Genomic DNA, 72,089 nt, shown 5'->3' with positions numbered 1-72,089 from the left:
TGAAACATAAAGTAGCATATTAAACACTTTGAGTGAAACAATACCAAATTACATTGCATAGAAAGTGAATCAACATACTGGAAGCAACTGCAAGAACTTACCATAAATCAAAGATTCCCTGTGTTATGTTAATATTCAAGCAGAACCAAAATGATATTAGAGTTATCTTATATCACTATAAACTATACCAGAGTTATTTTCTACACATCCAACACCCCACCCCACATTGGCAGGAGATCTCTAGAGAGATAACGGAAACCTTGATGTTGATATTGAGACCTAAGCCAATCTAATAGACAAAAAGCCAGCAAAAGTTTCCTAAAGAAGTTACAAATCAACCTAGTTTCTCTGAATTTCTTCAATGAAGTAAGTGATCAAGGCCTTATACGCCTTAGCTAATAAAGTAACTAAAAAAGTAAGTCTATCCCACAAATCACCTCAATACGGCATCCCACCCTGAACACAGAATTGCCATGAAAGTATTCCAAAATCCATAAAACGGACCTATGGCAACTCCATAAGGACCAGAACAGTATGACGAAAAAGCAAGACTCACTGTCCACCAAAAAGAAGGACTCCTCCAGAAATTACGTGCCACCTCACCGGAAGGAAGACAAGTGAGGAAGTGTCACTATTGACATGACACAAGTCACACAAAATGCAGATATCTAGCGAATAGACATCTCTGGTCTATGCCTTTGGAGCAGAATTAGTATTAACTCTAACCAAAGCAAAAGTCCATGCAAAAACTTTCACCTCCAAGAATCCCCCACCTCTAATATTTGAGGAGATGGAACCATAATTAACAAGATGAGCTCATCTATCTCCCAATCATGGGCATGACTCTGTATGTAAAGATCACCAACTTTCATCACCAAAAGATAAGATTCGAGCACCATATAGAGAAGATTAAGTATCAGTAAACAAAGGAAGTCAGCAGATAACATTTGCTCCCACAACATCCTCCCAAATTTTGATGCGATAACCGTTCTATTCCTAAAGAAGACCATATAAATTTCTCGGGCAATCATATGTAAATGTAGCCCATACTTCGCTCTGAATGACATGAAGCCACAATGAGTTGAGTTCAAGAGGAAAGCATCACAAACACTTCCTCACCAGATTTTAACCAATCTCCCACCAGACCTCCTTCCACAATAGGTGAACATAACAAGTGCCACTGCACAAGATGGCGCCTTCTTCATATAACATGTATTGCAAAAAGAAATACCAACTCTCTAACCCTTCATCATTTCATTTGCATTGTTGTTTCGGATAAAAACAACCAAGATGAAACCACCGAAGATGCTCGTCATAGTCATGCATTAAATAGAATTCAAATTAGGTAATTCTAATAGAGCCTTTTACACTAGCAGAGATTCACCAGTTCGACACACCCTTCAGTGATAGGTTAAGATGATAGTGTTATAGTATTGCCTTTTACTTTCACTAATTAGCCCATGATGTCACCCGAATTGTATTTGTATGTCTATCCAAACCTACTCCATTTGACCCCACAACAGGTCAGCAGTATCTTCTTCGTTCACTGTTTGGCATGCAATGTCAGACAAAAATACATTGTACCTATCTTAGGCAAATATACTCCCCTAAACTCCACATCTCCTACGAAGGCACATTTGGTAACTTCAGCTGTCATAATTTACTTTGTAATTATACCAATATCCCCCCCCCCCTCATGAGTTACACAACAATCCAGGAAAATTCATGAAGGAACAAGAAGAAGCTCCTATATAACATCAAACTAACATCATCCCCACTGTATCTCAAGTCAATATGTAGTGAGATAAACATAATCCCGTCCAGCCCCCATCGACATTTACCCAGCCCTAAGTCATTTCTTTACTTGCACAGTTGTACATGTACCAAAATTACTTACAAATATTCTATGTAATTAACACAAAAGAGATGAATAACCTCTCTTTTCATAAGCTCAAGATACTCATAATGGCTGGATCAAGAGAACTAGAGATGAAGAAAGAGATTGTGAGAGAAAGAGAGTAGTCATCTGCTTCAAATCAGTAAAAAGTTATAAGTAAATATAACAGTATAAGCAATTATACGTGCTAAACGAAAAGTGAGCAGGAAGAAACAAAAAAAGATACGACGACTCTGACACAACACAAGTAGCACAATAGGTGAACTTATCATTACTAACCTTTCCTCTATTATCACGCAAGTCTTGCAAATCCATTTTCCCTTTTTCACTAACTTCTGGTTCATCGACAAGAATATTGAATAAGTTCGGACGTCCTCCTCCCGATAAACCACATGAGTGACATGATGGGATGCTATCATGATAGAGAACATCATACATCTCCCTGACACTTTTCTGCATAAGAAATGTTGAACAAGAAACCAAGGTCACCTTTTTAAAGTTAGTTGTATCGACAATCGACAAGTGATGAAGTTGAATATAATAAAAAACTCTAACCACTTTTAATTAAGAGAAAAGCTTCAATAACAGTAAGAGCAGCACTAGATGAGCCCAAAATGACACTTCAATATTGTCATGAAGCAAACATTTTCATATAGCATTATGGAACAGTCGGCTGGTCAGGACACCAAGGTCTGTAATTTTGTATACATTATACACTTTATGATGGGTAATCTGTCCATTTTCTTCTTCTTTTTTCCCTCTTTTGCTTTAGGGAAAAAACTGTTATATTGATTGACCACTTTCTAAAACATCAGTAGTCAAATACATCAAAAATGGAAGGATGGTGAGATACAGTACAACAAAAAGCTGACTACGTAATCATGATTTTTTTTGTTAGGTTCCTATATTTGTTGTCCAGCCCACAGACAGTAAGCTTCAACACCTTTCAACTAAGCTGCTAAACTAACATGCTATAATATCTGTGCTCAGCAATCACCAAAATCTAGAGAAGAAGGATAGCTTGCAATGTTATCCATGCACATAATAAGAATGATTCTGCAAATAAAACTGTTGTGATTGAACACCATTAAAAACATATTAATAATCTTGGGCCAACTTCACAGGAAATTAATTAAATCTCATACTGTCTAACTCTAACACCCTCCAAACTTGTATCCTATCATGTACAGATATCCATCTTGACAAATCCTTAACACAAATGCTATCGTGATCACATGTACACCTTCAACAAATGAAGAGACACAAGGACTATATAGAATTATTATGCAAAAAGGAGGAAGGATTGTATGGCGACCACATGCCACAAAATTAGAATTTCATGCAAAAAATATACCCTCTGATGCACATAAACCACGCAGCTGCATTTAAGCATTGAGATCCCACGAATGAAGCATGTAAAATAAGAAAGAAGAATTCTACCACCAAATAATACTGATAGTAAGTCAACATACTAAATCACAATTCCTGAGGGGGAATACATACCATCAGCTTCTCCATTTTCCCACAATGATACACCATTTGGTGTGAGAGATATGAAGATGGATAGTACTTCGTAAAATAATTCTTCAACGTAGTACTATATGACTCTTCTGCAGACCAAGGTATACCCCGAACAAGTACTGCAAATTGACTTAAATCTTGAGCAGATCCTTTAATATAGGCAAGCCTCCTCCTAATAATACTTTTATTCTCCTGAAGAAGATACCAAAATCACTGTTGAAAAAAATAAACCTTACAGAGTAGTACAACCACTAAGTTGCAAGCTCGAAAAAGAAATCATATTCATGAGAACTAGGTTACAAAATACATTGAACTAAACAATATAAATATGAAATTTTGAAGAATATAATCTAGTTTGCTTATAAGCATATGGCCTATTATTCTGAAATACGAGTAATTACTATACAGAAGGTGTTTATACTTACAAAGTACAGAAGAATGCAAGCTGAGCACGAAATAATGTATAACGCAAGACAATGAGCCCAAAGCCTGAAAAAGAAAGCCAGGAATAAACAACAATTATTCTAAATAGCATAATGTATATACAAATAACTGCTTCTCTAATGCCTTAATATTTGTCGAATACGTGGGAAACCAAATCCATATTTACCATCATCAAATCAAAAATTGAATGTGAAGGATGAATTCTCTTCTTTAAAAAGTGGGTAAGGGAAAAAAAAAAAGGACACTCTAAATAAAAAAAAAAATTTAAAAAAAAGATGACACTAAAATGTGGTATCTGATGATCTTGACAAAAACTTCTATAGTAAGGTAATCATGATATTGAAACAAACCTTGATAATATGATGCTTACCCCAGAAAGGGGGAAAAAGGAGGGACGCAACTACACTAGAAACGAAAATGCAATCATACCATCTAGAACCTTCTTTGACATTCTGAGTGGTAAATACTTCCAGTGACTCAGAAGGAATAAGCTTGTGCTCCATTTCTTGTCCATAATAATTCAAAGGCAGCACAATTGCAGTGCAGACAATTGCAGCAATAGAGAAAATTCTAATACTGCAAAATAAATTAATAAAACAGTATCAAGATTGTAAAATGAGACATATATATAGAAACAGATATTCGACATTTATCAGGGAAGTGAAAAACCGAAGGGATAGGCAGAGAACATGAACAGGGAGTGGAAACAGTAAATGATGGAAGGACAAATATATTTCAACAGCAGCTGACACTTACAAAATAAGAGACGGTCAAAAAACAAGAAAGGGCCTAACTCTAAGGCATTATACCCAGCTCAGAATTTCGACTGTGAGACAAATATTATTCCCTAGTGTAAAGTTATGTAATTTCAATTTCTTGAAAAGAATATATCCCTCCCGACTCCAGACAGATTGCCGTACTTCGCTACTTACTCAAGTTATACTGAACCATCTGCAGAAGAGAAGGTAAAGAATCTCAATGGCATCATAAAAGGAACAAAGCTGTTATGACTCGACACCGGATTCAAGACACAATATATGTTTTAAGTTTCTAATACCAATCCTGAAGAGGCGATTTCTAACCTTATGCTTTAAATTGATTAGTTAATAGATCCCTAGTCGTGGTTGATGATGAGCTTGTGATATTTCTCTTTTCTGGAAAGTAAATATATTGAGTCACAAGCACCAAAACAAGTTGGGAAAACACCTAAGATGAGTACAACACGATAAAGGATGTTATTAATACAACTCTATCTGGGATGAATCTGCCAAAATGAGACAGGCTTTACATTCACACTCCCTCAGTTTTTGTTACTGGACAACTGAAGTCGGACACAACTATCAAAAACTTAATTCATTATTACTTGATGTGAATGATCACTTAAAAGTCAACAATTACTACATATTGTGCTGCATACATAATCAATTTTGACAAGTAAAACTCAAGTGTCATTGATGTTACCAATTACAACATCATATCAGAAGCGCTACAGGGAGTAAAACATTGGATATTTGTAAACAACATATACTAAATATGAAAGGAGGGAAAACATCTTACAAATTCATGAGTTTCAAAAGCAGGATTACTCACCTGAATACTAGCATCCTCATCAAGACAACAGCATCTAATCCCCCAATAGCCAATATCACATCTTCAGATGTCTCCCAAGCCTTTAAAATCCAACTAGGAGAAGGTACAAATCTCTCAAACCAGTGAGGATCATCACGTGTTGTTCGCATCTGTGCCAATTTACGTCCAAAGTATACATTTCTATTGCTTGGTTGTTTCCTTAATACAGAATACAATGAAAAAAGCACACAGCAAACACCTATATTGATCCCTGCGGAGGTTAAAAGAGCTGATATCTCCATTTTAATCCACTAAAATAAGGAGAGTTTGACCATATTTTAGCAGCAAAATATAGGATAAGAAAAACACAAATTTTTTATATCATAGAGCGATTATGAAAGACCGGTTCTGTGCCAACAAATCAACTGATAGCAATTCGCAGACGCTGCAAAAAGGACAAAGTTCTGTATCAGGAAAAAAAAGCAAGAGAGCTGATTAGAAGACACATTCACAGGAATAGTAGGAACATTGAACTATGAGCACTATATACCAAAGCTAGGATTACAAAAGTTTCTTCAATATGAAAAGGAGGGTGCACGCGAGAAAGGGGGATAAGTGTAAAACAAAAACCCACATCTCATGTTTGGGAGATTACATAGCACCACCAATTTCATGTCAAGTTGGACATGATTTTGGACTATGATCACTACATGTACATACAAGCCAGGATTACGAGTTTACTTTACAAATACAGAAGACAAAACCTTTTTTACTGGAGTTGAGTAAGAAAAGCTCAAAAAAAATATCATAGATAAGTCATTGTGTCCGATTGAATCTAAAACCAAAAATACAGTTTGGACCTCCTGTTTTTACCCCCTACCATCCCTATTGTCTACAACTTCCCTATTCCAAATACCTCAGCCTCTCCTCACTTTTAACAAGAAATATATGGACACTGCAGAACCCCAAAATCTATAGCTAGTGAAGATTCACAGACTAGATGGTGGTAAAAGAAGCAAAAAGCTCATCAATTTTTCCCAAACATGAATGCAGCTTCGGAACTTATGTATGGCAAAACTTGTGAGCTTGTAAAGCCCTGTATTCCACATGAAAAGTTGTCATTTAAGAAACAAGTGCTTGTTAACATGTAATCCAAACAACAACACAAGGTCACCAACAAACTATCCAACTCCTAAGCCAACAAAACCCCTGTATAAGCAAGCTACAACAACATACTCCCTCTGTCCCAAATTAGTTCAAAATTTGAACACTTCCGTTTCTCATCCATCCCATAATAGTTTTAACATTTCTATTTCGCAATATTTCTCTCCTATCCTTTTGGCCCACTACTCTCTCTATCTTTCAATAAAAATACCTCACTTTCTCTCTAAAACATACTACTACTTAGTACTTAGCAGTGGAGAATGCTTGGTAAACGCACTTGGTAGATAACCCACTAGACACAAACACTTAAAAAATAAATTCTGATGCTGAATTGCAATCAACTTATTTATAAAACGTGTATTTGTAGCGGGTCATCTACACCGATGGGTTAACAAAGTTTTTTTCCCTCAACAATCTCTTATAACATCTAACTCATTAATAAAATAACAATTAATAACCGCACAACAACTTATCTCTTTAACTATGTGTCATGATGATTGTTTGAACTAATCAATGACGGAGAGAGTATCTATTTATACACTCACTTCATGAAAATTTAATGTTTAATCCTAGCAAAATTCTGGTTATAATTCTTTGTGGCAGAGAATATAAGCAACTTTGTCACTTATTTACAGTATGAAACAAACTACCAACTACCCCTCAAAAAAAAAACAAACTACCAACTAAAAGTGCAATTCCCTTTCCCAAAAAAAGAAAAAAAAGGGCTAAAAGTGCGATTTTTCACAAATGTAACTGATCTTTTGAATTTAAAGATTGCATTTAAACACAAAAATTCAAAAAAAAATGACAGATGATAATTCAAACACAACAAAAGAAATTAATATTAACATCAAATCAGTATCAATTCAATAATTACACGTTAACTTGAAATAGCTCGAATAAAATTATAAAAAAGACTGCAAAAATTCCAGAGAAAAATTGACATTAAACATACCTCTCAATTGAAAAGAAGAAAAAAAAGAGAGAGATTTGCAATCTTGTTCTTCCTCTTTTTCCCCTCAATCAAACGAAATTATATTTAAAGAAGAATAAAATTGCAACAAAATTCAACCGAATACTTCGCTTCAACTTCACATACACAGAAGAGAGAGAGTAATGAAACCCTAAAATTAAAGCGAATTAAATTTTGTTTTCTTATTTTTTTGGCAATGATTGAAGAATTTGAATTTAGGGAAAAGCAAAACGAAGCAAAAATGGAGCGATGAGTTTTTTTTTTTTTTTGATAATTATTTATTCAAACTTATTATTATAAAATGAATAAATTAAAAGAAAATAGGGGAGAAAGCAACGGCCCATCCACGTGGGACGGTGTGACTGGAAGATGGCTGTGGACTTGCTGACACAAGATACGCACATGACAACGTGGCAGTTTTGCAGAAATGAATGAATCCAGCGGAAGTATAAAAGGGTTGAATTATTGCGTCATGTGGATCGTTGCCGACTTAATACTACTCTGTCTGGTAGTGCATAAATTCATGGGAATATAATTTATTATGTGGGAGAGGAGATTTTGTCAAATTTTGTCACATTGTTTTCTTTGACGTGCATGTTTGAGGTCAGGAAGCAATTTACATTTACATTATGCTACATTTTGTGGTGGTGGTGGTGCTGTTTGTAGAGCATACGTAGTGGTGGAACGTCTCACCCTCGTCGAACTTTTTATCTTCTTGTTTTTTCATCTCCTTTTCATATTTTTTCGAACCACTACTTTCTAGAGTATTGATAGAACACTAACCGTTAGAGATCATTTGGCCTCTAGTAAGGACTAAGTTGCAAAATAAAAAATTCTTGGGGGTGAGGAAGAAAAGCAAAAAAAAAAAGCTAATGTCATGTCAGCTAACAGAAAAGGTGGAAGTTGTATGTATTTGTTGTTTAAAAAAATAAAAAGAAAAATGTCATGTCATATAAAAGTTGAATGTATTTATTGTAATTAAAAAATAGAAAGAGTACTTTAATCTATTTGAAGGAAAAAAATTGAACTTCAGTGATGATGAACAGAGGGTAGTTAGGGATAGAGTAAAAGGTTTTAATTGTGGTATTATAGAACTTGCACATAAACTGCAAGTAGAGGTTGTTCAGGGGAAACTTGCTGCACAAAGGAGGGAAGAAGGGTCAACTTTAGATGTTAGGCAGGAGGGGAACAATGTCTCTGAGTATGAGGACTCTGAGGAAGAAATACATACACCTCTAGCAAGTGATGAGGATGAATCTTTGGCAGAAAGAAGAGCTAAAAGAGGACTGTTAGTATGGAGGGATACTGATTTTGCTAAGTTCCAATGGCAAGTAGGACAGAGGTTTACTTCCAGGGTAGAATTTGAGCAAGTTGTAGCTAAGTTTGTTATTTTTCAAGGGAGAAATTTATGTATTGTTGTTGGTAATTTAAAAAGGCAGCAAAGAATTGGTGTCAAGTGTAGTCAGGGGTTCCCTTTTTGGTTGTATGCTTCCTGGGATTCCATGAGAGGGTCTTTTGTGGTCAAGAGAGTGATGAATGAGCACACATGCCTTAGGAACATGGAGAAGAACAAACAGCTCAAATCTACATGGTTGGCTGATCAACTGTTAGATGTATTCAAGGCCATACCTCATTGGCCTGCTAAGGAAATAGTAGAAACTGTTAGGAGAGCATATAGAGTGATAGTGAAGAAGGATTTTGCATATAAAGTTAAGAATTATGCATACGGGAAGCTGCATGGATCTATGAGAGATCATTATGGGAAGGTTGGGAGGTATCTTGAAGCAATAAAGAAGGCTTGTCCACACACTGATGTTGATTTAGTGACTTACAGAAACAATAACAAAGGCCCCCTTGTTTTTAAGAGATTGTATCTATGCTTTGATGGTGTTAGAAAGGGCTGAAAAGAAGGTTGTAGGAATATAATCTGTGTGGATGCTTGCTTCTTGAAAATATTTTGGGCGGGGGGGGGGGGGCAACTGATGTCAGCTGTGGGTAGAGATAGCAATGATCAGATGTACCCCATTGCATGGGTTGTGGTGGAAGGGGAAAACAATGATTCCTGGGAGTGATTTATGTTAAACCTGAAGAAGAGCTTGAACCTTGGTGATGGTGCTGGATATGTAATTGTGTCAGATGAACATCATATGCATTTCAATACTTTTTGTGTGTTGCACTTATTAGTAGTTATCACTTAGTAATTATGTAAATTTTACAGTCCATTTTAAGGGGGGTGGCAGAGGTACTTCCAAGTGGATGTTTGATTATATTTTATCTGTGTTGCTTGTCTGTCATAACAAGTAATAATTGGTAAATCATGTAAAGTGAAACTTGGATAGTGATAAACTTTAGACTGGTGCATGTTTAATAAAGTTGGACAATTAGGAGTTGGGGTACATTGTGAGCGTGCCACGGCTTTTTCTGGGAATCGAATTGATCACCATTCTTAATTTTATATAAAAGATTCCTCGATATTGTAGGTCATTTGGAATACAGAGTCGCACCCATATTTCGTCTTCCTAGGTGAAGGCTGGTTTTCAGTTAGACAACTCGGTCCAATGACTATTCCATTAAAGTAATAAAAAGGTTATTAAAGTTTAGTTCAGTAAAACTTATCTGCAGACTGTTATGTTGTTATTTATCCATGCTTACTATTTAGTGTATCATGTTAGGAATGCTTATTTATTACTATTATGTAGTAATCAGCTTTGAGGATATGCTTTGTTTGTATGTGTTGATCATGGTTTTGCCTTATTGATCTTGTGATGATCCATCTACTACTATTACTACTACTAAAAATCTTGTTAATTATCCTTTAAACATGACAATTGACCTTTACTAATTAACCTATTTACCCGAAATAGTTTATAAAAAAACATTGAATATCCCCCCTCCTTTTCTTCCCTCTCAATTTCTTTTCTCCCTCCACCCAACCCCCACCACCGGCCAATTTCTCCCTCCCAATGAATTGTTTTTTTTCAAAAATAACTATGGTTAATTAATTTAGGATGTAATCGTGGTATTTAAGGGATACTTTATAGGATTACCCTTAATAGGGGTAAATTCGTAAACAAAGGTAAACGATGAGATAACATCCGTTAAATAAAGGGTAAACAATGAGCGTTTTAGGAAAGTCGAGTGTATATGGTAAATTTCTGAAATAATAAAAGTATATCATGGATTGCCACATTTGTCAGGGGTATAAAAGTACTACTGTTGCTATTACTACAACTACTACCGTTGTTGCTGCTAATACTACTACTATTGATACATTATGATAGTAATTGTTATTAATATAATTATTAATATGATTACTTCTTATCATTATTAATGATACATAAAAATATCATTCTACTTGTTAGTATTCATATTACTTAACTCATGAAGTATAAGTTCAATTCAACTCAAACAAATTAAGTTCAGTTTAAAAAAAAATTAAGTTCAGTTTAAAAAAAATTAAGTTCAGTTCATTTCAATGTAAAAGAATATAGCCTAACTATATAAATGCACAAATAAGAAATAATCAATAACTTTTAGACAATTTTATGATTATATAATGAATAAATCTTATTATAGATAATATTTTGAATTACTTTCTCCATTCTATGAAAAATTATTGTTTGTCCTCTTCAGTCTGTTATATGAAAAACTATTGACTATGATTTTTTTGTATTATGACAAAAGATATACTATGTGATAAATGAATCTCATTTTAATGTATTGTTTGAACATTCTCCGATAACATTAAAATTAAAATATATATTGAATTATATATAGAAAAACCTAACTTAATTAAAATGCATTAAGGTTTTAAAATACACCTAGAACTTCTAACCAAATATTTCCTCCGTTTCCTAAATAGCTTAGGTTTAGGGTTTGTTAATTAAGGTTAGGGGTAATCAGGGCATAATGGTTAACGGAAGTCTAACACCGTTAGTCATAAGGACATGTTGATGTATTTTTTGAAACGCGAGGGGCATATGGTGAATTTGGAAACTTGCGAAGGTGTATGGTGCAAAAAAAAATTTGTCAGGGGTATATGGTGAAAAACCGTAAAAACAATCGCATTCAAGCGATTCCAAGTCATCACCAAACAACAATCGCATTCAAGCGATTTCAAGTTATTACCAAACAACAAGTACCAAAATATTCCTTAGATTTCCCTTTCCCTCCCATTAGTGAGTCTATTAATATGAAGGCATTGCATATCACTTGAAATAATGTATTGCAAAAACATCACAACTTAAGCAAAAATAATCACGTATAACATTTTAGGGCATACAAAAACTTAAGCAAAATCATCACAAAATCACTTTTTAATCCTCAAACCTTATAACTAATCATATATATACTTTATACTAAGCATTTTGAACTACTATTTAAGCCAAATTTTCCATTAAGACACTATTAATTAACACAACTACAAAAATAAAAAAAATTATGAAAAACTAACCTAATATGACAAGGAGAGGGTGGCGACGACGGTGAAGTACGAAAATGGCGGAGGAGAAGGTGGCGCTGACGTTGAAAAACGCGAACTGAAGTGTGGGCGAAAAATGCGAAATCCGAAATCTGGAACCCTTATCTCCGAAAACTAGAACCTTTTCGCCGGAAAGTGTAACAGAGTGAGAGAGTGTGAGAGTAGAGAGAGAAACAGTGAACGAAAAAAAAGAAACCCGTGTTTTTTTAGTCCCTGGCACAGATGTATTGCTGCGGTTTTTGGAAAGAACAACAACAATATATTAAAATAATAATTTTTTATACTCATTATAATATATTGTTGTGATTCTTGCCAGAAACCACAGCAATATGTTTGGTCAAATAGTTAAAAAAATTTCTAAAATTTTCGTTGAAACCAGATTGCTGCGGTTTTCAACTGGAACCGCAACAATATGGTTATTTTATATTTTTTCTTTTCTTTTTACGTGATATATTGCTACACATGGGTAAAACCGCAGCAATAAGCAATTATTCTACTAGTGCCTATTAGGTTTTAGTTTTCTTTCACTTTTATAATTACTTTTGTGATGAATATTTTTGAACTTTGTTCAACAGTATGAAACTGTTGTTGATCAGTTGGTGTTGATGTGGTTGCTGGAGACAGTCTTATGCATCTAATCAGTACGGTAAAAGCCTTTTTTATCAATCTGGTAATAATACTTAGATTTTTTTTTCTTACCAACTATCTGGATTTTCACACACTTCGTTCAACTTGCAGTATATCGAATTTTATGAGATACTGAACTTCTAGATTTGCCGTTGAAATATCACTAGAAACTGAAAACTGGTGAAGTGATGATTTTCTTACACCTTTTAGTCTAATATATTTTATGTGCATATCTTTTTTTTGTGCATGTGTACCCATATTTTTTTGTGTGTGTATGACAGGTTCACTTGAATATGGGGACTTCGTCGCGATGGGCCATATGTCTTTAGCACTATGAGTCTGTTAGGGGTGTTACTCATATGTCTTTAGCACTGCGACAATGACACCTCCAGACAATCCATTGAAGGCGAAGACAGGAATTTCGTCGCGATGGGCTATGTCTTTAGCACCCTGTCGGAGGTGTTACTCATATGTTTTTAGCACTACGACAATGACACCTCCAGATAGTCCCTTGAATACGAAGACAGGGATTTCGTCGCAATGGGCCATATGTCTTTAGCACTGTGAGCCTGTCAGGGGTGTTACTCATATGTCTTTCGCAGTGCGACAATGACACCTCTAGACAATCCCTTGAAGACGAAGACGGGCACCACGACACTAACACCTTCAGATGGTCCCCTGACAATTAGTCTCGCCCTCGACGTATGTTGTCTAACCCATGATATTGTTTTTTTGTTAAATGATTGTTCACTAACCCAAGAATCGCTTCTGTATTGATGTTTTCTCAATTGTATTTTTTCAAAAAAATAAGTTTTGGCTTGGGTTATAATTTGGTCCTTCATTATTTGCACTCTGCTGGGCCAGGAGTATTGCATTTCTTTTTGTTTGGTCGTTCACAGTTTATACTCTTGCGGGCCAGGAGTATTACAATGATAGAATTTTTTTTGTTTTTGTTTCGCCGTTCAAAGTTTATACTCTTGCGGGCCAGGAGTATTACAATAAATGATAGAATTTTTTGTTTTTTTTGTTTCGCCGTTCACAGTTTCCACTCTTGCGGGATAGGATTATTACAATAATAGAATTTTTTTGTTTTTGTTTTTGTTTCGTCGTCGCAGTTTATACTGTTGCGGGGCCAGGACTATTAAAAGGATAAAAAAATTATCTTTTTTGGTGTGGTTGCACTCGAGTAATTTTTATGTTACCCTAGCTGCCTACATACTTGCAAAACTTCAACAAATTTCTTTTACAAGATCAAGCCAACGTAGTTCGAATTCACACATATTTGCTTTCAACATATGCAGTTTATCCTCTTGCTTAGGAGTTAACAATGCTCTTACTTTTCATGAGTAGTAGCGCTTCAGAAACTTGTCGTTGATAGGCTTCACCCGTAATCCTTTAGCATTGATAATTTTCTAGGCCCCATTAGTGTATACCTCTTTGACAACGTATGGACCATCCCATTTAAAACTGAATTTACTTCCCGTCTTGCGAGAAATAATGATGGGTCTTTTAATAGCTAGGACTAGCTTGTCTCCAACTTGAAAGGAGCGAGGTCGAACTTTCTTATTGAAAGCGCGTGACAGACGAGCTTGGTAGCACTCAGATTTTTGTTGTGCTTGGAGTCTTTTTTCGTCAAGCGCCTCCAACTCAGCAAGTCGGAGTTTATCATTTTCATCAGAAGTCAAGCCTGCTTGTATGGCAATGCGTAATGATTGAATTTGAAGTTCCAAGGGGAGAACGACCTCAATGCCATACATCAACGAGTATGGGGTTGATTGTGTTGCTGATTTATATGTCGTCATGTATGCCCATAGAGCTTCCCCTATTCTTTCATGCCAATCACGTCTGGACTTTGCAACCACTTTACTCAATAAACTACAAAGTGTCTTGTTGAACGCTTCAGCTAAACCGTTCGCAGGTGGAAGGTACATTGATGATCTATGTTGTTTGAATTAAACTTCTCACATAAACGTTTCATCAACTTATTGTAAAATGGTGTTATATTATCATTGACAATTCGTCGGGGTACACCATATCTGTAGATGATGTGAGTACGAATGAAGTCAACGACATTTTCTTTTTTCACTTCACGTAGGGGGGGTGGTTTTTGCCCATTTAGAAAAATAATCAGTCGCTGCCAAAATATATGCGTGTCCAGCAGATGACTTTGGTGTAATTGGGCCAACTACGTCAAGGCCCCACGCTTCAAATGGCCATGATGCGATTGTGGGGTGTAATGGCTCTGGAAGTTAATGAATGTAGTTAGCATGAAATTGGCAAGCTTCACATTTCTTTGCATAGTCCATGCTATCTTGTACCATGGTTGGCCAATAGTGACCCATTCTTTTAATATGGTCATGCAGCTTTGGAACTAAATGATGAGCGCCACAGACTCCAGAGTGAGCTTCCTCCATGGTTTACTTTGCTTCTTCATCTCCTAGACATCTTAACCAAAGACCATGGAAGGATCGTCGATAGAGAGTCCCTTTATAATATATAAATCGTGAGGCTCGACGACGAATCTTTGTATGTCTTATGTTTTGGATCACTGGCAATTTTTTATGTTCCAAATAATCAATTGGTTGACGCCAATCTTCCTTGTCGATTTGATAAATAAAGATTATGTCGACTTCTTCAGCATATTCGTCAACATCATCGTCATCAGGAGTGACAACCCATCGTTTGCAAACTTCTGCCCCAGTGCCAAAGTGGATGCAAGCCCAACGAGCGCGTCATCCATCTTATTGACACTCCTTGGAACATGTTCTAACTTGACGGTATCGAGTTTGTCAAGAAATTGTGATGTTTGCCTTTGATAAGGGATTAAATCATTCTTTTTGACTTTGTATTCACCCGATAGTTGTTTTGTGATCAATTGGGAGTCCCCGTGAATGTCTAAGTCTCTAAGTCCCATTTCAATTGCCATTTGGAGGCCTATTATGAGTGCTTGGTACTCAGCCATATTATTGGAGCATAGTTGAGTTAGCACAAAAGAGTATGGCAATATATGCTTTTCTGGAGAAATGAAGACAACTCCATGTCCTACACCGTCATGACGAGTGGCGCCGTCGAAGTACATTTTTAAAGGTGGGTGTATTTCAATGAAAAACACGTCTTCACCTGGCAAATCTTTTGATATCTACCATTCTGCAGGGACTGGTTGGTTTGCAAAAAAGTCTGCTATCGCTTACCCTTTGACAGCCTTTTGCGGAACATACACAATGTCATATTATTTAAAAAGCATAGCCCACTTTGCAAGTCTGCCAGACAAAATGGGCCTCGAGAGAATGTATTTTATTGGGTCAGACCTCGAGATGACATGAACTGTATGAGCTTGCATGTAATGTCTTAATTTTTGGATTGCAAAAACCAAAGCAAGGCAAATCAATTGTTGAGTAATTCAATTCAGCACCCACCGAAATTCGGCTCAAGTAGTAAAGAGTTGTCTTCCTACGATCTTCTTGCTCTTGAGCACACATTCTCCCCAAGGATCGCTCCTGCGCTGCGATATAAAGGATGAGTGATTTCCCTTTTAGTGGTGCCCCCAAGACTGTAATCCCCCGTAAATTTATGGATTTTATAAATATATTTTAGTATATATATGTTTATATTTAGATATAATTTAGTTTAAAATAATTTATTTCTTTAAAAGGTTGACTATTTGATAATCAAAGGAATTATTTTAAGGATTTAAGGAAATTAAAATATTTTGTTAAGGCATGCCTTGAAAAACATTTAAAATACTATTTGGATTTGAAAAATGAGTTTAAATGGGCTTGAGGAATCCAAACACTAATTGGATAAAAAAAAGGACTTCTAGTTGTGTTAAGAGTTTCAATCATCAATTCTACTCATCATTAAACTCTATTTAAGCCCAATTGCCTCTTCCTATGCCCACAAGGAAAACACATATATAAATACATTAAATCCAAAATTTTCCCCACACATAATTTTCTCTCTCCCCACTCCCCTAAAACCGATGTCCTATTAATTTCTCTCTTCCTCTCTCACGATATTTTCTCCCTTTTTCTTTCTTCTCTTCCAAGAAACGATTTCTTCAATTCCTCAACAAGAAACCTCCCTTCGTCAATCAAACCACCGCCAACCACCGTGCACTACTGCCCTGCCACCTCATCACGCCGGCATCCCCTTGTCTTTTCTTCCCTTTGTTTTGGTTTGATTGCCTTTCTTCCTCCTCAAGTTTTATTTAAAGATTATGTTTTAAGAATTGTTTTCAGTTTAATTATGTTTCGAAGCTTTAATTTGATGATTTGATTATAAAGCTAAGATTAAATAATTTATAATTTGAAGAAATGAAAATTCAGATTTAATTATTATGTTTAGATTGGATTTTTAGGGTGTTAAAGATTGGAAAATCATAATAGTATGTTATAAACTATGGAATTGATTATTCTTATAATTTTAAGTATGTTTAAAGGGAGTTTTAATAAATTATATGTTGCTGGAATTTAAAAAAGGATATTATTATATTTTGAAGCAAATGCAAAGATTTAATGCAACGGTTGACAGTAAAGCAACGGTCTATTACAACATTATGTGCTAATGCAACGACTTTTGCAACGGTTATATCATCGTATTAGTAACATGTTAGCTAAAGCCCAAAAAATAGCCACACCAAGTGTTGACTATTTTTTCCCTCCTTATCTCCCCCTAAACTTCTAAAATCCCTAACACTTTCTTCCTCCCCTCTTTGGTAGCCACAAGCCCACAACAGTCAAATGAAGTACGAAGTTAAGCATTGTGCCGGAATTTCTCATTTCTCATTTCTCACACATACGAACTGTGCCGAAATTTCACGTCTTCACCGGCGCCGAAAATTCTCTTCCTGAGCAGATTTCTCATTTGCGATGCATTGCACAATGCAGGTCAGCATTTTCTCGTCTTCTCACACGCACTGACTTCTGTATCTTCGCTAGAACACTTACGAAGAGGAAGAATTGCGAAGAATAATTGGTCAGCAATTACCACTCGTCGGCTCTTCTGCTTCTCTGAACCCTCGCCAAAATCACTGCTCGTAGAGGTTGGTAACCTCCCATTCTCTCTCTAACTTACGCGGTCTCTTCGATTCGTTCGAGGTCGTTTAACTTGCCTTTATCTATGCCCTTATGGTTTCAATTCAAGTGCACTTTCTTTCTTCGAAATCTTAATCCATGTTTTATCTTGTGAAATGGTTTGCTAATGTCCATCTTCATAGAATGACATGTATATTTGAGCAGTAAACCTAATTTATTGAAGGCTTGGGCCTTTTGAAGAATGTTCAAAGTCACAAATTGAACTCGATTTCAAGTATGGTGAAGACATAGGTAATTGTAGCCTAGGGGAGATTATTTCCATTATTTTTGCAACTCGAACCAATATAGGGTTTCTTTGTTGTTTGCTTACATAGAAGATTGTTGGTGATAGTGGAGGGTAGACTGACATCGAGGGTAAACTCGGGGGTGACATTTGGGAGAGTAGGACAAATAACACTTGTTTATGGGGATTGTGTTAGGACTATGATAATGGAGTTTTTGCACATATTTAGGTATTCCATCCTATATTTGTTGTTTTAAGGTTATACACAAATTAAGATGCCATTGCGAAGTATATCTCATTTACCTCTAATTGTAGTCTGTGGTAAATGTAAAATGTTTGGTTCATTTCATGATAAATAGGAAATCGTAGTGTAATTATACTAATAAATACATAACGGTTGCAACATATAGCAATGGGGGTCAACTTTTTAAAACTAAAACAGAGGGAATTAGAGTCATCCACTCATCCACGATTGAGAGGAGTAATAGGAATGCAGATTATTTGTCTATATTGGTACACAAGCATATACTCACAAATTTGTCTATATTGATCCTTTGCCTCCTAGGAATCTTGAATGTTTAGTTTTTTTGGACAGGTTTTTGCTCTGCCCTCTTTTCTTTAGCTGACGGTGTAAGGAATGGTTGATAAAAGTCATCCTTTCACATTTTATCATACATATGTAAATCTGTATCTTGCATTTTGAAATATGAATCCCGTCAATGGGATCAATTGTTGATTGCTCCTTCTCTGTACCACAGGCAGCTATAGATATACATACGTTGTGGTGGTTATTGAAGCATCTAGTTGATGCTACCCATGGTTATCGGCCAGCAAGTGTGGTGTTGTGATGTTTCTACCCCCTTAAAGATTATTAATTAATTTATTTATTTATTTTATGTAATTATCAGGTAGCATTACCTCATAGGTGATAAAGTCATGCATAGTTGATTTTTACAATTACCTCATCCCAGCTAAAAGTATGTTCTCATAATGTTCACTAGTACTCCCTCTGTTTTTTTTTTATCGTTCTCACTTAGAATCTTGACACTATTCATACTTAGAGAGAATCTTCTCAATTTTTTTTCAATTTATAAGAAAAAATATAGTCATGTGGGATCTTGTTTGATTCGTCTCAATTAGTACATTATTAATATTCAATCGTTATAATTTTTACTAATATATGATGAAAGATATTTAAGTTCAAAAATGTGCATTGGAAGATGTGTAAATGGAAAGTGAGAAAGATAAAAAAAAACAGAGGGAATAGTCCTTAATGTCTGCCTCGCTCATTTTGGTAAATATTGAGTCAGTCTGCCAGTGTCACTACACTGCTAGAATCAGAATTGAGTAGGATATTGTAAACTCTTAGCTTGTTGGTTAGAGATGGTTTTGACAATGTGTAGGATATATATATAATCACCTTAAAATCTGTTTATGGACAACAACAAGCTGATTTGGATCAAAGCAAGAACCCTCACAAACGAAGGTATACAAATTATCAAGGTTGAGAAATTCAAAAACGACGTACAGAACAAGCTTCGGAAAAACAAAAGGCAATATTGTGAGTTATATTTACTATATCCTTGCATATATCTTTAATATATATATATGTGTAATATTAAGTATTTTTTCATGGAAAGGAACAAATGGGGACTTTAGCATTAATTAGTATTAAGAGCCAACCATTATAGAATCAACAATAGTTTTTAAATTCCTTGAGCCAAATTTCTTTACATCACTGCTGCTCCACCATATTAGTATGAAAGTAAAACTGTAACACCCCAAAATTTTGGTTTCAAAACTTTATAAAACATTCACTTTTCATTAAAATATTTGACCAAACCTTTAGGGTGTTACTGCCGCATCTATTGTTAAAAATAAATGCAAGGCTAATTATTAGAAATAAAAATTTAACTTACAAACCAAAGTATCAAAATAAACCAAACTAAGTTGTCTAATTTAAATCAATCCAAAACTAAACAATCCAAATTAACAGTACTATAATATTTATTAAACTAGGTGAACTTAAAAACTATAGATTCGCTCATTTATGCAATGTAGTCCCTTTCACCAACCTGCATAATATAATTAGGAAAAGAACAAAGGAAACAAATATACAAAAATTAGCGAAAGCTAAGTAATTACAACTCCATCCCGTAAAATATAATAGTTATTATATTTTGAAAATAAGTTTTTTTCTTATAACATAATACAGACAAGTATAACGTATCACATACAAGTATAACATAATACAAACAAGTGGTATTCAATGACCTTCAAAGTGCAATAAAATTTGAAATTCAAATTCAAAATGATTTAGATTTTTATTTGAAATTCAAATGAAAATTTTAAACTAGTAGACTCTGAACCTTATTTAATGTGGCCAATCAAATCACTTGTGTATGCAGGTCTCACATATACAAATATGTGTTAGTGTGAGCAGTGATAAAACGCTCATCATGAGCAGCAACCTCAGCCCACTCACATGGATAAATGGGTAATTTAACAATTAAAAAAGAGGTAAAGTGGTAATATAACAATTGAAATGAAGTCAAGATGGTATGAGGAAATTGACTAGTGAATGGAAGGGGAAAAGGGATAAACAAATAGGGGTTGAGTTAACAAAAATATGAGTTTCAAACATACAAATAAGGGTTGATTTAACAATAATCAGGGTTTCAAATACACAAACATGGGTCCTATCAATAATCAATTGTACTTTTCGAGGAAAAAAACCTGAATGAGACACGCAAATCAATGCAATTTTTTGCTTTATGGTAGAGATCACATGTTTACTTTTAGAAAAACAGGAGTTGTTTTAACAATAACATGTGTTTCAAATACACAAATAGAATTTGATTTAACAATAACCAGAGTTTCAAATACACAAACTTAGGTTCTTATCAATAACCAATTTTACTTTTGGGGGAAAAAGTTGTCAATGTCACTTTTTGACTTAATGTTATTTTAATATTTCTCGCAATATCTTATTAATATAAATCTGTGAGTGGGTGAGGTTGTCGTTGTTTTATCATAGCTCATGTTAGTAGGGTTGTTCTTGGGTGGTTAACCGATCCGAAACAACATTCCGGTTCGGTAATCGTAAGTTTGGGTTCGCTCTTTTTGCGAACCGCAACTGTAAGCGGTTAACCGTTTTTTCGTTACGGTTTTTCGGTTAACCATCATTTAATTTATACTATTATGTTTTACTTAATGTACTATATATTTTCAATTTTTTTGCATATATTTTAATATTATATATACACTAATATAAAATGTAATATAAAGTGGATAATAAATCCATTGAAAAATATAACTAACACTAATAATTCACTTCATTTCCTAACTATTGTGTTTATATTAGTACTAGAGTTTTTGAGTAATTACATATTTTTCCTGATTGTTGTAACTTAGGAACAAATATTGGAATTAATGTAATTGTTTGAAAATACTTCACAACAATTAAATAAGAAAAATAATATTTCTGTATTTTGGTTAACCGTTCACTCAAAAATCAAAACCGCAACCGTACCATTAAACCGTTAATTTTATCAGTTCGATAACCGTATCGTTGAAACTTCTTTTTATCGTTAAGGTAACCACTCATTAAGATCAATTTTTTCGATACTTCGGTAAGGTTTTTCGGTTTCGGTTTTTATGGACAACCCCGACGTGTTAGTGTGGCCTTTTCATGCATTAGGCTTCCGTGCTAAACTTTTTCAAAAGAGCAAAAAGGAAATTGGTTTTACAAACACAAATAACACAAACACAGCAAAGACAGAGACAGAAATAGAAAGTAGTAAAAGGTGAAATTAGAACAGAGGAAGAAGAAGAAGAAGAAGGCACTTATAATAATTAATGGGATCGATTTTGTCAGCTCTTTATGGCGGCGGTAGGGCGGAAGCAGCGGAAGACAGCGGAGAAGAATCTCGCATAATCTCTTTCCACTCCGCTAATCGATGGGAGCTCCACTACAATTCTTTGAAAGATTCCAACCAACTTGTAAGTTCCTTCAACAATTCTCTCTATATTCTCTTCACTTTTTGTCTTTTGATATCTGAAAATGTTTGATCGGTGGTTGGAAATTTGCAGTTGGTGGTAGATTTCGCCGCATCTTGGTGTGGACCTTGCAAGTTTATTGAGCCGGCTATTAAGGCTATGGCCAATAAGTTCTCTGATGTCGAATTCGCTAAAATCGACGTCGATGAATTACCGGTAATTAAAATTTTCTCTTCTTTGCTTTTGTTTTATCAGAATTCTGTTTGACTGCGATTTTCATTGTTTTCTTGTGCTTGGAATTAAGAGTGTATGCTTTTGGAATTAATTGCAAGTATAATAGTCTATAATCACTTTAGTACTGGTGTTACTTATTAGGGTAACGAAACTATTGTAAATTTGTAGTAGAAGAAGACATAAAGGAGTAGATTTTGTATGTCTATTTTTTTAGGTCTGCACTTGCATATACACATATAATTTTGACTCTACCTTGGTGTCATCTCTTAAGACTTTTGCCAAGGTGCTATTTAATGAAATATGGATGCAAGTTATGCTAGATGATTGATCAATTTCATTTTACTTTATAGCATTTGATGCATGTATATGATCTTCATGATGTATGCTGCTTTCCATAATTGTAAGTTTTTGCAGCTCATGAAATGAGATTTCTACTTTGACACTTCAAATGCGGTTTTACAACGTCCAACTATGCTACTTTGGATGAGTATCTGAAATTATTAATACTGTTACTTCCTTTGGCAACCATCATTCTTTTCTTGGAGTTCTTGTTTTTGGATTATGGCTATGTCATGTACTATGAATTTTGAGATAAAACAGAGAAATATAGGGTTGTGACTTGTGAGGATTATAAGAAATTGATAGTTAAAAAAGAAGTTTTTCCCTAATTTGCTACAACTTAGACAGGAAAGGCTATATTTTTGGAGTTATCACATCAATTAATTATCTGGTACATAGAGTGCCTACTTTATTTTGATTTACCTTAAACCTTTTTATTTTTTAGGGGGTTCTATATGAAGGTTTAGTTTTCTCTTAATACTGGATAGTTTAATGATGTTTTTATATTCTTTTTTCTAATTGTCGTTGTTTTAACTTTCATTTTCATTTAAATTATGGTTTAGCATTCTTCTTCGCTTTCATCCACTTATGATAGAAAGTGACCGCATCTTTTACTCACCCCTCAATCTCTTTCTATATCATAAAATTTTGACTCCTAATCTAGTGATTTAGTCCTAAAGGATGGAACCTTTTAGTTGACTCATTGCTTATCAATTATTTCTTTTATATATTCCTTTTGGGAAAGTGAGGTGTACAAGTTGCATAAACCGGTGATTTTCAGTTACGAGTGAGCCATCTATCAATTTTTCTCAACCAGTGCCTTATTAAGAGTTTGTTCTTTTCACCTTATCTTTGGTCCTTATAACTTAGTTAAGATAAGTTTAAATAAGGACTAATAAAGTCTAATAAATAAGTTCATATAAGCAAAACAAGGCTTGACACACTCACAAATAAGTTATGTTATGGCAATAAGTTCAGTTAAGTTCTGATAAGCAAAAATAAGTTGATTAGAACGGACTTGATTGGTTTGTTCAAGTAATTTGAAGTTATTTGCTACTGGTTCGGAATACGGGGAATCTAGGATTGGCTTCTAAACACAAAGGAAAGGGAGCTTGGTCAGAGAAATGCCCTTTGCAAGCCATCCTAAAAGATTGAAGAGGCTGCATTCGTCAGAGTTTGCTTGCAATGCATTTGTACACTCTTCATCATTCTTGAAAATTGCTATTTTCTATTGAAAAATTATATGTTTGGTCAAGTAAAATTGCTTTAATGTTTAAATTTGTAGTGAAGTTTGAGAAAGTTGTAGTGAGTTATCTGTGTTTTTTATTTTGAAATTTCCTTTCTGTATCATAGGATGTGGCACGGCAATTTGAGGTGCAAGCTATGCCAACATTCATTTTGCTGAAAAACGGTAAGGTAGTGGACAAGGTGGTTGGTGCCAAAAAAGATGAACTTGAGAAGAAAATCGCCAAGCATGCAGCATAATCCATATCCTGGTAAAAGAGATGGTTCCATTGAGACATTTGTACTTGGGGGGAATGTGACAAGAAAGTTCTATAATTTGAGGGAAGCATTGTTTCTGTTATGTGCATCTTGTCTATATGTTTACATTCCGAGACATTAGTGTGTTATCGGTTATGCAACTATTGTCCATATGGTTACAATCTGTTGATGCATCAACCGTCATGTTATCTTATTTCTCTTCAATTACGTGCTTGTCTGCTTACTTTGATCTTCCTTTTAACACCGATTGGCTTTGTGATCATTTGCTTCTCCTTCTTGGGTGCATTATTGGTAGTCAGATAACGTTAGTTGAGATGGTGGATGATATCGTGGCTCCTGGTGAGGCATCTCATCTTCTTTTTGTTATTTGTTGGGTTGGAGGGGAAGATGGCGATAGTGGTATTTTGAACTGGGAATTCTTTTTTCCTTGAGCAATTTCTTTAACCTGATTTTGACGATGGTATGGTGGTAAAAGCGAGATTGCTGCGCCCAAGAGATCCTAAGCTGTCCCTTAAAAAAAAAAAAGAGATCATAAGCTTGTGAATTATTGAAGTCTTTTTGTGTTGATATTCTTGATGACAAGTTCAAATTAGTCATCTGTGTTACCGTGCTTTTCAAGTATTTCTTGCCAATTGCTAAAATGAGGTATCTACTCTTGAAAGAGCAGGAAGAGTGATTCATTATGGGTGAGGCTCAATAACCACCCATTCGGTAGTGAACATACCTTGAGAGTCAGTAAAAGACAAAAAAAGCTTAACTTTGGTTAAGCTTTGGGTAAAATTAAAAAATAAAATTTACTTTATTACTTTTCTTCATACGAATTTTGTACAATAAAATCTATATTTGCACATCCATGATTGTTTTTGTATTTTACATGAATCACATTCAAAAAATTATGTTCGTACATCCCATACTTGCCTTTACATCCATCGGTATTATCCACATTATATTTGTACGTTGAAAATCTATTTTGTATATCCATGATTTCTTTTGTATATCCAAAAACTACATTATCACATTCGTAATGGTTTTCACATTTGACATTCATTAGTCTTTTTGTACATTTATAATAATATGTTTGTACATGCATAATATTGTTCTTGAACATCTAAAAACATATATTTGTACATATAAAAATACCAAAAACATAATTAAAGAAATTTTCTATTAAAAAAACTAACTAATCATAGTCTCTTTTCTATTGAACATATGTGCCGCCTCTTTTATTCTCCAGCGAATGGTTTGTTATTTAGGGGTCGTTTGGTTCACTATTTTTGGGTTTCAAGAAACGGAATCAATTACCGATTTTTTTTTTCTTGTTTGGTTCAACCCCTCATCAATCCATTACCATTACTTGATGGTAATGGATTCCCACAGTTTGTTACCTTCCCCTCCCCCTTAAGTAACAAAATTCATTACTTGAAGTTAATGGTTACCCTTCATTTCCATTCCTTGGCTTAAACCAAACACTCAATAAAGGTAACCATCTTTGTTACCATTTTCCTCCTCTATTTGTATCCATTTCTTTTCCATTCTATATATTAAACCAAATGATCCCTTAGTGTTTTTCAGATTGGTAGAGATATCAATAAGTAGGGTCAAACAAGATTCTTCACCTTATTTTTTTTCCCCTTAAAGTCAAATTATTTTCCACCTGCACTCAAGGGGCTAAGAGCAGTTCCAATGGTTCATTTAAGGATTTGCTAGCAAAAGAGATCATATGTTCTACTGGAGAAGTTTGCTCAACTAAGCGAAATTGCCTAAGAGGGTGTTTGGTATAGAGTAATTTGATGTAGGAAACAGATTCAAATAAGCGTTTTCATTTCTAATTGTTTGGTATGAGTGTTAAGTAACAAATACCGTTTCCGGAGGGAAACACAATCCCCCCATTTGTTACCCTTATAAAACTAGTGGAAACAAATCATGTTTTCTTCCTCAATCATAAACCTCTCAATTATTTCCATTCCACTAAGATACCAAACAAGTATTAAAGGTAACAATTATTATTTTCGTTTCCATTAATCTTACCAAACACCCCTAAGTAAATTCAGTGAGACTCATATGCTCCTGATGAGAGAAATTGGTAGATACATGTAACTCACATACCAATGCTATGGAGAATGATGAAAATTAACAAGCTAACTCCAAGGAAGCAAAAAGTGGAGATGGGCACACATGTTTACAACAATAATTTTCCATTCATATTCAGTAGATGTATGATTTTTGCCCCATATTTTAATTACTTCTGCAAACGTCCCTTTTTGTTGTATATTTCTAAGGGATACTTTGTCCAAAATAATTTTTTTTAAAAAAAATAAAACAGTACATGTTTGTATATATTAGAAAAGACTGAGTATAAATTTATTTTCATAATTTCTATATTTTTCTCTGCAAAAAAAAAAATTATCTTATTCATTTCATTAGAAAAGTTTCATATTCTATAATGGACAATTCACAAGATTATTATGCTCGATACTATTCCTACTTAAGAAAATTTTTTCCAACTTGAATAATCAAAACACCCAAAATCCAACAATTGGAACACAAGGTGACACTCTAGAGGGGGGTGGGGGCGTTTGAATTGAGTGACGAAATCTAATCGATTTTCGCAAAACTTCTTTTATGGCACTGTGTCAGGCACTGTGCGAAATACTCGTAAATCTTTGATTTGAGTTTTTGCGAAAATTAAAACGAAAGCTATATGAATAAATAACTCAAACACCAAATATAATGTGGTTCAATCTCACCTCTGAGATCTACGTCCACACGAACCAAACTCCTTTATTTGAATCCTAAAATACCAACCTCTTGATACAATAAGACTCCCCCACTACTAACCCTAGTAGTGCTCCCCAACCCTTAACTCTAAGAATTGTGACTCTCTATAATGTAGAAATTACAGAAAGAAAAGATCCTCAAACGTGTGCTTCTTATTCAAGCAATTTAGAAGACAATTACAATCGTAGAATAGTAACTCAAACTGACTCGAACAGTGCTATATTTTGTGCCTTAGGAAATTGTTTTCGGCTCTTAATATCTCCGATTTTTCTCTCTGGAAACGTGAGTTATTAGAATGAATTATAAACCCTTTTATAGTACATGGTCGGGTCGAAAATCCTTCAAATTATATTTATCTTTTACTCCTTACTTTAAGGGATAAACCTTTTCTTTTTAGATTATAAACTTTATCATTTTTCATCTTTATCTTTAATTCTGAAAAGATAAGTTTTCCTTAAATCCATGTTTATCTATATCTTTAATCACCAATAGATTTTCTGTTTATCTCATACTCTTTTATTATCTCAAAATTCTCTTGTCAAAAACATTTTTCGAAAATCTTATATTTTATAAAACTGTTTTACTCGGTTTTTATAAAAAACACATTTTAACAAAATCTTTACTCGGTTTTGTTTATAATTAAAACACGTTTTCACAAAATCTTTTCATAAAACTGTTAAAATTATTTTCTTTAATAAACTTGATTTTCGAATTTCTATTTCCTTTTAATATAGATATATAAAATTAATATAATTATTTATTTCCTTAACTCTAAGAAAATAATAATTATCCTAATTTTATGTTTCTATACTTGGCACATAATATCATCTAGTTCAAGTATATCACATTTTGCATATACTCCCTCTGTTTTTTTTTATCTTTCTCACTTAGAATCTTGACACTATTCATGCATAGAGAGAATCTTATCAAATGTTCTCAATTTATAAGAAAAAACATAGTCATGTGGGGTCTTGTTTGATTCATCTCAATTAGTACTTTATTAAAATTCAATCGTTATAATTTTTACTAATATATAATGAAAGATATTTAAGTTTTAAAACGTGCATTGGCAAACGTGCAAAGTCAAAGTAGGAATGATAAAAAAAAACAGAGGGAGTAGTAACAAAACTTGGAATTCAATATAAACTTGGACTTCAATCTTGATTCTTCATTTCTTTAAAGTCTTCATTTATTTATTCCTTTCTCAACCATCTGTCATACACATTCATATTATAAAACATATTGTTTATCATCATCAAAATAACATTGACTTAGAGTCACAACACCAACCCATCATGTTTCACCAAATGTCCAAACTTCTCCAATTCATTCAACTATACTACATCATAATAATCAACATCACTCATTTTCACTTGACTCACAAATTTATTACCACTCCAGGTACTGTTGCCCACCAAATACAGCATCGGGTAATCCTCCAATGAGGCCAAACTAATACTCTCATGCTCCTTATTTACATGAACCATATACATATAGTTCATGATAATTCAAGAAAGGAAAACTTTGGAGGCACTCGTGTGCATCAAGATTGCGGAACTTCGGGTTCGGGTAGTGAGCCTCAAGTTCCTCAACATGAAATCAATAAAGAGGATAACATCAAAGTGATTGAAAAAAAATAACATGAAAGGCAAGGACAAAGGTGAAAAAAGGATCAAGTGGAGAACAATACAAGATATCGATTTGTGTCATAGTTGGTTAACAACTTCGAATGTTAGGAAAGGAAACTGATCAATCGATAAATAATTATTGGGAAAATACTGTAGCTTACTACAACCAGTATAGGAAGGAGGGTCAGTAATGACCCTAAATCAAACTTCCAATCTTGATGAACACTACTACCTCCAAAGTTTTCTCTTCTTGATTTAGGGTTAGTAGCTGGACTCTCCTTCCTGTATTTAGGGCCATAAGTATGAAATAAAATAGTATTAATAGTATCCAATCAAGTTAAATTATATTTCAAGATCACTAGCACTCGTAAATTTTGTTTTCTTTATTGCCATTTCTACTCATTAATTATTTGGTTGTTTCGTTACATCATGGTGTCAAAACAAGGCCGCATCGTATCATATCGCGCATGTCGTAAAGGTTTTCAAATCTACCCACATCGCAGGTGCAAAAAAAATTGTGTTTTAGAGATACCTCATGGTTTAAACTGATATATGACATTACGACAACTACATCATCTCGATCCCGTATCACTGTAACTGTTACCGCGATCATGACCAAAATCGCATTTTCGAATTATGTGCTTTACATTGTCAGTTAAAACAATATGAAACATTGGTGTCAATTTTCTCTATCTTAAGTATTGCATTGATGACATTTTTCATCCTCTCTCATAATTGTCACAGATAATATTACAAATCAGCAAGCAACGCAACATTAGCTCTCGGTTACTTTTGTCAGAAGTGAATATCTCAAGTATAATAACATCAATGTTTATGAAAATGATATCGGAACGTAGGTGAAAAACCAACCTACACATTCATTATATAGTGTACAAAAGTCGAAATTCAGAGCCAGAGGAATAGTTTCCATTTGAAGTATTAAATTCCACTTAGCAAAGAACGCTCCTTTTCAATTTAGTTCAAAACGATCTAGAGCAACATAGATAAGTGGTAAATGGCACAGATAAGTTAGACTCGGATGCAAAGCATACCGATTACCGGCAAAGATGACATATTTTCACACTTTTCCCTAGTTACTTTGAAGTTCCTAATTTCCTATAGAAGTCAATAGCAGCTAAGTCAATCAGAGATCAGAGAAATGCAGAACTTTAAAAAAACAAAAAACCAAAGAGATATATTCAACATATACCAATCCTTTTTTTATCAGATGCAATTCTATTAGGGTAAGGGGATGAAAAGAATCAACAAAAATGAATGAATGAACGGAAACAAAAGCAGGGCCAAAATTGATATTTACAAACATCAGCTATGAACAAGATCACTTGCCATTGGCGTGAGTGTGCTTATTGAAAGGCCAAAAATTCACAAGGCGCTCAAGAACAGCAGAGGATTTGGAGAAGTAACCGGTGAAGCCAATGGGTGTTATAGGGGGTGGAAAATCTTCAGCAGGCATTGCAAATGGGTGGAACATATTTTCCATCTTGTCAAAAGTTAAACACGATCCAACTTCTTGCAGCCTTTCTGGACCCATGATAGGTAAAGTATGCTCCTGATGCAACCAATTCGCTTCACTGTCTTTATTCTGTAAGCAAAAACAGGAAACATGTGAGGCTCACAAATCCGAGCATAACACAAACATAATCTTCTATATAGGTAAACTACTCTATAAGGTTTATACATGAAATCCTGTTTTGAGCATCTTTGGCACATATATGGTAGAGTTTCTAGCAATAGTGATTTCTTTGGCGAATGCTCAATTACAGTTAGGAGTATAGAGCAGCAAGAATGTGGATAGAAAGTCATTTCATTAGATATGTTAAAAGGTATCTTGATTCATGAATCATGACTCAGACACGGAACAAGTGTTCTTCATTTTGAAGCATAGAAGTGAAGATCTAAAATTTTGCTCGAGATGCCAAGAGTGCAACTGGTCTACCGTTTAACACAAGTCCTAAGTTTTCAGTATAAAGTGAAGAAAACCTAGGACTGTAGGATTTGACTTCTTTCTACATGTTGAAAGCAAAGAAGGGCCAAAATGAGGCCATGGAGCCCGTGAAAAAGAATGAGGCCATGGAGAAGATTAGATTGCTAAATCTATGAGCACTAAGATATTCAATATGCCTACTAATATCCACAAATTTTATCAAACACAATTTAATTCTTCGAAACACTTCTCTGAAGACTAGTTACCTCCAATGGTGAGAGATCAGCCCCGCGACTGAAAGTCAATTCCATGCGGAACCTTTTCGGATCGTCTTGAGCTACCTGCACCATTTCAACATTATATTCCTCTCTAGGCTGTAGAAATCTATGTTTAGATGCATACATTTTCAAATAATCAAACCGCAACAATATAATGGATCTAATTATCAGAATCTTTATACAATATCCACTAGGCAGTGACCTCACTTTGTCAAACAAGATCTGGACAACTGACAAGCCAGCTAACTCTACAAATGTACCAATATAGGATAATGTCTCAAACAAACATTTGAAAATTTTGTATGCAAAAGCGTTAATTTGAGGATGCATTACAAAAAAAGGTATCATATTGTTCAAATTATAGACTTCTAATGGAGGCTGAGCCCAGCCACTAACCCTCCATTTCTTTTTATTTGCCGCAAAGCTCATTGACACAAATTTTAAGGGGAAGATTAAAGAATGTAAATGGAAAAATTAATCAAAAATGATTTAGGCCTTAACATCCAAACTCATCACTCTTACCGATGTTTATTTTGATTACTTGGTCTGTTTACCTTCTCTAATCTTCTAATTAAATTGTGTGCCTTTAGTCTGTTTACCTTCTCTACTCTTCTAATTAAATTGTGTGCCTACTGCTAGTAGCTATGTTGCAAGTAAAAAGAAAAGGAGGAAGTAGATTGCAAGGCTCCACAGGGAAAAATTATACCAGTCTTTCAGTATACGTCCACCCAAATTCATGTTAACATAATATTCGACTCATTATCACTTAAACAAACACAGGAAGTTCAATGGAGATAGTAGAATGCTCTTACTGGTCTAATACAAAAGTTTTTAGCAGTTATCATGTCTTTTCCTTTATTCCTTTCTTTCTCAAGATAAAAGTCCAGTTAATGTTTCAACGCCAAGTTTGTCAGGAAGCACAATACTAACCTCTATGTTCTCGAACATCCGCAATACTATGTAGCTCATGTAATCAAGCTCCTTAGTTCTGAACAGTCGCTCCAAAGCAGCGTGACAAACAAGACCCTCCTCTCCTTGTAATGACTCATCCAAGTTACAATAGCGAAGGACGTTCATTAAGGAATGAATATGAGATTCCTGTCAACCAAAACAAAATTGCACGTATAATTATAAAAAAAACTCGTAACTTTCATGACTGACCATGGAGCTTCACAAATTGATCATGCACCAAAAAAGAATGATAGTGTCATTAAGATGTGGGCATATTTGACTAACCGATGTGAAATATAGTCGTGTTTTAACATGCCTTTCCGGTGTCTTCACATTAGCATACCTGAGAGTAGAAGACAACATATTATAATACTAGAAATGACATCGAAACCAGAACATACCTATAATTTAAAGCATAATTTATTCAAAGAAAAAAAGTAGGATAAAGAAAAAATATTTACGCACTTTGGATCCAAGCGATATTCAGTCTCCGTTTCATCATCATCTTCCTGATCAATTGAGATATCAGTAGCACTAGATTTTCTTGTATCTTCATTCTTTGTGTGCGATTTTGGTCGAGGATTAGCATCTTCTTTCTTGCTAGATTTAGTATGCTGAGCATCATTACTCTTCAGTTCAGCAACATTAATAGCTTCTTCGCGAGTGTTTCTCAAATCAATCAGTATTTTCCCCAGCAAGCGGCGTGCAATCTGCATTCGAGTAAATGATGTTAGCATTCTTGGCCTTCAAAATAACCCCTTGATCCCCCATCCTCATAATGTCTTCTATGAACTGATGAACACCCCCAAAAGAAATTTGAATTGCAGAGTTCTTTTTTTTTTTTTTGAGAAATATATTCCAATAAGGTTAAAATTACAATTCCAGACAAAAGTACCTTTGAACCAATTTTCAGCTTCTGCTTGGGATTAATCCCATACTCATTAGGGATAACACCATCTGCAAGTAACTAGAACCGCAAATATAGACAAGTCAGAATAACTATGACAGTGATGATTGAGTAAAAATGTGGTATAGCTTAATCACTTGTAGTGTGAAATGTGAACACCTATATAAAGCCTTGAACAGAAAAAAAAATCAGCAGTACCAAACAAGAAATTAGCAAACAAGCCTAATGGAGATTGTGCAAACAATACACAAATTACTAAGCTTTTGTGTGAAAATTGAGATGCAGACCTCATTTGGACACTTACTAGTCACGTTTGTGACAACACAGAATGCAGAATAGAGCAAATGACACATGCTTCGTAATATTAGAAATATAGCTAAATAGAAGCTAAAACCGAGGCCATTTCCACATACCTTAGCAACATTGAAGAGTTCATCCAAGCCTTCGAGATTGAGATGGGCATTATGTAAGAGGTCATATCTGTCAAATGAAGAGTCAGCTTTGAAGAGATGTGGCATGTGAAATAGCACAAAGCAAAACGTAACAAGGAAACAACATCACGCACAATCTAAATGTCTTAGCTGCATATGCAGGTGTTATGAACCCAACTACCATAAGGACCAAGGATCAAATGCACAAGAATGTGTCCCCTGCAGTCCTCCATCCCCCAGTTGTTTAGAAGGGAACTTCAATCATCCAAAAATTCGATATATTCAAGTTTGACAAATCAATAAAACCTGCCCTAGTTCCAATGTGAGCGTTTTATTTGGAATTCCATCCTTACAAAGAAGATAGAAAAGCAAAACGAAACCATTGACTTCGTTTTTCCTTTTCTTCATTTCTCTCTTAAGCCACCTCATCTCACCCAAGTACCCAACTCTATCAAGGAAGTAGGAAGCTTCCAACAAATATTGGATATTGATTTTGGAAAACATTCCATATGTACAATTGGATAGTGTATGGGAGGTAGAACTTGGATGACGGTCTTACGCTAATCATTGAGCTCAGTGGTTAGGTTTTTGAAAAAAAGAATTCAAATAACCATGACATACGTACAGTCATACAGAAAACAATATTGTCCATGTTGACGAAGAAAGAGTGTCCCCATAATATCACCTCAAGACCAATGGTAAATCTTCTGTCATTGCATCTATACAGTGAATTGCCCAAGATAAACCTTAATGGTTGGCTCAAAATAACCCAACTGCTGAAGATCAGACAAGTGCTGAGATTTTCTGTAATAGTGGACGAAAAAGATAGCTATTCATCTTAGAAATTCAACTCTCTAGGTGTTACATAAAGCCACAGCTGCCAACTCATACTAACAACTGCAAATGGACAAAACGAGCTTACTAACTGAAACAGACACAGTTGGAATATGGAAATGGCATTCATTGCAAAAAAGGTACTTCTATTAGTCAGCATAGTGCCATCCCACGACCTAATAGGCTAAAAGATATCACAGCAGTTTGCATGTTCTGTCAGCTATAGGCACACCATATTGAAGTTTCCACTCAGAATATGGACAAACTCACAAAACCTTCTATCTTAGATTGACAAGAAACCTAATAAAAGAAGTAGAACGTAATATCTATTACAACCCAAACAACCTTATACACTGAAATACTTACTTGCACGAGTCATAGACATCTGGAATTTGAGTAATATCATATCTCCTGCAAGAAGCTCGGATGTCAGTGAAATTTTCCATAACAAAAAACTTCCAATTTAGAACAATAAGAGTAAAGTTTAAAAGGGAAAAAAACATAAAGCGAGCAAAAAGTGCCACATGGATATTTTGAATATCTCAAGTTCTAGATCCTTTTACACTTCTCTACCCTTTTCAAGAGTAGGTCCTGACACATCCCCCCCCCCCCCCCTAGATTTCATCGAATGCTGAGAAATCAACTTAAACTAATAAATTAAAGACAGTTTATGAACACAAACACTTACGTTTTTCGTTCATTATACAAGTCCCTTTCCAGTTTTCTCCATCTCGCATACATCAGAAGGAATCCCTCATTGCCACACGGTAATCCAGCAGCAATCCGATCAACATCAATATTGGTCTTTCCGAGAGCCTTAGCTTGATCATATGGGGGGAAAACATCATATGGACTTGTTTCTGCAAGTTTCTCATCTTCATCTCTAGCAAGCAGTCTCACTTGTTCGGTGACCTTTCTAGTCAATTCCACCTAGACAATACAGGTTCAATCCAAAGGGGCAACAAATATTGTATCATCATGTAATACTAGTACACATCAAGCATCTGATCAGATTGCTCTTTTAATCAATCATCTTGGACTTGGATATATATTATGCATATAACACAAGCATAAAGATACTTCAGGAAAAAAATAGCCACACTCCATTTCAATGACTACAACATGTGTTGAATTTTGCATTCTGCCATGTTATATAGTACATAAGCCATAACCCCTATCATATGCCAAAATTAAAACAGCGAGCCTCTCTTGTGAGCCCACGTTAATCGGAAATGAAACGTATTATGGTAATTTTAAAAAATTAGCTTGATGTACCATTCCAGCAGGAACCAAATATATTTAGAGCATGATTCGTATATCTTCACAAGGAAAAAGAAACAGAAAGGAAGTGAATAAGGTCAAGGATTGGATTCCATTTTACCAATTTTAATCCTATTCTATATGTGTTTGGTAGTGTTTACATTCCAAAGAGCATAAATGAAATGGAATGCAAACCCAAAATTGTGTTCTTTTCTCTCCAGAATTACCATTTCCTCCCATATGTTCTTCTCTCTCCTCACAATACAATTTACAATTTTGTGCCATTTAAGTTCTTCTCTCCAAAACACCACGTCCTATTTTCTGTTCTCTTGTCATGTTGACAATTGACATTATAATTAAACAACAGAATTTCCCTCCCCAAAGCTAGATCAATGAAATTTGGTCAATAAAGGTTCTTATTTTCCTCTAAAAATCGTCCATGGATGATGATGATGGTGTTGTGAATTTTGATCAGTCAAAACTTTGGCAAAAAAGTTGGTTATCTCTCTCTCCTCTCATATTGTCAGATAACGGTGTCATGGTGAGGGGTATGTAGGATGGAAAGTATCAGCTATCAACAAAATTAGGTCAATATCAGCTCTCACACTGTATCCTCCGATGATGGTGATGAAAATCACATGTGATTGATGATGGTGGCGGAGGTGCTTACAAAAAGGTGGGGTGAATTTAATTTTCTCTGATCTAATTGATTCTGTTTCTATTCAAGGGAAAAGAGTAATGAATAAAGTACCCTCAGAAAATAGAGAATTGGAGAAAATTGAAATCTAACCAAACAAGCCAAACAAATTTGAACCAAACAGGCTCTAAACATGATTAAAAGGAATATACTTGTGAAAGGCATAACATTATTGTTTAATCCTACATGTCTATCACAGGAACAATTGCTGCATAGAAGCAATTTAATTGACAAGATGTTCAATTTCATAAGCATTGTTAGACCTCATAACTTCTATTGCACAAACTTATATTCCAAAGGCAAAAGGAAGTCCAGTTAAAACAAAATAATTGAAGCATAAACGACTGCAAATAAATTTAAAAAACGAACAAGAAGAATGAACAGTAAATTAGAAACTGGTATGCTCATCCTCACCAGTCCTATATTTATCCAACCCAACGTTTATGCCACTATTAGTAATGGACACAAAAAAATTAAACACATGTTTCCACGTAAGAGGAAAATCTGAAACAAAAAAACAATCACATTACAATGGGTATCAGAAGCAACATACCAGTTTAGGTAGATACTCAGATGCATAAGGAGGAAGACCAGCCCCATCAACCATCCAGGGACATTCCGGTGATCCATTACTGGGAGAAGTTGGTGCTCCTGAAGTTATAATCTCATTCAACCTCGCCTGTTTACAAGTTACTCAGATAAGAACACATGAGCATATAGTAATCTATTAACATTTTAGAAGTACAACATAGAGTACATAGCATGTCTAAAACTATACCAACACAGCACAAATAAATAAGACAGTGCTCATGCAAATCACAAGTATCTACTTTCTGCTTTTGTTCTTGTTGTCGTTCCTTGGCTGACCAAGAACATCAATGCTTAGGAACAATGACAATTGGAAAAAAAATGAATACATAACAATAGAAAAACATTATTTATAGACATCCATATGAGAAAATTGAGAAAAGAGAGGTTAACATTAGAAAAACAACCTTTGCTTGTTCCATCTCGATGCTAGCATTATCCAGCCCATCCAACATTGAAGAGTCCTTACTCACAAGTGAAACCTGTGATAGAGCATGTCAACTTCAACATAAACAAATGGACCTTCAAATACGTGGTGGGAGAAGGAACGTGACTTACAAGAATTGGTGTAAGCTGCCCTTCTAAGTCAAGCAGACCTTTGGCAAATGCAGCTGCTGACATCTGTTAACGATAGTGAAACTACTACTTCAGTTTAGCTCTAATTAAGAACTTCAATCTCCAGCAAGAGTAAAAGGGTGTCTTCAGGATCAACATTAACAATGTTATGATAGCAATAAACACAACTGTGGAGGAAAGAGGACCCAGGACTCACCTGGACACGGCCTTCATCAGAGCTGTATATCTTTAGATCGTGCCGATAAGTGCTATGGAGACGGAGAAGACCTGTCCCTTCACCTATAAAATTCAGGATTAGTTTTGATATGAGATGGCATTCCATTAATAGAGAAGCATGCCTAAAACAATAATAGAACTTGAAAAATGGGAAACTTTCATAGAGTCATGCTGGTAAATTCAGAATTGCTTTACCATGATACCATAGCTCAGTCCACGTCTTATTAAACCAATGGAAAATGCAAATTTCAACTTCAAAGTTCAAACAGATAATGCTTCTATTATTCATTAAAAAATTTATAAGACAATTTTGTTCTCTATTTCTACCAATGCACATACAGCCTTCTTCTTGCCTAATCTATTTGGAACAAAAACAACTTTCTTACATATTTAAGTGCTCTTCTATTACTGCTCACACCCAGTTCATACAGTTGGTGTGCCCACACCAACACATCCAGCACTATTGCTGACTTAAAAAAGCTACAGGTCTTCATGAATTAAGCTACAGTAATAATACCGTGCACTGTGAAAAGTAAAACGTTTATGACATAATTGCCAAATGTTTATGGAAGATCAAAAGAACATAAATTAATTACTGGTGACCACTATCAAACCGCAATATGTACTATGTTGGTGCCCTCTCTGCTGCCCCATAATTTTCATACACTCACTTTAATGATCTTGATTATTTCACCCATCTAGACAACTTAATAATTTAGATTGGTATATTTTTGTTAAGTCTAATGGTCATATATGAAGTGTCAAAATATTCCAGTAGAACTAAAATGTATCATATTTTTATTATGTTACTACTTACTACTCCCTCCGTCCCATAATATAGTGCTTGTTTCTTTTTTACACAGTCTCCAAGACGTAACTTTGACCTTTAATATCTTCAATTCCGTATTAATAAAAAATATAAAAAGTTGATATTATGAAACTATACATTGAGACGAATCTAACAAGATCCCACATGAATATGTTTTTTTATGTATACAAATGAGAATATTCGGTCAAAGATTTTAAAGTTTGACCCACCAAAAATGAAGTAGGCAATATATTATAGGACGGAGGGAGTAGTAAGTTAGAAAATACAAGAAAATGCCAAAGTCCAAAATACTCTTAATTAACAATTAGAATATTTCAGAATATAATTCAAGTCATCAAAGATATAGGTGGGCAATGGGTCATTCCTATTGAGATTAGTTCGGGTTATTCGGTTCAGATTATATTCAGGTGAGGAATTATTCAGTTTGGATAATTTGAAGCCAGGTAATATCCAGGTTTGTTGATCATTCAATTGTTATACGAAATTAATCAAACATTAGTCATATTTACATTTGGTTCAAAACTTCAACTTGGTGCAATATGTATCAGGTTAGGTTGATCACCTTGGGTCAATTTTGGCAGGTTCAGCTAAAACTCTTGATGCTATCCAAAATTTGTCGAACTTATTGGAATCTCCATATATGTTCATAGCCTTATATGTGGTGAAAGAATTTTATAATGATTCACACATAGCTTATTACATACAACGGACAGTATCATACGTGCTCTAGTGATAGATAGGAATATGAAAAAATTCAAAATTCTACAATGAATGTATAAGTGAAGATCCAAGAATCAGAACTCCAATAGTAAATAGGATAAAACAGACTTTTGACGGATCATGCAAGATTACAATTTAAGCAAAGGACAGCAGAAAAAACAATAAGCAGTGTGATCATAGTCAAAGAACATGAATAAAGAAATACGGTCAAGCAATACAAACAATTAATGGTCGTAAATGTAAAATTTATGGTACCTGGATACATATTGTTCCGAAAATACCGACCAAGCTCTTCAGCCTGTCAAAGAAAATGAATAAGCATATATACGTTACAGTATTAAGATGGAGCTCAAACCAGCAATGAGAGCTTGCTCATGAAACTCAGGCTGATCCTACATGAGCAAATGTTCTTGTTTAAAGATATAATTTCAACCTGTTTTCTTCCCGCATGTGTCAAAACACCTCCATATTTCAGGACCATTAAAGCTTCGACAGGTCTTTCTTCTTCACCTTCGCCATTATTTTTGGGTACTTTTACCCACTTCAAGGGTTTTAATTGGACCTTTCTATATATACCAGAGAAATGTCCTCCCTACACACAAAATATGAAGAACAGTCAACCTTGGTTCTGTTCTAATACACAGAAACTAAAACCTCATAGTGCACATCCTAGCAAACAAAAAAGATAAAGAGCATAAAACACATGATAGAGGACGTATAAGGCAGTGTATGTAGTCACTAGTCACATTACCCAACATAGTAAGCATGATTGTTCTATAACTGGGCAAAGCTTCAGATTTTAGTAAATCGAAGTGCATAACATTAGACTGCTAACCAACATTAAAGTACATAATAATGAAAATGCAGATTGCATTGCTGACCACCTACAATATACATATACTGAGAAAACCAGCTTTCATCTACAATAAATTCATTGCACAAGACCTCCACAATTAGTATGAATAACAGGATCCCCAAGAATTACAAATTCTTGATCTGCAAAGCACTAACAGTACGACGAATCCATTTTATTGGTCCTTTATCAGCAGAATATAATCAGAGAACACGTTAAATGCAGGTCTTGTGCAGCCAACCAGTGGCAAAAGGCGCTTGGGATTAATAAAATCCATTATGAGCATCCTTTCTAAGCAAAGAAACAATTGCCAAAACAGGAAGGTATAATCATTCTATGTGATCATATGATCATATTAATTGCTGTTCTCAATTAGAGCTAGGCAGATAGCACATCCACGGATCTACCCTATAAAAAGGCACAAGGGCAAGAATTTTCAAGAAATGAAAATCTGTGATATGATAATTCAATATGTAAAAGTTTCAAGAAAAACACCTCCTCCAGCACTGCTTTAACTTGACGCAGCTTTTCAGCATGCTCAACATCCTCTGCCTCACTATCACTCTCTCTCTCAGGTCTGCACAATAAGTGGTGCGAAGTACATTAAAACTTATCTTGAGAAGATGTTAAATTTGAGATATCACGAAAAGCATATTAACAATAAAACAAGCTCAACTATGAACAGCATACATGTAAACTTATGATGCAGAAACAGTACAAATCGTTAATATACATGGAAAAAATTGAATAAGGTAGTGTTTGGAAACTTGTATTTCATTTCAAATAATGGAATTGAAATCTGGAATTTAAAGTTTGTACTTCAATTACTAATCACTATTTTGTAAAGGGGGTTTTGATAGAGGAAAGAGAAATAAAGGTTTAATGGAGGAGAGAGAAAAAGTGTGGGTTTACTAAAGGAGAGAGAAATATATATTAGAAAGAGAATGAGTGAAGTTGGGATATAGATACTCATGGAGTTGGGATATGTATGAGGTGAGAATTTCAAATGACAAGGGAATAGCTTGAATTTTGAATTCTACTAATATAGGCTTTTGATAAGAATTTGGACAAATTCCATAATTTCAAATTCCATGCCATCCAAACAATAAATTTCATCGAAATCCAGAATTTGAAATGTAATCTTGCTATCCAAACATAGCATAACAAGATATCAAGACTCTGCAGCCCACATTGGTAATTTAGACTTTACTCCTGTATGATGTACAAGTCCTGAGTTAACAATAATCCATTGGGGAGGCAATTTAACATGCATGTCCGAAGAAGTATCTATCTTCAATGACTATGACATCACATCAAATCAAAGAGCTCGGCCAGTGAAGACTACTGAAGAGTACTTGGAGTCTCAAACTCAAACTAAACTTAGAATCAGAGCAGCGAAAAGCTCTTACTTCGATATTGGTAACGGGCGATCTCAATATTAACGATAAAATGTGAATTTAAATATTCAATGAGGGGCAACCTATTACGCGTTACGGTAATGCTCAGAGAGGGAATCGGCCAATATTGAGAAACATGGGTGGACAGCAGTAGCAATCTGGATTGCAATTAACCAATTTATTGGGATGCACAGATTTGGGATTGACGGGTCTGGCTTTCAATAACACCAACAAAGAATCATGAATGCTACTATTCTTTCATATTTCTACATCATATGGGAAAAATTAACATAGGCATACCCAATGATTTTTATTTTGGACATGTAATATAGAATTAGATTAGAAAGACACCAAGAGGATGCTGTCCATTTACTAAAGGAGGGGTAATGACAAAAAGTTCAAGCCCTCATGCTGTCGTGGAGCATAGAGTTTGCAAAAATCAAGGCAATTCAAGTGATGCCCATTTACTAAAACTTGATGGTCAAACAAAAATGTGCCCAAATAAAGAAAACTGTAAATATATACCTAACCATCAACTATGTGAATGAAAATACAATTAATGATTCTAATTCAAGAACTCACTTAATAAACTATTGTTGAATGTGGCTAATTTAATACTTCTAACCTAATTTTAAAAGGAAAAATTTTCATAATAAATTAATAATCCTGACGATGGATTATTCCATAATAATCCCAAATACTAACGGTGACTTCTCAAAATAATCCATTGACCTAAAAAAACAGATTTTAGAATTCAAAAAATGATGTGTCAAACTCGAGTCAGCTAGAAAGACACAAGAGAGGAGTGAGAAAACTGAAATAACAAATAAAAGGTAATTAAATACTATGGGGGTTATCTTCCCAAGTATGTTATTTGTTATGGATTATGGATTATTCCAATTATGGGTTATTCTTCCAATTTATGGATTATGCTTTTAATATTATGGGGGTTATCTTCCAACTATGGATTATTCTAGAATAATCTCAACTATGGGCGTATCTTCCTAAGTGTGTTATTTATTAGTATTTAATTAGTATGGATTAGTATAGTTTCAAATATTTAACTATGAATTAAGTATGTTATTTGACACTTGAGATCATCTTGGGAAGATAACCCCCATAGTTGAGATCATTCTAGAATAATCCATAATCGGAATTATTATGGGAAGACCACCCATAGTTTCAAATATTTTTGTGAATTTCTCCATTATGAAAAGCCTAATAAAACAAAAGAAATTTCAAAATAGCGAAAAAAAAACCGACCCACACATTACTTCCATCCTCTAAACCCATCCCTTCCATCACCCATAAACCCAGCCCCACACAACCACCACTGACCTACCTCTTCCTTTCCCAGACAAGCTAGAACCACCTCCCTTCCTCAGTTCCCAGCAATAGCTCCGTTCCCTCACCTATCCCCTGCATCCCCACCCATAATTGTCCCTATTCCTTCCCTGTTGCTAGTAAGCCAACTCATCCTTAGCCTCCACCAATTAACATCACAGCTTCCCTTCCCTACAACATTCCCTCCTCTATCTCATTGTGAGATTTTTTATCGTCGTCGACCTCCCATGTCCTTTTTATTTACCACCTCCTCTCGCAGACATAAGGATCCCCCCGCCTTTTCAGGAAAGTCCAAACATCAACAACTTGGTCTAGAAAATGTTAGATGAGTAAGACACTGTGAAGCACTCACAGTTATAAACAAGCATCTTAAATGCCAGATGATCTTCATGCAAAAACAAGAAGCAGCAAAGCAATTGCTTGGCTAATGAAAAGGTGTTAAGTGTTGATATTAAAGCAACCAAAATGTGGTTAACCATGTATTAACATCCACAGTCAATCAGAATATTTTCCTAAAACATCAATACTGAGTTACCGACTAAATATATGGGTATGTGCTATGCATCAAGAACATATATGAAACACATATATATTTCATTTGACAAGATGAAAGAAAGCATGTGAAGATATGAATCACAGGGGAATAGTTCTCGCTGAAAATTTGAAACAAAATACTTCGTCACACTTATGAGCAAATGAAGTTCAAGGCAGTGTCCCTTTCTACAAAACTGAAACCCAATCGAGTTTTAAGCTACATATTGATCAGAACTACTCCCTCCGTCTCCTATTAGTTTACCCATTTCTCTGGGCACAGACTTTTAGGAGATAACGTACGTGGGTCCTAAAGAGAAAGAGAAAGTACTGATCTATTCTGGGCCAAAAGAGCCAAGGATAGTGATAAAGACAAAATGATGCTTTATGTATAAGATAATAATATAAAACTAGTGGGTCTGTTCCAAAAACAGAGAAAAAGAAGTGGGTAAACTAATAAGAGACAGCCCAAAAAGGAAAGTGGGTAAAGTGTAAACTAATAAGAGACGGATGGTATAAACCGGAATGAACTGAAAGTTGTAAACATCAACTGAAAATCTCACACCTAATCAAGTTGATGGCAGGAAGTTAGATGAGAGGCAGTTGACCTATGGGAAAACTGACAAAAGAGATAGGAAAAGAATAGTAGGAAGGCTTCGACCCCTCAGTATCTTATGACGGATAGAGGAAGATAGTGGAAGGACGGCTAGTACTTCTAATTAGTTTTTCCTGGAAAGCTGAGTCTTTTAGCAGTCACCCTACTGGTAAGGGTATGGTTGCATAAATTTGAATCTTCCGAGCCCTGCCTATGGGGAATGTCAGTGCGGTATGATTCTTGTTAGTACCTTGAAATGAATATTTTAACAATTCATCCGACAGCGAAGCAACTGAAACTAACAAATATTCAACCAAGGCCATTGTTTCTGAGATGCTTACCTGAGACGAGGAACAAGAGCTCTGGTGGCATCTAGTAAATCTTGTAACTGGACTGCACTTTTCAGTTTTGTCTGGAGGAAGGGAAAGAATTTAAGATTTCAAACGACAAGCATAAACCAAAGAAGACTGGTGATCAAGAGAAGCAAAAACCTCTGCCTTAGGCCTTCCTCCATTGTACTTCAACATCAAATTCAACAATTTTTCCTCCGTAACCTTCAACTTCACCTTCTGTTTGGGAGTTCTATCACCACTGCACTAGCCAATAACATTGATTAGACATATGTAATGGATGGAAGGGAAGAAGAGGAAAATAAGGGACCACATAGAAACAGCAAAGAAGAGGAACAGCTTTTTCTTTTGTTGGTAAAAGGAAATGCAAAAAAAATGTTGACATGCAAGAAGCCTTACTGTCGAAGTACAGCAATGACACATCGCAACTCCTCTGACTGCCCAAATGTTCCAATGATTCCACTTCCCTGGCGTGTAAGGCCTTCTGAAGCGTTAACTGGCTCGTGGACCTTCCACGGCAAAGTTGGAGGAATTGTAGAAGAAAGATGTGGAGCTTTTGCATCTAGAAACATCTTCCTTAACACACATGCAGCATCATCATAATACCTACAGTGGAAGTCACATAATATTACAAAAAAAAATGTAAATGAATAAGCAACCAATAGGCTCTAAATCAGCATGTCCCTATGTAAAGTATTAAAAAAAGGTAACAATTTGGACAAATCACAAACAGGAATTAATCCCACTGGTCTCCATATTAGTTGTTTTTGAAGTAAAATTCATATGTTAACTGTGTATCAGAAAAGCAAGTTATGTTGTGGTGATTTAAATTCCTATATATCAATTCTCAATTTGTTTATTTTCTTAAAAACCACATATTAGTCAGATATTCAGCCTGCCTTTGAAGAATTAAATTCCACGGTGTTGTACTGAAAAAAAAAAACATGTTAGGGAAAATTAGCCCCATATTCAAGTTTACAAAGCCCTTTATAAACTCAAGTTCCCTCCTATGCATTACTGACCAAATATAGAACGATTAAGTACAATAACTATTACTATACGAGTCTCAATACTTTCTCCAAAAATTAAAAGAGAAAAAGAAAAAAGAAACTTCAAGTTTCAGAAATCACCAAGCTGGGGCCAGATGTTTATAGTCAATCAAAAGATATCCCCGTTCATGGTAGGACATACAGCTGTACATTACCAGCTGTTTGTAGCCAGCGATGCATACTACAAGAGACTAAAATGTGAATTCACCATTATATATACAGCTTCACAACCAGCAATTGCTACAAGGGCATGAACCTGACATGCTTGAGGGCTGAAGCAGACACTAACATCAGATTTTTGCAAAATTCCACATCATCCAATATTTTAATTTTTTGAATTACACTTGTATTCAGAAGACAACAATGTGGCTTTAGCTTGTCTAAAAGGTGACTCCCCTTAGTAAGTAAATCAATCGAAAACCACAATTTCCAACCTCAAATATGCATTGCTCTCTACAGGTAGAATAGGTGAACCACAGGAAAAGCGACATCAGGAAGTTCTGATTAATCTTAATCCCACTTTATACAGGAAAATTCTCACACTATGTTACTTGGACTCAGGAACTCATGTCACAGTCACAGGCTCACAGCTATTTTATAAAAAAATTGATATGTTTGGTTCAAAGAAAGTAACTGCCCATATTCTCAAAGTGATAACGATTTAAACACGAGTACTTGAGGTGAAATGAAATTTTTTCGAACATAACTGAAGTAATAAGATGTTCATAGTGAAGGGCTAGAAAGAGAAACATGAAGTACAGGACCAATGAGTATAAGCCATATCATAAAGTAATAAGAAAACAGAAAGTAGTTCACTCTCCCAAAGAACTTGATGAAAACATAAAAATGTAGTACTTGTGAGAATTTTTGACGAAACTCCATCCATTTACATCACAAACATACGAGCGCCCCCCACATCTAAGCAAGTCAAATCCACAAACCTGTAATTAACATGAACAAACAAAATATCGATAAAGAGAGGATTCTGGATATTATTTTTTAAGAAAGAAGGACGAATTAGAAGTTAGACCAGAACATGGAAATAAACCACCATGTCGTCTATAGAGGAAGCTGATGACACATACCCCTTGTCTAAATGCAATGCAGACTTCTCTTGCCATTTGTTTCTCCCCAGGAGTGAGAAGAACAGGATACCTCACCTAACAACAAAGGAACTCCAATCAAATCCGTTTCAAGCTATGTTACTCAAACTCAGGTCCTTGTGTCTAACTTGGCTATTTTGTGAAACTTTTCCATGTCCGAGTGTCGAGAATCCGACAGGAGTATGTGAAGTGAAATGAAGAGCCCGAGTAACATAGGTTTCTAGTAACTCATAGCAACTTTACCACCACAAGCATGACCAAAAAAAGTGACATAACACTAATGAAGAAGAACACACCCAATCAGAAGAATACTCAAGAAGCAATACTAGATATAGCAGGAAACTACTACAGCCACATAGGAATTATTACACAAATAGCTCCATGCTCCATTGTGAGTTTGTGACCTCTTTTTACAATCCTTTTTTCCCCTCTTTCTCTTCTCACAACCTTTTTCCAAGTTCTAGGAAGCTAATATTTGACTCAATCAAGCTGATTATGGAAGTCAACTTATCTTATTTCTAATCTTACTTGAAGATTCTAAACAAGTGATAAAGCTTCCAGTTTTTATCTTCTTCTTTCATTGCTTATTTTCTAGCTTTTTTTGCAACTGTGAGTCGCCGGCTATGTTAATTAGACTTGGTTAGTAGTGCTTAACACAAGTATATTCCCAAGTCTCCATCAGACAATTGTCTCGACCCCTGTCAATATGCCAGGTCCCTAAAACAAGTAAATGAGTTGAACAAAGAGTTTGAGTAACACTGGTCTATGGCAACAAGTCACTATACTGATTTAAGACTGCACATCTGAGCCATCCTAGACCTTAAAGTTTATAGGAAACATGCAAAAAAAGTTATCCTTGTTGCTTTCATCTTTATTCATGCATATTGCATAAGAGTAGATGTATGATGTTTACTATATTAGCCTTATCTACATTTTTTTTTAAGAGAGCCTTATCTACTTTATACAATAGATATTGCATAGGAGTCAATGTATGATGTATACTATATTAGCCTTATCTACTTTATACATTTCCGATAAATTATTAGATCCATTTTATCACATTTATACATGCAGCTGTTATGACATATAAAGTAATCACATTAGTTACTATCATACAAACGTCAGCACAAGCTTAAAATACATGTGAAAGCACTGATGCAAAGTCAAACTTACTACATAAAAAGGAGCTACATGGTCGTCATGGATGCTATCCCAAAACCACAAATTTCTACCAGAATATGCGGTTCTACAAGCAGGAGATATTCCATAAGATCTAATCACTCTGGCTAGTCTTACCAACACCCATCAACTCCCTATAAAGTATCATCACCTTAACAGATGTACATCTATTGGTCCTTTACTAGTGTGCCTTTCTTTTTATAGGATTTCCTAGTGTGGATTTAACAATGGATCATGTTTCACCCCCACCCCCCAACCTCCAGAAAAACATTCCTAGGGAAACCCATGAAGCTAAATGTGCAAGGTTCCAAAACAATGAGAGAATTAAATATCAAGATCAGAAACACAACACCTCTAAGAAAAATAATGTCCAGAGCTCAAATAAAACAACTCGAAATTCAGGACATTAAGAATGAAATAACAAAATGCAAAAAGAGAAACCAACAAAAATTAAACATCAAAGAATACCATTGGGCAACATTCATCTGTTTACTTAAGTATTATAAAATTAGGACATAAATTTCAAAGAAACAACACCAGAGTAGTACTCATCCTGATATCATTACTCATAAGCTCGATAGGTGGAATGAGATCAGCTGTTCTTTGCTAGAAAAAAATTTAAGAACGTGAAAAAACAAAGAGAAAAGACACAGGATTGTGACTAAAAACCTCAAGAATCTACATGAAAGTACTTGTCTAGAAGCGTAAAGATGTTGAGCAACCGTGTATGACCAGATAACAGAGATTTTAAGCAATAGATACTTACTTCTTTTCCATCAGGATTTCTCATTACAACACCATCAACCACAGGAGACTTCCTCGCTTCTGCGTGCGCATAGTCAGGGCCAACTGTGTACACCTATAAAATCCAGTGGTGAAGCAAACTAATTTTAGCTACAGCGACAAAAGAGAACATATTAATTAATAATATAAGGGAACATAGAGGCCACATGAGATAAGAGTATCACAGACGCAAGAAAAAGTTTCAAGCAGCCAGATACTAGTGATAATATGGTAGAAGAAAAGTAGTCTTATTTACAAACAGGACGCATTTTAAGGAAAGACTACAGGGTGAATGGATAATATTTTGAACAAAAGACAATACTTATAATGGGCAGAGAATAATGGGATCATGAAATATTTACTAAAAGCAAAGCACAGAGAGAGAAAAAGAGAGAAAGAAAGAGAGTATTCACTTGATAGCATCATATGGCGTTGTTCTCTTCAGATTAAAGATAATGTAAGGTAAAAATCAGTAACAAGCAGCAAACAGCAACAATCAATTTTTAGTATTTCGTCAGTAAATTTCAGTTTTAACCAGTTAAAAAAATTAATCAATTACAAGTCATTGCATATAGAAAATAGAGAATCAGTAAAATTTAAGTTCAATCAGTAATTTTCAATTTCAACCAATAAAAATAATGTCAGTTGCCTAAAAGTTTAGGTGAAAAGAACAAGCCTAAGTTTAGACAGATCAATCGTCCCACCTTTCTTCTTTGAAACTAAAGTGAGTATGATATTCATGATACATGTAAGAGGTGAAGTATTAAAGCATCACGCCATGTCAAAGCAAACATACTGACAGCAATCAGCCATCTGCACCCCCCCCCCCCCAATACAAAAAAAGCAGGGAGAAAGAGAAAAAGACAACAGATACTATGCCATTTCATAACCACAACAATGCAATTGAAACAATCGGCCAGGGCAGGATTCTAGGCCAATCACGTCAGGTTTTGATTCCTTATTCAGTCAGAGCTTTAAAGGCACTCCCCACTCCTATCCAAAACTAATATTGATCTCAAGTATACAGCAAGGTATTGCCATCAGCAACAAAACCCCCACCTTGAAATTTACCATCTCACAAAACAGTTATGCATCCCCTGCTTGTCTCATGATACTAAATATTTATAAAGGTAACCCCATAAAGCCACCAGAAAAACTGTAACATCAGCCCTCTGCCAGCAACAACGATATGGAGAATTAGGAGTCATGGTTTGCCAACGACCAAGCTCATGTCATGGTAGAAATTGGTAATCAATATAATTAGATTTTTCCATAACTGGATTGGGTAAAACTATGTAACTTTCAGTCATAAGGACGCCATAGACAGGATCAGCACCATAGAGATATAGCATTATGAAGGAAGATATTTAGTAAACAATATACTGAACAACAGGCGAAAGTTAAGACTCAAGTCCTTGTAACTTTTAATTAAAACTATAACAAGCAGCCCTGAAAAATATATCAATTCTGTAGCAACGTCAAACACAATAAGAGTTTCTCAATCAGCATATATCTGCGAATTAAAAATGATCAAAGTTTTCGTACAAATCTGAATAACAACAGTGACAAATTATAAATAAAACACCTAACTTCTTCAAGATTTCGAAGAATTATAAAACTCTGAGGATACTTAAACAGAAGATGAACCATCACAGCATCACTTCTCATAGAAATCATTAGAATTAGTAGATACTTAAATAAGAGTCTGTTCTATAACAAGGATAAGATTCAACAATGTACATGAGACAAGATCTGAAAAATCATCAGAAAAAGCTTCAAGAAATTTAAGCACCTAAAGAAGGTTGATGTTTTTTTCATTAAATAAAGCCTGTGCACGACAAGTACATATTTGGCTACCCACCTTAACGTCTGTCCCACCTGTGTGCATAAATGCTTCATATATATAGGAGCTATCTCGTCTCACATTTCTGACATCAGGATGGAACTCACTTGAACGATTTCCAACCTGAATTAATAAAAATAAATATACCGTTAACAAAAACAATTGGACAATCCCGATGCGTCATGATAATAACACATTCATATTTCTACTTTCAAAATTGAGAAGATACACTAATTGAAATACTAACACGACTAGGATTTTCAGCCTTATATCTGATAGATCCAGATATATCATCTAATTTATCTATACTTCATGACACCATAAAAAAAGGAAGTCTTGAAGGATCTGGTCATCTGACAGATTTTCAGCCAGGCACCCAAGGACAGGACAAAGTAACATAACTCATGATTGGCAGCTAAACCCAAGGTTGTGCCCATAGCAAAATTTAACAAAAGGTTGCTCGTCCAGCCCAGCGGGTCCGTTGTTTATGCCGACTCCCTTTTCCAAGAGTCTTAAGGTCTTGACACCTCACGGCAACATTTGATACAAAGAATTCCATTTTGCCTGCTCTCCTCGTCAGTTGTGCTTGTTGTTTCTCGAAAGTATATATTCTCTGAAAAACCTCTATCTTCTCCGGACTCTGTGGCTTAAAGGGTTGGTCTTGTGCCACTCAAGATTGAGATGTTTAACTGGGTTAGTAGCCCAGATATTGACCGAAAGAATATTGATGACCTTGTTAAAATATGATCCCTGAATAACTTCATTCTGCTCATATTAAAGGCCAGAATGGAGGCTCCTGAAGAGGGAAGCACACAAATGTGAATGTGCAATGTAGTAATGTGTTTTAATGTAACTTGCTATAGAGGAATTTCTCTCTATTGCTGTTTATTGGACGAATTCTCATCCAAATGCCTTTTTTATGGCATGGGAAGAAGTTAACTAAAAGATCCCCTACACATCACAATGTTTTCATCTGAATGCGTTCTACTTTTATGCCTGCACGTGTCTGTGCTCTTATGTGGTAATAAATCAGCCTACTATTTGCTTATGCTTAGTATCTTGTTGCCCTTTTACTTACTGCTTTTTGAGTACTACTCCCTCCATCACCCAATATACTTCTCATTTCTCCTTTTGATGTTTGTCAATGCACGTTTGTATCATTAATATCTTTAATTACATATTAGTAAAAATTATAAAAGTTTGATTTTTGTAATGTATAGAATGAGATGAATCAAATAAGACCTCACATGAGTATGTTTTTTTCCCTTATATTTAAGAATGATTTGGAAATTTTTCTTTATTTATGAATAGTGCCAAAATTAGAAATGGGAAGTCTATTGAAGGACGGAGGGAGTATATGCTTAGCCTTTGTGTGCTTAGGCTTTGTGTGCTTCGGCTTTTCTTTGGGCCTGGAAATGGATTCAGTAAACTTAATCCATTACTCCTCGTTTGGTTTGAGTAGTAGTCTCAGGGGTGGTTTACTTTTGGACATGCTTCCTCTGCTGTACAATTCTTCTTCAGACATATCCATCATGGGGCTGACCATTGAACAAAAAATGGTAAACTCCATTGATCAAATATTTCAATTTTCAGAAAGTACCATGCTCAACCAATAAGACTTCAAATGAACAATACGAATAAATCAGTAGTTCTACTTCGGTACTTAAGTTCCAGCACTCCTACAAAGAGGTAGGTTCTCAAACGGAAGGCTGACTCAGAAGAAGGAGAAGTAGCTGCTCTCGAAATCGGTCGCTCTCTCTTGCAGGATCGGTATTCCGTTTTTACCCCCCCCCCCCATCAGATTCCACTAATCTTTCTCTCACTTTGTAATCCTCTGATTCGTCTGTCGAAAGGTAGTCCTTTTTCTAAGAACTCCTATTGATCTAACAATAAAGTATATAGTTGATCATTTGGATGGTGTCCAGGTAACCTATCTGTCATATTTAGCTGTATTCATATAGGAAATCATGAATGTTAAAAAATGGAAAACATACAAATGCACACCTTTCGAAATAGCTCCTTCATGCCCCCACCAGCAGAACTTGGATAATATATCATAATGCTATGGTTATCACCTAATTAAATACATATAGAGAACTGTCAGCATATATTACGCAGCTAAACAGTTACAAATAGAAATATATCAACTAAAGGAGGCGCATATTTCCATAACATTCATAGGAATTTTCACCAATCTTAAAACCAAATAGTGACACCATAAGTTTAAGTTCCTGATGATGAAAAAGAGTATGCAGTAACATAATAATATAGAACCTTGCACACCAATGAGAGAATAAGGTAGTATTAAGCCTAGCTTTTGAAAGTGTTTCTCAACTTGAGTAACAGAAACTGCGCTGAACTTGGGGTTCTGAACAAGGAGAAACACTTCCCCAAAAAGCTCAGAATAGTTTTTAGAAAGTGTTAGACGGAGAAGAAACTTGGCCGAACATGGGATTTTAAACAAGTAGAAACACTTTCCCATGAAGCTCGGAATAATTTCCAGAAAATGTAGAAGGAGAAGCTCCAACTCCTAGCTTCTCAGGATTCTTTCTCGAGGAATCTATTAGGCCTTCAAAGAATTTTGCATCAGGCAAGACTGCAAGAGTACCCATTAATCTTCAGCAAAATGACATAAAATCTCACATCTGAAATACAGTCTCCTTCCTCTCAGTCTATCTCATGACCTTCATCTCACTTCCAAACCCTTCCCAAATCATCATTCAACCTCAGATCTACTATGCTTATGCAATCTTGGGTTTGCTTTACCAGACTTCCATTACTTCATGATCATTTTAACTTGTAAAAGAAATTTAAATCTCACTAATTGGAGTATGTTTCGACTTGTTATTTGTTAATGGTTATATTATTAAGGATATTCTGCTCTTGAATTTGCTAAAAGGGAAATAAGATATTCAAATTATGGGCAATAGAAATAATATGCTTTAAAGTATTCAAACAATTATTTAGCTTACCATCAACAGGTTTCTCCACAAATGGCTTTGAGAAACGCTCACCATGGACTTCAACAAAGTCATCTTCTTCGTAAAAATAATCCACTTCTTGAAATGGAAATTCTCTATTCACAAGAGCATATCTAGGGACAGGAATACCGAACATCTCGAGACGCTAACATGTACAAATGAAACAAATGAGGGCATCAGTTTTGCATAGGATAAGAAAATGATTTGGGCAAGAAAAAAACATCGAGCAAAATGAGAAAGCTGTCATGAGAATCAAAAGAATAAGCCTTAGTGCTCCACAGTACCAGTGAATTATTTTAGATTTCAGCATAAAACAGAACAAAGTTTCTGTATTCAATATCTTCTGCCATACTCATCGGCATGTCATTCACAATTTCACATGACTGTCTAAACAGACGGTGGTCATAACTCATAACAAAACTGTACTGTTGAGAAACTATGAACATATTACGATTGACCATATAAAATTTCAAATTTCCCTAGAGAACGGATCCCTTAGCTCCTGAGTACCTTTAATAAATAGAAAGTACCCAACCAAATATTACATTTTAACGTAAAGTAGATGAAAGCACATATACAAATTAAATTGCCTCGGGCGTGAAGGCAATATCAGATTGACACTAAGCACCCAAAAAGACAGATGCATGTGTATTAATGTATTTTCCATTTTCATTAGGCCACAAGATTAGAAATGCACCTGATGACAAATTAAATAACGGCATACATACCTCATATACCTTCCTTCTGTCATGAAGCAGGTGCTGTGGCTCCAGTTCATTAATTAAAAAGGGCCTAAACACACAAGAAAACCCTCAATATACAAGTATGTACACTAGATACAAGAGAGTTTGGCAATTGATATGCATAGAGACGTGCAAAAGCAAGCACAAAATATAGCAATTAAATTAATTTAAATATACTATTACTACATTTGATTGCAGTAACTGTACTCATCCCAAAATTGACATAAGCGACAGCTTTGAGGTAACAAGACGTCGAAATATTAACTAAGTTTGTGTCAATTTGGCACGTATGTTACCACATTGTTGTCTAAGGTAGTATTTCTCTACTTGCAAACAAATGTTTATATTTAGTAAAACAGTGCTAATGGCTGACGAAAAAACAGAGTCTTTGCAAGAAGATATGCATTAACTTGAATGTCCATGTGGGATATTTCATGCAGAATTATACACAAATTCATTACGATCCCCTAATATATTTCGTCATACCAACTGCACTGTAACATACGGAACCTGACGGCTGTCGTGACTAAAGACTCACCAATAGCTGCGCTCACTCGCTAATGGAAGGGCTTGTTTTTTAAATACTATTAAAATAAATTTTCAATACATTATCCTTGGATAAGAACTCTATATTAATAGGAGTAAAAAAAAACAGTACATACAGATCTGTAATCCTATATCGGAAATTACACAAGCCGACTAGCACACGCATGTTGTGAATCCAAAAGAAAGGAAATCTTGAAGCAAAGTCAAAAACAATAACTAGCAGCTGTAGCGGCATTAGAAATGTAGCGTCATTAGAAAGTAATTGTTCCTTTCCAGCTACAAACCCAACAGAACTGAAAAACTGCACTGCCAAAGAAAATAGCAGTCTTTACTAATATAGATGAGTACAAAAGTTGGAGTCCTCCGAAGACGTTAATGCGGGAAAAAGAGCAATTATCACACTTCATGTGACTTAAAGCACTTGGGAAAACCCCACAAGTAGCAGAAAAGAGAAGCAAGTTACATCTTTATCCCACAAAAGCATCCAGAGCATTAATTCTACTCTCAAATATTCTCTTCAAAAAGAAAACCAACAAAGAACAGCTAAAATTTTCCACATTATTTTCCTTTGATAAGAGAATAACGTTATGCATGTACAACTGCACTCTCTGAAATTACCACAATCTGCACATCCTCTCCAAGAAGCTACATGCCAACTAATAGAAATTTAATGATTTTTCTTCAACTCGATCCTGAACTTAGACCAAAAAGGCAAAAAGGACTCCCATATAGGCCTCTATGGCAACAAAAACCTCGATGACAAGAATGACATGAAAGCAACAGTGTAACACTCACAAACGGAAGGGAAACGAGAAGCCTCTATAATCCCAACCTCAACCCCCCCCTCCCCCCCCCCCCCCCCCCAAAAAAAAAAAAATGGAAAAAGTAAAGAGAAGATAAAAGGGGATTACTCTTCCACAAACTGACCCTCTATCCTTTAAAACTATGATATCCCAATAAGAACCCCTAGAATTACCACCTTGAAAAGAATCTCAGATAAGCACAGGAAATTTTGTATCATAATTCATGGCAAAGGAGGAGAAATAACAAATAAAGGAAGGCTGCACATGGAGTACTAAAACACTACCTTTTCTACAAAGACCTGAAAAAAATCACATCCAAGTTTCTCCAAGTATTCCAAGAAGGAACGAAATCTTGTCATCTCAGCCTCTACACTTTCAATTTTTTACTCCCTTGCACTTACAGACAAAAACGTTACAGGTGTGAAAGGAAAGAAAAGAGCGGGTTTACCCAATGGTCCCAAGCTCTAGAAGAATCAAACCGACTCCTGAGTTTACTGATAACCATTTACTTCCAGACCTGTCACACTCTGATACTCCAGACAGAAGCTCCCCCTTCATCTCTATTATAGGCCATATGCAACTATGTTAGCTATAACAGATCGATCATAGTGAACCAGGACACTTTACCTTTACTAGGAGACAGAAGGCATCCAGAAATATGTACACATGTCAATTTCTGCTTACGATGAAAAAGTTCACCAGCTATCTGATATTCAGAAAGTGGTAACCTGAAGAGCTACTCACACACTTGGTACCTCAAAGAGTCAATGGGGGGGAGGGTCCAAATGGTAGGATACTCATAGAGCAAACTGAATTCATAAGCAATGCAATGATGAGAGAGAGGAATGAGATAATAGCAAATATGAACTTACTTCCTCAAAGCAGCAAAAGCCTCAACTTTTTCAAGAGGATAGCCAGTTGAGTAGAAAGCAATGAGGCAGTCGCACAAAGGCCAGCTGCATTACAAAGTACATCAGTGACAGATTCAAATAAAAATCATAACTTCATTTTTTTGGAGCTATAGATAGAAGAGATATGGTAACAAGATACTATTTCTCACAGGTTCCAACAAGGAATAACAATGAAAAGCCCATTCATTACAAATCAATGCATGTTTTTGGTGCTATAAATCAATGCAATCATTAATCATAATCCAAGAGGCAGTGAAACATACTTGTATGAACTGATATATCTGAATGATTATGGAGTAACTTGAACTTATCTTAACCTGTATGAACTGATGGGAACTTATCTTTCTCCTTACTGAAACTTATCTGACCTTTTCTTAACTAATTTGAACTTAACTTAATTTTTTATTCATAAGCAAAATATATTCAACAGACACAACATAAGAGTCTTATGATCATATCAGGCGATAAGGCATTCAGGCAATATCAGAGCAAAGGAACCAATTATCCTCACCAACGCTTCCAGATCCTGTGATAAGATAAAAATCTAAGTTTTGAAATGAACAAGTAGGGCTAACTCTTGAGCTCGATGGCAGCAAGCTCAAGTTATAGAGGGCCAGCTACGGTGAATAAAGATGGTGTTTTTCACAGCAGTATAGGGGGTTAATTTACTTTAGACGAACTTTATTTCCTTTGCATTTCTTATTCATTCACATCAGGTATTGATTGAAAACTTGCTCCATGAAAGCTGGTGTAGTCTTTATTGGACGCAATATGATTAGCCTCGCGCAAATAATTTTCTTAATTTGGTGTTGCAAAAATATTAGGTGTGTACTTTGGTGTCGAACAAATATGTAGTTTTCTGTTCTGAACAATTTTTAAAAGTAAATGGCAATTTTTAATAGAAGTTCAGGCATTATGCCTTGTTACATCTGCTTTGTCATGCCAGCAAAAGGTGGTATTGAGTAACCAACTAAAGTTTAAAATGACAAAAAAAAAATCCTAGTATAATTAAAATCAGACAATTTTCTGAAGGAGATTAATGAATGCGACCATTTTTTTCATAACTATTATACATGGCGCAATGGCATCTTCAAATATTTATAAAGCGAGTGCAAATTAAAAATGAATTGACAATTTTTTCCTATTTTAGAATTGTATGTTTTTTTAGGTATTTGTTCCTTTTTATGTTAATAATGTATTTGTTCCTTAAATTTATGAATTCAAAAGCAAAAGAATAATTCCCCTTTTATAAATCTAGCCAAATATCAAGATATGGAAATGCAACTGCTCACGTCGCAAACCACAAAATGTCATAATCCACCACTAACTGAAGGCACTAAAAGTACCCAATCAGGGTTTGAAAAAAAAACAAATAGGAAAGATATAAATGCTTAACAATTCACTTCGATATTCCATGAACTAGTGCCTCTAATCCAAAACTATGACCAAGCAAACAATCAACAATTTTACCAAGTAAAAGCTTCAGAAAAATGACATTTAAACTCCTCTGCCAATCTAAAACGTTAAACTCATTCCGAAACCAACGAATGGAAATATAATCAATATTTTATCAGCAATTAGTAAAACTAGTATAAATCACCTCTATTCAGTATTGATAACCAATGAAATTATGAGCCTAAGATATTATTTGAGTAAAAATGTGACAAAAGAGACAAACATTATACTACACTAGTAATTTCTTCTCTGTTCATCAACTTTTCGACATATCTTGAATGTACAAACAGTACAACAATTCACATCTTGTTACAATTTTGTGAGATGCCTTGTAGCTATCAGCCTATCACCCCTCCCACAAGTATCAATCACAATAATAGTTTTTTTTATTTTGGTCTACAGATTGGAATTTATTCTCAAATTTGACGACTAATTTACAATATTTACACAGTAGTCAACCACATAAATTTTTTTCCAGTCAACTTCAACAATCGATAAACAAATATTAGCCGCCATCTCTTCAATATTGCGTCATTTCTACTCTCAACCCCAAAAAAAAAGGCAAAATTATTTGAAATAATATAAATATCAAGGAAAAAGGTAAAGAAAAATAAGTTAAAAGCAAACAACTTACAAATGTACTAGCATTTTCTCAGAATATTACTGGATTCTACAAAAAAAGGTGAGAAAAGTACCTCTCAATCGGATCTTCAAGTATAACTTTGTCACCGAAAAGTATTATCTAAAAACAGAGCATAGAAATAATCATTAAATTACAACATAATCCAAATTTATCAATGAATATACAAATATACTCAGGAAAATAACCTCGAATTCGCCAAATGCTTCCAATCTCTCCAGTATCTGCTTCATTGGACCCGAAGATGCCTAAAAGATTATTTCAAACAATTTTCAAAGCCAGATTGTTCAATATTAGACTTACGAAACTAATTAAATCATATAAAAAGCATCAATAAAAAATTAACGAAAAAATCGAATTAAAATTGTCTTTCTCATTCTGGAAAATCATGAATCAAATTAAAGCAGAAACAACCTCAAAATCACATTTCACCTTCTTTTCCATCACACAAACACCAAGCTTAACTTTTGGATAAACTTGTTCACCTCCATTTTCATCTCTCTGAGATGAACTTACAGCCATCTCTCTCTGTGAAACACACTTTCTCTCTCCTCCGAACACTGATGATTCGTGAATGCGAGGAGAAATATCGCAGGCTTCACCGCCAAGTAGTTGCGATATGAATATATATATATATATATAATAAATAAAAAAAAGAGGAGAGAGAAAGAGAAAGAGAAAGAGAAGGAGAAAAATGGAAAATGAAGAAATCTTTATATAACTTAAAAAGAAAAAAGAGTATGGAAAATTCGTTACTAAAAAGGGGAGGAGTATCAGGAATTGCGCGTTGGTAGGCGGAGAGGAGAGTAGGAGTGGTGTTTTAGTATATACTTTAGTTATTCGGTGTTAGTCTTATATGAACGCGATATATAAGTTCTGCAGTAAAAGTAACTAATTATATTACTATATTTGTTATTGTTTTTATAATTTTCGATTTTTTGGAACTAAAAACAAATATATGAAATTTAAAAAATAAATTTTAGTTTTTTATTATCAGTTTTCAAAATTGTTATATTTAGTATTTGTTGCTAAATTTAAATATATTATTGTTATACGTTTTATATTGTATAACTTTTATTTTCACAAACTAAAAATTAAAAACTAATACTGTTATAAAACGGGCTCTTAAATGATTTTTTTGTTTTTGTATAGAGATACCAATGTAAAGTTAATTAATAATTCAGAAAAACAAAGAGAAGGAGAGAGAAAGAGGAGATGGTGAAAAGGGCGTGTTTGGATGGAGAAAAAGGGTGGGGTAAAATTTGGATTCTGGAATATGCATGTGGTGAGAAGGAGGATATTGATTAGTGGAGGTCAATTTTTTAAATTTCAAGCTACAGGAAAAGGTTTGTGTCTTTTTTCTTTTGAAGGTTTTCTTTTGTTGGATGTTGCTGTCTTTTTGTACAGCAAAGAAACGGAGTAGAGCCAGTCGCCAGAGAGGGGATGTCCGTGTTACGTAAAGTTATCTGAAAAACGAGAGGGCTTTTGCTTTACAAAAAGATTTCACAAGTGACTTTTACGATCATTATGGGATATTTTAGATTTTTCACACCACGTTTTATAAGCTTGTTTAAATTTTCGAAAGTTGACACACATGATAATACGATATTGGAATAAAACAATTGTTAGTATTAAACTTTTTCGCTACATTTATAAAAATAGGTCAGCACGTGATTTATCATTTAACTAGTTATTAGGCCCGGGCTATGTCCCGGGTAAGAAAATTTTCATTTATTAATATTGTACTTTGATATAATAGCACTAAATACTACTTGGTCTAGTGGTTAAAACTTTAGTGCATGAACTTGAGGTCATGGGATCAAAACCTATACTATGCAATTTCTAATTTTTTTTATTGTACATGGATTACATGATCTAAAACTCCCTATAGAGAGCGCCACGTGGCACCGTTCCTGATTTACGCACGCCTTTTAATATATTAGTATAGATAAATGGGTTGGGTTAGTGTTGAGATTTTCAACCCGAAACTGACATGACTTTATATGTTTAACTTAAATATATAAGATAATTTAATATTTTACCAACATTTAGGGGTACAAGTTGGCAATATATCAATGTATTCTTTAACTCTTTCTAATAAACTAGCAAGTTATTACCTATATAAATATGGATTGATAATTATCAAATTAAAAAAATCAATTTATTGTTAAAGTTTTTTTAGAAATTCTAAGTATATAGGTCAAATGAGTCGGTAAGGGTCATCACTTAATTAAACAAGTCATGTTAGTATCAAGGAGTTTCGGCACGGTTAGTAAATGACGCGAACATAACATATACACGACATGACTATTTGAAAGCTCTACATATATCTGATGGGCACCTGGTCTAATACTTTATTTTCATTTTCTTTATCTGATTGACATTTGATTTAATCTTTCAATTTTTCATTTTCTTTGTAGGTGGGTCTAAACGATACTCCGGGTAATTTTAGAAGATAAAAATGATGTATACTTTCAGATTGACATTTTGTTACAAGCACAAATGTTAATTTAATGGTAAAATTCTGACATTATTACAAGAGGTCTTGGGTTGAAGACCTCTTATGCAAGTGTAAGGTGGGGTGACATCACGACATGTGACGTCCTACAATGCTCACGCACGCACACGTTTTCATAATATATATGGAATTTTTAAAGCATAATTTAAATTGTAAATAACACAACTTAGGGTCTGTTCTTTTCGGCATAAAACAGCTGAACCGAACTTATTGGAGCAGAACTGAACTGAACTGAACTGAACTGAACTGAACTGAACTGAATTGAATTGAATTGAATTGAATTGAATTGAATTGAAATAAACTAAATCTAATAAATATATAAATAATATTTTAAACAAGAATAATATGAATATTAAATAATAATTATAAAGATAAGTAATAATAATGAATAATAATAATAATAATAATAATAGTAGTATTTTGGATATTTTTAAATGATAGTTATAAATAAATAATATTAATAATCATAAATTAATAATAATAATAATAATTAATGATAATAATGATAATTAATAATAATTATTTTATATTATTTGTATTAATATATTAATACTTTATGATGATATATAATAACAATAATATCTAAGAAGTAAATTAATATTATTATTTTAATAATTAGATTTAATAATATAAAAATATTTAGTAATAAAAATAATGATTGGGTTGGACAGCAAAAATTACATCATAAACCGTCTTGACGCGATTTGATTGGTTTATGGGCTAAAAAAGTGGGTTTATTTGTGCTTTGACCTAAATCATGTTCCTCCTAATAATAATAGTAATAATTATGAGTAAAGCTATAATAAACAAAATAATATACAGAAACAACAACAACAACAACAACAACAATAATAATAATAATAATAATAATAATAATAATAATAATAATAATACTTAATAGTAATGATATATATTTAAATAATAATAATAATAATCATAATAATAGTGATAATAATAATGATAATAATAATAATAATAATAATAATAATAATAATAATAAATAATAAATAATAATAATAATAAGAGTAATTAGTAAAATAAATTATACCAACATAATAATAATATTTAACAAAATAATTATAAAAGAATGGAGCTGAACTGAACTGAACTGAACTGAACTGAGCTGAACTTATTGGAGCTGAACTGAACTGAACTGAACTGAACTTATTGGAGCTGAACTGAACTGAACTGAACTGAAAATAAGGTGGGGAGAACAGGCCATTAGTAACTCCTTTGCTCATTTTAAACTACACTTCTGTTTTATGTCAACATCAGATTTTCTACTAAAATGTTGCGCCACGTGATAATACAACCCTCTTATGACCCCTGAAAAAATAAAAAGGTTTTGAGAATCAATAAAAACTAAATATAACTTTTAAAATATTTAAATTTGTTGAGAAGGTCTTTTTAATAGTTAAGAATAAATCCTCTACGTTTTTTCTGCTAGGATTACAAAAAAACTAGAATTAAAAAATAGGTCAAAATGCATGGACGGTAATTGTATTGAAGATAAAGGGGTTAAATGGTTCAGTTACCGAACCGGTTAATGATGGTTAAACTATACATACAGCTCATGATGGCTTTACTCGGATTAATGACTCGACTGGAGACTTTAATGAGCCGAGCTGAGCTAAACAAAGCTCGTGAACAGGCTCAATTATACTTTTATAAAGAAAAATAATAAATTATTTTTATATGGACATAAATATATAATCTAGATAACACACAATAATAAGTTAATAGTTCCGTGTCCAAAAGTAACATATAATCTCAAATATTAAAAAAGGAAATACGAAGAAAATATGTAAAAATTGGGGGTGATAAATAGTCAAGCTTGTTTGTCAACAGTTCGAGCTCGACTCGTGTCTCGTTTAACATGTGATCAAAGCTTGGCTCGAACAAACTTTGGCTTGTTAAGCTTTGAGCTCGAATAAACTTAAACGATTACAAGCCGAGCAGACCACAGTTCGGGCTCGACTCGAACGATAAGCAACCTTACCCATGAGTACCCTCTTATGGTAATAACTCCTTAAAATGAGCATATATAATTTCTTAAAATGATATTAAAAAAAAGTGTTTCAAATGAGAACTAAATTTATATCTTAAAGTATTACCATTTTTATGGCCATCTATAATTTTATATGCAATCATAATCTAGAAATAGTTGAAACATTTAATCGTATATAATCTTTCTACTGTATTATTTTCACTCAACTGGTGAATTACAATAATTTCTTAATTTATTCAAAAAATCAGAAAATAAAATATACTATTGTTGGAACAAAAATTAACTCGTGTATAATACGGGCATAAATCTAGTTTTACTGATAGCCATGTATTAATTATTGTATTTCAATTTATAATGTATGGCTTATTAAAACTAGGAAAATTTTCAATAACTATCTTTTATATACATTTTTTTATCAAATAATTACATTTTATATATATAAAAAATAAAACAACTACCTTTTAATTGTCAAAATCAATGAAATTATCACTACCACTTGATGGAATCCATTGTTCAAATTAAAGAATCTTTTAGTGGAGCCTACTAATTTAGTTTCGATTATTTTTTCTCCTTGCTCTGTGTTTTATCAACCCAATACTTCATAAAAAACAACTCTTTCTTCTTTACATTTTCTCATAAAATCATCCAAGAATCAAAAAATTCTCCCCAATTCTCTTAAATCAGGTTACAGAAAACTTCTACAAGGATAATTAGGACACTTCTAGGATAGTTCCTAGTTTACAATTATTTTAAGATAAGATTCATTCGATCATTTTAAAAATAAAGGTTTATAATTTGGGATTTTTTCGATTTTTTATTTTTCTTTCCAATGAATCTTTAGTTCAACTTCCACATTCAACTTGAACTCAAAAACTAGAAGTCAAGCTCAGCTCGACTCGAAAACTCGCAAGCATGAAAAAATCAAACTCGACTCAAACTCAAAATCCCAAACTTGACTCAAACTCAAAATCCCAAACTCGAACCAAGCTCAAACTCGAATCAAGCTTGAACTGGAACTGGAACTCAAACTCGAATCAAGCTTCAACTCAAACTTGAGTAAATCCATTTACCTTGAGTTAGTTACTTGGAGTAGCCTTTTATAGAGAGAAAAAAAGTTAGTATTTCATTGTCTAACCAATGTGGGACTTTATGAAACAAACTTTAATAAAAAAAAAAAATAGTGTCTACTCAATGAAAAAAATACAACAAATAGTTTTTTCCCATTATAAAGAACACTAACTTCAACTTTTGTTTCCTGATCAATGTGGGACTATTAAAATCAAACAATAATAAAAAAAATTAGAAAAAGAAAAGTGCATCTTCTCTCTCTAGCCTATGCTTCCTTTAGCGTCCATAGCTAAACGAGGTAGACCTCGAAAGCAGCAGCCGCCACAAATACCACAAAAGACACCACCGGTTGTCTCTACCCGGAATCGTCTGTTATGAGAGATGTTTCTACTCCAACTGCTTCAGATCCACCAAATGGGCCGAGTTTGGTAGTTAATCAGAATTCTGGGATTGGATATCTTTCGGCGACGGTAGCTACAAGTCCGATTGTCGCTGAACGTTTAGTTCCACGGCGATTGGAACTGGCTACTCCTGACCTAGATGGACACCCCCCCCCCCTCAATTCTACATAATAGAAGTGCCCAGAAAGGTATGACACTCACATCTGTGAATCCTACTCTTAAAAATGGTGCTCCAATTGCTTGCTTAAATCAATTGCATATTGATAATGAGATTGATAAATGGAAGACTGCTATTATATTATATGTTATTGGTGATGTTCCTATAATGAAATATCTTCACACTTACATCAGTAAGCAATAGACATCTGTTGATAAGCCTGATGTGTTTTATCACAATGAGGGATATTTTGTGATAAGGTTTAAAACTATGATTGAGAGAAATGAAATTTTGTATTCTGGACCCTATACAATTGCAAATAGGCCAGTTATTGTGAAAGCTTGAGAGGCTGATTTTAATTTCAAAAATGAAATTATGAAGGTGATTTCACTATGGGTTCAATTACCTAGCTTACCTCTTAGTTTTTGGGGATCTGACTCTTTAAGTAGAATTGGTAGCACTATTGGTACACCACTATATGCGGATGAATGTACTTGCTCACAGGCTAGGATATCCTATGCTAGGTCATTGATAGAGCTGGATATGACCAGTACTTTGATCCATATAGTTCAAATTGAACAACCTGATGGGAAATTGTTTGAGCAGAAGATAATATATGAATGGGCGCTTGAGTTATGTAACAAATGTCAGGTCATTGGACATAATTGTGATGTGGTACAGGATAATGAGCAGCATAGGCCAAGGCCTAAAAAGAAATGGGTGCCTAAACAAACTGTGACAGAACCTATAATCAGTGTTCCAGTCCAGCAAATTAGTGAAACCACTGAGTGGTCTATTCCCAGGAAGACAGCATCTGCAAGGAATGTCTCTGTTGTTGCAAAGGACCTTGAAATTGTGAATGATTATACTGTTTTGCCAGTTGAACCTGTTTTTGAAGTTGGTGAATCTTCTAATCAAGACAACACTTGCAAAAGGGGCGGGGACCCTATCCTCTTTGGGTTTTTTATGAGGGTTTTAACATGAAATGTGAGAGGCTGTAACAAGCCTTTCAGACAAAAAGAGGTTAGAATCTTTTTGCAGAAGACTCAACTGGATTTGTGTGCTTTGTTAGAAACAAGGGTGAAGATTAATAAGTTTGAGAAAGTTTCTAAAAATATATTTAGAAATTGGATGGTGATAAACAATTATGCTCATGCTGTCAATGGTAGAATCTAGGTTGGATGGAATCCTAGGAAGGTAGATGTAGTGGCTATTAACATGTGTGCTCAAGGCATATGCTGTAAATTCACTAATTTACTTGATGGTTCTTGCTTTCACTTTGTTTTTGTTTATGGCTTCAACACCATGTAGTCTAGGAGGGATTTATGGCAATACATTGCTAGTATTTCCAATGTGTTGCAGGGTCCAATATGTTTCTGTGGGGATTTTAATTTAACAGTGTGTTGCTTGTGGATGATAGACTCCAAGGCATTCCTATCACTGCAATTGAAGTGCAGGATTTTGAGGAGTGTTTGCAGCAAAATGACCTTTCTGTTTTGCGCACTGTTGGACCATATTTCACATGGTGTAACAATCAAAGTAAGGGACATAGAATCTACTCTAGAATGGACAAATGTCTTGGAAATGCAGCCTGGTTTGATTCTTATCCTAAGGTTGTATGTGAAGTAATGGAAAAAGAGGTCTTAGATCACTGCCCTTTACTCATTGAGCTTAGTTCTCTATATGTGAAAACCACTATGCCATCCAGGTTTTTGAATGTACTGACTGAACATGAGGATTTCCAAAAGACTGTTGCAGAGATTTGGAATCCAAATCCTCCTAATATGCTGCTTGGTATATGGAGTCGACTTAAGGAACTCAAAATTCCTTTAAAGAACATCAATACTCATTGTTTCAGCAATATTGCTGCTAGATTTGAGTCTCTAAGAGCTCAACTGCAGTGTATGTAAAGTCAAATGAGTGGTAATCAATTTAGTAGTCAGCTGATTGAGGAAGAAAAAAAGATTTTGATTGATTTAGAGAAGTGGAGTGGTATTGAGGAAAGCATTTGGCAACAGAAATCTAGAGTCACCTGGATTGCTCTTGGGGATGCTAATACAAAATACTTTCATGCTCATGCAAAGGAAAGGAAAAGTCAGAACTCAATCAAACTCCTAATTACAGAAGATGATGAGAGGTGTACTACTCAGACTATGATTAAAGAGGAAGTTAGATTATTTTATCAGAAACTGATGGGTTCCACTGCTAATACTCTTCCCATGCTGGATGCACAAGTTGTAAAAAGGGGTGCAACTTTAAATCACCAGCAGCAACTAATGTTGGTTTCTTCTGTGTGTGAGATGGAGATTAAGGATGTTATATTTGCTATGGATGATAGCAATGCACCAGATATTGATGGTTATAATAGTACATGGCATCTGATTGGCCCTAATGTTATTGCTGCTGTCCAAAAAAAAAAATTCACACTGGTTTTATGCCTCGGACGGTGAATTGCACTTATGTATCTCTCATTCCCAAAGTTTCCACTGCTTCTGCAATGAAGGATTATAGACCTATTGCATGTAGTCCTGTTTTGTATAAGATTATCTCTAAAATCTTAACTAATAGGATGCAGCATGTGTTACCTAGATTGATTGGTGAGAATCAATTTGCTTTTATTAAGGCTAAAATTATCTTTGATAATATAATCCTGAGCCATGAATTAGTAAAAAGGTACAATAGGAAACACATATCTCCCAGTTGTATCTGAAAATTGATTTACAAAAGGCTTATGATTCTGTAGAATGGCCTTTTGTAAAGTATTTGTTGTTGGAGCTAGGATTTCCAAATGTTTTTGTGGATTGGATAATGGCTTATCTGACAATTGTTTCCTACTCCTTTAATGTTAATGGTGAAATGACTAGGTTTATTGAGGGACAGAAAGGGCTTAGACAGGGAGATCCTATTTCTCTATATCTCTTTGTCATTTGTATGGAATATCTCAATAGGTGTTTATCTACTCTCAACAGTAACAAAGAGTTTAAATATCACCCAAAATGTCAGAAACTGAAGCTTCATCATGTTTGTTTTGTTGATGATTTGCTGCTTTTCTTGAGAGGGGATATCAACTCAGTCAGGCAACTTTTTGCTACTTTTCAACAGTTTTCTTCTGTTTCTGGGCTAAAAGCTAATCAAGCTAAAACCTCTATTTACTTTGGAGGAGTTAGTTCTGAAACTCAAGAAGCTATTTTACAGGAGTTTCATATCTCTAAGGGTGAATTACCTTTTAGATATCTTGGTGTTCCTCTCTCTTCCAAGAAATTAACTATCATTCAATGCCAACCTTTTATTAAGAGGGTCCTTGCTAGAGTGGATAGTTGGGCTGCAAATTTGATGTCCTGTGCTGGGTGTCTCCAACTCATAAACTTTGTATTATTTGGAGTTCAAACCTACCGGTGTCAAGTCTTTCTCTTACCTGAAAAAGTTATCAAACTGTTCCAAGCTGCGTGCAGGAACTTTTTATGGACTGGCAAGTTTGGCACTACAAAGAGAAACTTGGTTGCTTGGAAAAAACGTCTCTGCAGTACTCATAGTCCACCTAAGTGTATTTTTATCACATGGTTGGTAGTTATGGATAGGTTGAATACATGTGACAATCTTCTTAAGATTGGTATTCAACATGATCCCCTTTGATGCTTATGTAGTACTGATGCTAAAACTATTGATCATTTATTTTTCAAGTGTGAGTACTCAAAGGGTGTTTGGATAGCGATTGTTCAGTGGCTTGGAGTGACTGGAAATACTAAAGGATGGACTCAGTTACAGGTAATCAATCAACTGAAGTCCAATTCAAAGGTTCAACAGATTCAGAGAATGGCTTTCTGTGTCACAACTTATATTTTATGACAAGAAAGAAACAACAGGAAGTTTCAACAAAAACAACAGACTCAAGCTACTCTGGTTAGACAAATTCAATTCATGATGTATGTGAAAATGCTACCAGTTACCTAGACTTGTTTCTGTAATTCCTTAGTCTTTTGGTTTGGGTGTTTTTCAGTGTTGGTTTTCTGGTGGTCTGTTTGATCTTTATTTGTTTGGGTGGTTTGGTGTTTTTTTTTAACCTCGTTGGTTCTAGCTTAGGTTGTATGAAGTCTGTTCTTCTTGCCTTTTGGTAATAAAATCTCTCTATTTACCAAAAAAACAAAAAATTAAACAATAAGGCTCAACTCAAACTTGAGTCAATCCATGTACCTTGAGTTAGATACTTGGAGTAGCATTTTATAGAGGGAAAAAAAAGTTAGTGTTTCATTTTCTAACCAATTAATATGGGACTTCAGGAAACAAATTTTGGTAGAAAACAATAGTTTCCACCCAATGAAGAAATGCAACAAATAGTTTTTGTTCATTTATAAAAGCACACAGACTTAAACTTTTTTTCCTAGGCCAATCAATGAACTAAAACTAAACAATAAGGATAGCTATAGTAGTAACATTTATATTGAAAAAAAATTATTTTTTACACTATAAAAACCAATGTGCAAAATTTAATATTTTACATGAAATATCATTTTTAATAATATTTCAGTTTGCTCATGAGCTTTCGAGCCGAGCCACGGCTAAGGCTCGTCAAAATCTTGAGCTCAACGTGTTAACCATCACCTAGAGACAAACTATATATGATTAAAGTCTACCATAAAAAATATTTTCTATATCAGTATAAAATTTAATTTCTTGGATTAAATTCTTTGAAGAAGTTTGAGAATTATTTATTGAAACTACAAGTATTATATATAATTTTTTCGAGTTTCCCACGAGCTTTTCGAATCAAGTAGGTATTTGCTCAGCTCGATTCGTTAGTCATCGAGTCGAGTTCTAGTCGAGCCTACTCGAGTCGAGTTTTGACCGAGTTGATCTTGAGTAGTCCGCGAGTTGTCTTGTTTCATTTACACCCACACGTTTTCTTCCTACAAAGAATAAAGTAGAGAGCAAATATGCAATTGTGAAACTCTTTGCAAAAAAAAAAAGGACTAATTAAGTTGATGACAGTTGATGAATACATCTTGTTCATGTATTTAAAGTGTGTTTTGAATGGAGGGGTTAAGAAAAGCAGAGGTTGGATAAATTGAGGGAAATCGAGCTCTTAAGAAAAAGATATAAAGATAATTAGGTCAGTTAGTGAACTCATATCAAATGTATCTTTGGATGAAATCCATCATGTGGTAGTGATTTATTAAGTTTTAATAGTGAAATGGTATGTATTTTTTTTTTAAAACGATAGATTGAATAAAACTGTATATAAAAAGTAGATGTTGACACTTTTTTCTAATCATTATATTATTATTATTGTTGTTATTATTATTATTTTAATATAAATATAATTAATAGTCATGTAAAACAAATGATAAATAGTATTACATGTTCATAAATTAGTTAGATTCCCCCTCATTACATTGTTCCCTTAGAAAGAATATGTGAAACCTCGATAATTCTCTCTTTTCAGAATTATCAAAGCATTATCACTCGTGTGATAACGTATCGGCTTATTCAGAATTTTGCAGCGGAAAACATATAACAAAACTTTAACCTTTTATTATAAATAAATAAATAAGTACTTTGAAATCAAATATTCTCAATAAGTCTACTCAAACAAACTTAATAAAGTATGTTCCTACTAATGCTGAAAATAAAATATGCTTGTTTACACATTCTCTCCATTTTCAGATTTCCAATGATGCACATCTGCGAACCTGTAATGTCAATACTTTAAAGAATCTGCTCACCAAAATGGGTCATCACAGGATCAATAAGGCAAAGCCATGATCACAATCACAAACAAAGCACGTAATCAGCAAAGTTGAGTACTACATACTAATACATAAACATTCATAACATGATACTAATAAATAATGTGCAGGGAAAAATAATAATATAATCATATAACATTTTGCAGACAACTTTTACTGAACTGAACTCTAAATATCTTTTTATTACTTTAATGGAATAGTTATTGGACTTGAGTTATCCGACCAACCAATGTCTTTACTAGGAAGACGAAATACGGGAGCTACCACGTATTCCACAATGATCTGCGATATCGAGAAACCTTTGAAAAATAATAATAATAATACCCAGAAAAAGCCATGAGCTACCACCATGTACTCCAACTCCTAATGTCCAACTCTAGATGTGTACCAGTCTAAAGTCTATAACTATCCTCGTTTTTACGTTATTTACAACTTATTACTTGTTATGACACACACACAAGTAACACAGAAATAACAAATAAAACATTCACAACTGAACTTCTTTTATCTTAGGATTTAATAAGTGATCACAACTTACAACCCAAGATTACTTTCTTTTAATCTCAATCTTTCTTATTTGTTGAACCTAGCCAACAATCAAACTTACCTTTAAAATTCATAACTTATCAACTTACCAAATAAGGACCACAGTCCTCATAAAGTAGTGAAAATAATAAAATAAGGGAACATAAACATGATTCAGCCTCAATAATATATTAATTCCCTCATGTGAATTAATAAATAAAGTTCCCATCCACATGCTTGCATCAATAAATCCACAAACATAACAATCTTCCATAACAAATCTTATAATTAACATGATTGCACACAGGCATAAAACATGTAAAAATCAATCATACTAGAAATCACATATGAACTTATAAAGTTCCTATACATGATACTACAACTTTTTCTCCTTAAATCATGATACTAATCACATAGCACACAGGTATGTATGTACCTTGTGTAAACTAGTCGGCAGACCACTTTAATCCTTTAAAAGTCCCCTACTGAGTATTCTCCGCCTACAAATCAATATAAACTAAAATCAATACTCTTAAATAAAAATACCGCAACTTTAAAATATTTAAAATCCCCTTTAAACATATTCAAAAGTTGATTTTACTATCAAAACTTCAATTACTTTTAATTCCTAGCATAATACTACCATACTAGTAATTAAAATTCTTAAAACTCCAATAAAGCCTTTTCTGACATTCCAGCAACTTATAAAATCATAAAATAATCCTTTTAAAACATATGTAAACATGCTTAAATTCATAATCTAAAACAATCTCATAGTGTACAACATACTACTATGGTTTCTAATAATTAACACCTTAAAAATCCATAATTTAATGATTAAAACTTCATTATATCAATACTAAACAAATCTGAATTTTTATTCTTATAATATATAATATATATGAATCAAGATTATTTATTAAAACGGTGAATTAAAATCAATAATCATGATTAACATTGAAATAAAGCATAAAAACATAGTCTTTAATGGAATCTTGAGGAAAAAGAAAAGAAATTAACCAACAAAGCAAATAATCCAAGAAGAAGATGAAAGGCGCCGAAAACCACAGGGCCGCGCAACAGTGCTTCAGCGCCCAAGATTAAAGATTTGAAGGTTTTGTGACGTTTCTTGTTGAAGAAGAAACGTTACTTGAAGAACAAGAAAAGATCTGAGAGAGAGGAAAAGAAAAACGTGAGGAGAGAAAAAGAATAGGCTAGCCAAACTTCTTGAGTGTGAGGAGAGAGAAAATAAATCTTTGTGTGGGGTAAAATAATTGGGTATTAAGATATTTATAAGGAGGCTTCCTTTTGGGCTTAGGAAAAGGAGATTGGGCTCAATTAAATTGATGATGAATAAGATAAATAAACTAGAACTCCTAATATCAATGTAACTCTTTTTTCCTCATCTAGAATTCTGGTTCCTCAAGGCCACTTAGACTTCTTTTCTAAATCAAATTAGTATTTCCAACCTTTTTCAAAGCATGCCTAAATAAAATATTTTTAACTTTCTTAAATCCTTAAAATAATTTCATTTGACTTTTAAAATAGTCAACCTTCTTTAAATAATCAAATCATTTAAAACTAACTTATGTTTAAATATAAATATATAAATACTTAATATAAATATATAAATACTAAAATATATTTATAAAATCCTTTAAAATTGTGGGGGATTACAGTCTACCCCCCTTAAAAGAATTTTCGTCCCGAAACTTGACACGAAAACTCACAACTTTTAAAAAGTTGGAACTCATCTTTTCAAAAGTTTAAAAAGAATTGTGCCACTTGTGCACACTTTTTCTAACTTAAAACACATGTGTTACTTATGAACACGTTTTCTTATGCGGAGAATCTACTT

The 72,089-nt window shown here is 34.3% G+C and overlaps 3 protein-coding genes across 5 annotated transcripts in view; 1 reads left to right on the top strand and 2 right to left on the bottom strand.

The window, feature by feature from the left end:
• LOC104887407 (CSC1-like protein RXW8) overlaps positions 1-7,848 on the bottom strand; it is a 14,590-nt gene extending 6,742 nt beyond the window's left edge. The window contains exons 1-6 of one of the 2 annotated variants that reach the window (XM_048638281.2): positions 7,551-7,848; positions 5,453-5,876; positions 4,292-4,438; positions 3,844-3,907; positions 3,401-3,610; positions 2,177-2,350 (exon numbers count right to left, since the gene is read on the bottom strand). In XM_048638281.2, the coding sequence (XP_048494238.1) occupies positions 2,177-2,350; positions 3,401-3,610; positions 3,844-3,907; positions 4,292-4,438; positions 5,453-5,733 (876 nt within the window). In that variant the 5' untranslated portion in view covers positions 5,734-5,876; positions 7,551-7,848. The remainder of the gene's footprint in view (positions 1-2,176; positions 2,351-3,400; positions 3,611-3,843; positions 3,908-4,291; positions 4,439-5,452; positions 5,877-7,550) is intronic. The other variant, XM_010672024.4, reaches the window with a different exon arrangement.
• A 13,870-nt stretch (positions 7,849-21,718) lies between these two features.
• On the top strand, positions 21,719-24,273 carry LOC104887408 (thioredoxin H2). The gene is made up of 3 exons (XM_010672025.4): positions 21,719-21,993; positions 22,084-22,206; positions 23,917-24,273. The coding sequence occupies exons 1-3, from the start codon at positions 21,850-21,852 to the stop codon at positions 24,046-24,048; spliced, it is 399 nt and encodes a 132-aa protein (XP_010670327.1). The 5' UTR covers positions 21,719-21,849; the 3' UTR covers positions 24,049-24,273.
• A 5,350-nt stretch (positions 24,274-29,623) lies between these two features.
• LOC104887409 (inositol hexakisphosphate and diphosphoinositol-pentakisphosphate kinase VIP2) lies at positions 29,624-58,641 on the bottom strand. Of its 2 annotated transcripts, none has more exons than XM_010672026.4 (30): positions 58,225-58,641; positions 57,999-58,058; positions 57,866-57,912; positions 55,677-55,760; positions 53,441-53,504; positions 52,704-52,857; positions 51,736-51,806; positions 49,750-49,854; positions 47,872-47,964; positions 45,909-45,983; positions 45,679-45,764; positions 44,174-44,380; positions 43,916-44,015; positions 43,766-43,836; positions 40,053-40,134; positions 39,138-39,296; positions 38,960-39,002; positions 37,136-37,218; positions 36,922-36,984; positions 36,771-36,845; positions 36,329-36,454; positions 34,507-34,748; positions 34,185-34,229; positions 32,967-33,033; positions 32,542-32,613; positions 32,112-32,356; positions 31,932-31,989; positions 31,626-31,793; positions 30,684-30,758; positions 29,624-30,075 (listed from the first exon to the last, which is right to left on the bottom strand). In XM_010672026.4, the coding sequence occupies exons 1-30, from the start codon at positions 58,330-58,332 to the stop codon at positions 29,812-29,814; spliced, it is 3,192 nt and encodes a 1,063-aa protein (XP_010670328.2). In that variant the 5' UTR covers positions 58,333-58,641; the 3' UTR covers positions 29,624-29,811. The 2 variants fall into 2 exon arrangements, with proteins under 2 accessions (XP_010670328.2, XP_010670329.2); XM_010672027.4 differs by having other exon boundaries at positions 58,243-58,640.
• Between the last annotated feature and the right edge of the window lie 13,448 nt (positions 58,642-72,089).

The sequence above is a fragment of the Beta vulgaris genome, chromosome 2 (assembly GCF_026745355.1).
Source record: "Beta vulgaris subsp. vulgaris cultivar EL10 chromosome 2, EL10.2, whole genome shotgun sequence".
In the NCBI taxonomy this organism is placed as follows: Eukaryota; Viridiplantae; Streptophyta; class Magnoliopsida; order Caryophyllales; family Amaranthaceae; genus Beta; species Beta vulgaris.
The sequence above is the reverse complement of the archived record's forward strand: the minus strand, read 5'-3'. Positions and strand labels throughout refer to the sequence as shown.

Bases quoted from the DNA above. Each gene is read 5' to 3' on its own strand.
- LOC104887408 (XM_010672025.4), top strand. From the start codon at position 21,850: ATGGGATCGATTTTGTCAGCTCTTTATGGCGGCGGTAGGGCGGAAGCA. The intron at 21,994-22,083 runs GTAAGTTCCTTC...GGAAATTTGCAG, and splicing joins TGAAAGATTCCAACCAACTT to TTGGTGGTAGATTTCGCCGC. The intron at 22,207-23,916 runs GTAATTAAAATT...TCTGTATCATAG, and splicing joins TCGACGTCGATGAATTACCG to GATGTGGCACGGCAATTTGA.
- LOC104887409 (XM_010672026.4), bottom strand. From the start codon at position 58,332: ATGGCTGTAAGTTCATCTCAGAGAGATGAAAATGGAGGTGAACAAGTT. The intron at 58,059-58,224 runs GTTGTTTCTGCT...ATAATCTTTTAG, and splicing joins AGGTGAAATGTGATTTTGAG to GCATCTTCGGGTCCAATGAA. The intron at 36,455-36,770 runs GTTGTTTTTCTA...ACTTGTAAACAG, and splicing joins TCGAGATGGAACAAGCAAAG to GCGAGGTTGAATGAGATTAT.